Genomic DNA, 72,089 nt, shown 5'->3' with positions numbered 1-72,089 from the left:
CCAGTGTCTTACCAGTGTCTTACCAGTGTCTTACCAGTGTCTTACCAGTCTTACCAGTGTCTTACCAGTGTCTTACTAGTGTCTTACTAGTGTCTTACCAGTGTCTTACCAGTGTCTTACTAGTGTCTTACCAGTGTCTTACTAGTGTCTTACCAGTGTCTTACCAGTGTCTTACCAGTGTCTTACCCATGTCTTACTAGTGTCTTACTAGTGTCTTACCCGTGTCTTACCAGTGTCTTACCAGTGTCTTACCAGTGTCTTACCAGTGTCTTACCCGTGTCTTATGTTGTGGAAACTAGTAGTGTTTAGAGGGATGTTTGGCCGTAAGGTCAAGTTGGCTCATCTGAGGAGAACTAGAGAGAACGGCAGAACAGGTCAGAGTGTCCTAGCCAGGAATGTCCCATTTCACAGTATGTCTCAAAAGTAAGATTAATATCTACAAGAGTAAGTTCCAAGAAAACCATTAGCCTTATGTGATGCACACACTGAGATCTGCATATAAAAGGCGATGAGCCAGTTGGGCTGGGGGGCTGGATATAAAGGTGTTGAGCCCAGTTGGGCTGGGGGGCTGGATATAAAGGTGTTGAGCCAGTTGGGTTGGGGGGCTGGATATAAAGGTGTTGAGCCAGTTGGGTTGGGGGGCCGGATATAAAGGTGTTGAGACAGTTGGGCTGGGGGGCTGGATATAAAGGTGTTGAGCTCAGTGGGGCTGGGGGGCTGGATATAAAGGTGTTGAGTCCAGTGGGGCTGGGGGGCTGGATATAAAGGTGTTGAGCCCAGTTGGGCTGGGGGGCTGGATATAAAGGTGTTGAGCCCAGTTGGGCTGGGGGCTGTACATGAGAACATTGTGAAGCTGTATTGAGTGTGTTACAGTAATAAATACCCGTAAAGGCTGAACGACTTGGGTCTCCTGTGAAGTTTTGTACTATAAGAAATTACCAAAACTTACCAGTGTCTTACCAGTGTGTCTTACCAGTGTGTCTTACCAGTGTCTTACCAGTGTCTTACTGGTGTCTTACCAGTGTCTTACCAGTGTGTCTTACCAGTGTGTCTTACCAGTGTCTTACCAGTGTCTTACTGGTGTCTTACCAGTGTCTTACCAGTGTGTCTTACCAGTGTCTTACCAGTGTCTTACCAGTGTGTCTTACCAGTGTCTTACCAGTGTCTTACCAGTGTCTTACTAGTGTCTTACCAGTGTGTCTTACCAGTGTGTCTAACCAGTGTCTTACCAGTGTGTCTTACCAGTCTGTCTTACCAGGGTGTAACCAGTGTCTTACTAGTGTCTTACCAGTGTGTCTTACCAGTGTCTTACCAGTGTCTTACCAGTGTGTCTTACCAGTGTGTCTTACCAGTGTCTTACCAGTGTCTTACCAGTGTCTTACCAGTGTGTCTAACCCAACAAAGAAAAGAGAAACGAAAAAGAGAAAATGATTTTAAAAAAGAGGCAAGGGACTTCATGGTCAAGTATGTTTTAAAAAGGTCAAGAGCAAAGTGAGTTTTATCTTTTGTTATAAATGTTAAGATCCAGTTACTAGGATAGGGCCGTATAACGGTTTAACACAATGCTTCTTCTCTGACAGAAACTGTCGAGTCTGAAGACGAAGCTAACGTTAGCTACATTGAAGGAGCAGCAGTGACCCAGCCTGCTGAAGAGAGACGGGCATGCGAGGGTGAGGAGAGACAGACAGCAGAGGGACCCAGCCTGCTGATGAGAGACGGGCATGCGAGGGAGAGGAGAGACAGACAGCAGAGAGACCCAGCCTGCTGATGAGAGACGGGCATGCGAGGGAGAGGAGAGACAGACAGCAGAGAGACCCAGCCTGCTGAAGAGAGACAAGCATGCGAGGGAGAGGAGAGACAGACAGCAGAGACCCAGCCTGCTGAAGAGAGACAAGCATGCGAGGGAGAGGAGAGACAGACAGCAGAGAGACCCAGCCTGCTGAAGAGAGACGGGCATGCGAGGGAGAGGAGAGACAGACAGCAGAGACCCAGCCTGCTGATGAGAGACGGGCATGCGAGGGAGAGGAGAGACAGACAGCAGAGACCCAGCCTGCTGATGAGAGACGGGCATGCGAGGGAGAGGAGAGACAGACAGCAGAGACCCAGCCTGCGAAAAAAGCTTTCTGCGCCGGAGATGAGAGAGAGAGAGGGATACAGGCGGTTGTGGATGTGAGCAGGGCAGATGAGAATATCGGAGATGAAAAACAGAGAGGGGACACTCGGGTGATCCAGCCGGCAGGAGAGGCCAGCGTGGGAGAGGGTCCAGTGGATGATGTGCGCACAAGCAAAATAGCAGAGTCTAATTTCAGTGATCCTGGGTTATGGCCGGATAAAATGCCTGATTCTGACAGGGTGAACACAGTACGTATCTTGGCCAGGAGAGCCCTTTTAACAGAGATTGTGAAAGAAATGCCAAAAGATGCAGAGAGCAGGGCATTCCCAAATTACCCGACTTATTCTAAACCCCCTAATGGTGGTGAAAAGACAGAGTGGGACTGGGTAGGATGTAGCAGTTCCAAAAAGGCTTTCTTTTGCTTACATGGAGGCTGTTTTCTTTTGAACAAGAGGCAAAGTCCTGCAGTTCACCGAATTCCAGAAATGGGATGAAAATTTCCAATATCAAATGGCGAAAGCTTTACGAAAAGTTTCCAGTGCGTGAGAGAAACATAAACATAAATACTGTTATTGGAAATGGAAGAACCTGCAGCATTCTGTCCTACATTCGTCTGGAATTGACAGCCAACAGCAAAAAGTAACGGAGTCAGAAATCGAAAAAAACAAAGCACTAGAGACTGTTAAATGGTAAATGGACTGCACTTATATAGCGCTTTTCCACCTTAGCGGCACTCAAAGCGCTTTACAATGGCCTCTCATTCACCCATTCACACACACATTCACACACCAATGGCGGTAGCTGCCATGCAAGGTGCTAACCTGCTCATTGGGAGCAATTTGGGGTTAGGTGTCTTGCTCAAGGACACTTCGACATGTGGACAGTCAGAGCTGGGATTCGAACCGCTGACCCTTCGATCATTGAACGACCTGCTCTACCACCTGAGCTACAGCCGCCCCTTCCAACGCTGTTGGATGTTACGCTGTATTTAGTCTCCGATTATACAACGGTTAGTTCTGGTTCTTGATTCTGATTGGCTGGAAGCCGTGTTAAAATACTTTGTAACACACACCTGGGACCGCATATCATTCCATTTTCAGTATTAATGCGGCTCCCATTTGATCCAATGCATTGTAGTTGTTGTTGTTGTTGCTTGGCAACCCTTTTGTTAGGGGAACTATTTTGCTCGGCGGAATTGAGGGAATGATGCTTCGTTTTGAATAAATGTTAATATTTTACATTGCTGTGTGTTTATTTTACACTAATAGATGTAGTAACCGTTGTATAAAAGCAATAAACCACGAGAGGCTGTGTGTTATAGTGATTTTATAACAGCTAGGGGGGTCCCTAGCCCCCTAGCTGTTATAAAATCACTATAACACACGGCCTCTCGTGGTTTATTGCTTAATTCAGGGGTAACACGAACAGACTCAATGAGCCAGATAATGGGCATTTTTGGGCATAATTGGCAAAGTAGTGCAGTGTATTTCAAATGCATAATCTTCGTGTGGAACAGAACTTCAAGGAGGCCAAAACCGTTGAATCAACCATTTATTGAGCATGCCTAACACAGGGGCCAGAACTTCAGCAATACTGGCGTTCTCATGGAGGCGCCGAGCTTTTAACCTGGCTTTCAGGCCAGGAATCACATGACCAATACATTTGCATACAAGGAATGTTCATTTAACACAGATATGGTCACAAACGGTCAACTAGTCTTCTTGAATGGTCTTTGCATCAGCTGAGCTCTGCCTCCTGGACCCTAGGAGCTTCCTGTGTCCTCCTAGGGTTACAACTGTAGGATACTTTTAGAGGCGACCATTTGCTTTAGACCAAGGATCATGCTGACTCAGGGACTTCTGTTTTCACTCACATGTTAAACTCTAAATTAACACAGTTCCAGCTATAAGTGAAGTTTATTCATTATTCTTATAAAATGATTACTACACGAGAGTAATACAGATATGTGATTAATGTAATACAGTATAACACAGTATAAAAATATACTACAGTAGGCTGCGATAACATCCTAGATGATCATTTAAAATATATCAGAGCACCAGCAACAAGGAAGGAAAGTTCAAGCCCATTACCTTTCGTCCGACAGCCAAAATGAATGTATTGATCTCTGTGCACAGCGTGTCCTGAATTCAGTTTTGAGTGAAAGGCGAGAGGCAGCGTACTTCTCCGTAATGTGTGATGCAACCCCAGATGTCTCAAACATGGAGAAACATGTACCAGATATATATATATAGATGTACGAGATATGCACATGAACCTGCCTCTGCTGGTGGGTGGGAAATACAGGAACGCCTCTTACAATTTAAAGACTTAAAAAAAAAAAATGGAGAAGAAATAGCAGAAATGGTTGAGGAAACATTGAGGGGAAATGGAATAGAGAGCCTATAGCCGAACGCAGAGGTCAATGTTAGGATAACGGTGCTAACATGGCAGGAAAGGTTGAAGTCGCACTGAAACGGACGTTTGAGATCATCTAACTTCCAAACAAGCTATGAGGGTGGGACATATGTTTAGAGGTATTTGATTGGAACATTGACAAGTGGACGGGAACTTTAGACAGATTTGATAGAAGGACAGCGTTGATTGACGGGTGGATGTCGTGAGATTATTGGCCTAAAATCGAAGGTACCTGTTGTCGTCATTGCACGTGACCTACCGTTTTCCAGGAAGTAAGAAATTATATACTTTGATATAAGATTACAACAAAAGTAGAATTTTGTAATTTTTTTGGCATACATCGTTGAATAGGTGAACACTATGACTAATTATGTGAACCAAAATGGGAAATAATGCTTTTTTCATTTCAGTGCGACTTTAAACTTAGTCCATGCAGCCCAGGCCTGCCCAGAAATACACACATTATTTGGCTACATCAATCAGCTATACAAGCTATTCAGTTGGAGCTCTCACCGATGGGGGAGGTTACAGGAGATTTGGGGCTGTTCTCTGCACCGCTCGTCTGACACAAGATGGAGTGCGCGCATAAAGGTAGCGCGCCCAGTGGCAAAGCATTGATTTGCCTGATGTGATCTGTGCCTTAGACACTCTTGCTACCACAGATAACCTCACCAGGGAAGACAGATCTGAGGCGCAGGTTTTCAAAAACCTACTTTCAGTCTTTTAATGCAGTTGTGCTCCTCACGTTTTGGGCAAAGGTATTACAGTAGAAGATAGAAACCTCATCCTCCAGTCCTCATCCATTCCCCTTGATGTGCAGGCAGCAGATATAAAAGCACTGGAGGAAGAGATGACCCACTTGCGTGGATCATGGGGCAGTTTTCTGACAGAGGCAACTGCTGCCAGGGCCATGGGCATCGAACCCAAGTTCAAAATGAGACAGAGGAAGAGGAAGTGCTTTTTTGATGAGTCAGATTCAGAGCATGATGCGATAGAGGAAAGCCCAGCAACTATATTCAGAAGTAAAGTGTTTAATGTTGCTATGGACAGCATTGTTTCCCAGTTAGGTGTACGCTTCACACCAGTTAAATGGTAAATGGACGGCACTTATATAGCGCTTTTCCACCTTAGCGGCACTCAAAGAGCTTTACAATGGCCTCTCATTCACCCATACGGCGGTAGCTGCCATGCAAGGCGCTAACCTGCTCATCAATTTGGGGTTAGGTGTCTTGCTCAAGGACACTTCGACATGTGGACAGTCGGAGCTGGGATTCGAACCACTGACCCTTCGATCATTGAACGACCCGCTCTACCAACTGAGCTACAGCGGAGTAGCAAAGGGAAAAATCATGTTTAGCCCTATTTTAAGGATAATGTTAGTTTTTGACAACCTGGACCTTATTTACGGCATATTATAAGACGTTTGACTCACCGAGATAACTTTGGTGTAATTCGGAGGCATGTAGAAGAAATTTAAAATCCAGCGCGAGCCAGTATATCCATGTAATGGCGGCGGACGGGGCATTGAGGATCCAGCTTCTAAAAATCTATTTTCTGCCGCGAAACGGTTGTTTTCATCAATCTGTCTTCATGAATCGCTAGTTGTGCTTCCATAGAGCGAGGGCTTGTTGTGGTTTTCACATGTCTCTGTAATATGATCTTTACAAACGTCTTTAGAAACGAAATACAGCTTCCCCACTTGCTCCAGCACACATGCACACAGCACGCAGACTGGCTATTCTCCGTCTGTAGGCTACACTCACGGCTCACATTCTCTACACTACGATCGGCTTGTTGGTGCCTGGAATATTGTGTGCAATATGCCTGAATATTTGTCAGATTTTAAGGATATAGTAGTGTAGCCTACAGACTCACCTCGGTGAGTTTGTCTTTGAAATCGAGAGTTTAACATGTTTTTGAATAATTTTTCACGGTGCCCACCCACATCCATTGTATGACCAAAACTGTGGTAGAGCAATTATCAGACTCTCAAAAGTGCTAGTTTTGTCAACGTTTTGATCTGAACCATTGTATATGATCATAAGTAACCTTAAAACAGGGCTAAACATGCATTTTCCCTTTACTACTCCTTTAAGTTAGCCTACACAAAATACAATTTCAAATACTTTAACAAAATCCCCACGTATGATAAATGATTTATAAAGACACAGAGAACACAAATACTGTAAAAAGAAAAAGAGAAAGAAGTTATTATAAACATCATAAAGATATGAAGAAAAGGGGGGGCGTCCATATTGTCTACCTGATCCAGAACTGGTTGCCAAATGGACTAAAAAACAATCTACCTGTCGCTTAATGGTCCAATTGTCTCTCCCTGCTGCAGAGGCGTCTCAAGCCTATCAGAAGGTCATCTGTGTCCTTCACTCTGGCACCTTCTGATTACTCCTCCCTCTTTCTTTCTCACTCTCTTTCTCTCTCTCCATCCCTTCCTGATGCAGTCCGATCATCTCTCCCACTGACACTCTTTCCCCTCCCCCTTTCTCTCCATCATTCTCTCCATCCCTGCATTCCACACCTGCTCTAATGATCTCCACATCTCTCTCTCTCTCTTTCTCTCTCTCTATCCACCCATCCTACAGTGATATGCCACAATCATGTTGACACACACACACACACGCACACACACACACACACACACACACACACACACACACACACACACACACACACACACACAACAGGCGCCTGGAGCAGCACTCACCCAGGAATGATGGAGAAGAGGAAGAGGAGAGGACAAGAGCAAGGGGAGAGAAAAGACGGAGGGGGGGTATAGCCTATAGCCTTTATGGCATCTCTGAGTCCAACGACCACATTAGCATCCAGGCATTGTTCCGGCTAACTGGGGATTATTCCCTCGCTCACACATAGACGGGCTTCCATTAGGGAGTTAATTAGGAGAGAGACAGCCGGTGGTCCGGGGGGGGGTCAGCGGATTGGCGAGGGACGGGCGAGCGAGAGGACGAGGCCGCCGTCGCTAATAATAATTTGTTGTTTGTCGCCCGTCGAAACGAAGGTTAAATACGAGACGGTTATCAGGGAGAGGAGGGGTTAAGCCTCGCCGTCGCCGCCGGCTACGCTCCTGTGAATGAAGCAACGTTCAGACGTATTGCCGGCGACACTTGCAGGCAGCAATCAGCACCTTGTTTATTTTGAGGAGAGAGAGGAGGGGTGAGAGAGAGAGAGAGGAGGGGAGAGAGAGAGAGAGAGAGAGAGAGATGAGCCTCCTCCAGGGCAGCTTCCCAGCTGTCCATCCTCAGCTTGTTTAAAGTGAACTCGTGGGGAAGCAAGCAGCGCGGTAGTGAATAAGTTTGAGGTTATGGTGTTGTACCAAAAAACCACTTCAGCCTCACTCTCATGTTAAACTCTCTGCACACACACACACACACACACACACACAACACTAATCCATTCTATATCACACAGAGTTGTGAATGTCTGCTGCTAACTTCCTGTGAGGTAACGTTCGTCTTCCCCTCCGCCTGTGGAAGGTGGCTGACCCAGCAAAAGGCCTCCCTCATATTGTACATTCGCAGATTCTAAACTCGACCCTTGCCCTATGGCTGACTCTGAAACAGTGTCCTCTCATGAAGTGGACATGTTGCTAGTAGGGGAAGCTGAACTGACCCTGGAAGAAGGGCCTTTCTATGCGGAGTTTGCATGTTCTCCCCGTGTTCCACCAGAAGAACCCAATTACGAAAAACATGCAGGAGAACAGATGCTCTTCAGTACGGTCCCTGATCTGGACCTGGACTGAGCACCTGGACTTGGTCCCAAGGCTGCCCACTGCTCCTGGCTGCCCCTGGAGGACACTGACCAGGCTGCCCACTGCTCCTGACTGCCCCTGGAGGACACTGACCAGGCTGCCCTCTGCTCCTGACTGCCCCCTGGAGGAGGACACTGACCAGGCTGCCCACTGCTCCTGACTGCCCCCTGGAGGAGGACACTGACCAGGCTGCCCACTGCTCCTGACTGCCCCTGGAGGAGGACGGCCCACTGCTCCTGACTGCCCCTGGAGGAGGACACTGACCAGGCTGCCCACTGCTCCTGGCTGCCCTGGAGGACACTGACCAGGCTGCCCACTGCTCCTGGCTGCCCTGGAGGACACTGACCACGCTGTCCACTGCCCCTGACTGCCCCTGGAGGAGGACACTGACCAGGCTACCCACTGCTCCTCGCTGCTCCTGGAGGAGGACACTGACCAGGCCCCCCACTGCCCCTGGCTGCCCCTGGAGGAGGACATCTTGGATGGGATAAATGCAGAGGGACATTCCCCTGGATACCACTGAAGATGTGTGTGCTGTGTTGCTCCTCACTCATGTGTCTCTCACATGCTGTCGCCAATAAAGACCCTCGAGCTCCAGAAGTTATTATTACTTGAGCTTTAATACATGTTCAGGATGGTTTAATTTGAACGTGTCGGTTCCAAGTCACTCTCCTCGCCACCCGGTAAGACTGGGCCAATCAATCAATCAATCAATCAATCAATCAATCAATCAATCAATCAATCAATCAATCAATCAATCAATCAATCAATCAATCAATCAATCAATCAATCAAAGCTTTATTTGTATAGCACATTTCATACCCAGAGGCAACACAATGCGCTTTACAGAGAACAAGGGAGGTGGGCATACGACCCACTCTCTACATATTCCAGAGGGAAGCAAAAAAACAGTAATCACCCGGGGGCCAGATAAGTGAGCTGTAAACATTCTTCCCTGACCCCTCTCAACAAGGCGATGGAGCAAGCTCCAGGAGTATGTTTGTCTACCGGCTAAGAACATTTATAAGGCAATACATTGCATTGAATTACATTTCAGAGTGAGAGAGGCTAAAAGCATCATAGGAGAGAGAATATTCTACGGACATGCTACGACATCCACAGCAGACACAGGGGTATCTATCGAACTTCGGGAGGTCTGCTGGTGACAGTGGGGCATCCACTGGACCTGGTTAGAAGATAGGAGGGAGAGAGAGAGGCACTAGGGAGAGGGAAGGCAGAGGGAAATCACCGTGACATTAAATGACCTCAAGTGCTAGGGTGCCCTCTACGCCGCCTCCCCAAATGATGTAATACCTCGGTTTCCCCTCGTTTACAAGGCAGCCGACTGCCACCAACGTGAGGTGAATACGTAGCCTACCAGGAGTTAAATAAATAAATCAAAACAATAATCGTAGTCAGCAGTATGTCAGAGGTAGAGTAAAGCTGTTTAATAACCTGTGAAATTGTCTTATTTACTGTCCCCAAAAGGGACGGGTGAGGGCACAAATACACTAACACACACGCGCGCACACACACACACACACACACACACACACACACACACACACGCAAGAGCTGACATGCTGTATGCAGACACACCTTCTCTTTTTCTCTGTTCACTCTCTCTCACCCTCATAAACACACACATGCACATAGAGGTTTCTGCATACTTGTGTGTGTATGCACACGTGTGTGTGTGTGTGTGTGTGTGTGTGTGTGTGTGTGTGTGTGTGTGTGTGTGTGTGTGATAAAACAGTCGTGCTGTTTGCAGGCTCATCAGCTGACTGGGGTGTGTATAACATTTCACTCCGTCTCTGGAAATATCAAACAAGCACATTTCCTGCTCATGGTTTTACCATTGATGAATAATACATCTATAGTACCTCCAGCTCTTCTCTCTGCATGCCTCCTATGCTGACACAGGATACACACACACACACACACACACACACACACACCACAAACCATGTAGGCTGGCTACAGACCACTTACATCAAGGATCGCAAAGGAAATCATCTTTAGTTTTGTCAATAAACAAAAAAACAGCAGTTCCAATGTTTAATGAACGAAAGACAAGCGGCAAACTTTTCGGGTTGTAAAGTCATTGATGAGGTCATTGAAGTTAGTTTTCTCTGCCAGTTCACGCTCTATGGAGAGTATTTCCAGGCCGTTTACTGAAGGCGCGCTCGCCTCCAGCCACAGTCACTGGCAGAGTTAGGGAAATGCGCAATAAGACGCACAGGTGTTAGGGTTCGGGCCGGGCCCGCCCCGGCTCACCCCCTGCTCCCAGTCTGGACCCTCGTCCCTGCCCCGGACCCCTGGTTCACCCCCTCGCTCCCGGTCCAGACCCTCGCCCCTGCCCCGGACCCCTGGGTCGTTCTGCTCACCCCCTGCTCCCAGTCCAGACCCTCGCCCCTGCCCCGGACCCCTGGGTCGTTCTGCTCACCCCCTGCTCCCGGTCCAGACCCTCGCCCCTGCCCCGGACCCCTGGTTCACCCTGCTCCCCCCCTGCTCCCAGTCCAGACCCTCGCCCCTGCCCCGGACCCCTGGTTCGCCCTGCTCCCCCCCTGCTCCCAGTCCAGACCCTCGCCCCTGCCCCGGACCCCTGGTTCGCCCTGCTCACCCCCTGTTCTCAGCCTGGATTCCTCACCCTGAGCCCCTGGACCCTCCTGGACCCTGAGCACCTCCCCTCCCAGTGACTGCCCCTGCACTACCCCCAGAGACTATTGTACACTTTGTCCACATTGTCACTAGGTTTTGTTCTGCCTCGTTGTATGTTTGATCTTGTGTTCGTTGTCTTGTCTGTTGTCTTGTCTTCTATGTTGGTTTGTGTCCTCCCAGCTCTAGACACCTGTCCCCTCACTAGTCTCACGTCACTCCAGTCCCTCCTCTCCTGGCCCTCTAGTTCCCCCCTCTGGTTTCCTGCCCTGTCCCTTTCCCTGTCCCAGCCTTGTTCCCTGTTCCCTTCCCTTGTGTCCTAGTTCCCTCTGTCCTTGTGTTGGTGTCTTGTTGGAATCCCTCCATGTCCTTGTCTGGGTGATTGGCTGCACCTGTGACTCGTTATGTCTTGTTGCACACCTGTACGTTGTTCCTTGCTTGTTCTCCCAGAGTATATACGCCCTCCTGTTTCCTTTGTTCTCTGTCGGTTCATTGTCAATGTTAGTGCGTGTTTCCCCTGCGTTTCCTCCCGGTGTTGTTTTGGATATTAAAACCTATATTTTGAACCTGAGCTGCTTGCCTGCTGTCTGCTTTTGGGTCCTGCCTCCACCAGCCTCAAACCCTAACAACAGCTTTCCAAATATACTCTGTAGCTCCGAGACCGTCTTCAAATGTCGCACTGTAGATAGTACAATCTCACACTGGGCCCTCAATCTCACACTGGGGCCCTCAGGACCACCTGAACTCCACCTGGACCCCCTGTTGGAATGGCAGTCCTAATAAGTCATGTTGTTCAATGCAAAGTCAAAATAAATGTATTTACATGGTGGATTTAATCTTCAAGTGACTGTGAGAGGTCATTCTTGTATTTCGCGGACAGCTTTCTGCATGACGCACTGATATCGTCTTTGGACATGTTTCTATGTCCATGAAACACGAACTCCTCACAAATCTGCTTAAAAACGAATAAAAATACTTTGAGAAATATCAAACATCAATACACCACCCATCGCCTGAATCTCTACAGTTTCATGGGTTGAGGATGAGATAGGACGCTGTGTGCAGAGGCGGAAATGTATTTATTTTCGGCGAATAACATTTACTTTGCCTGAGAGAGAGTGGCTCCTGGTAGGGGGGGGTAGTTCCCCCTGTCCTAATTACTGCCAATGGCTAAATCCTATCTATTTGCATCGATCCCCTTTGAGCTGGCATGCAGATGAGTTTAATGAGTTTGCTAATTGCGATGGAGCGGCGTGTGGCGCCTGCTCAGTCCGCAGTGTGTGTGTGTGCGTGGGCGGATGTGTGTGCGTGTGCGTGGGGGGATGTGTGGAAGTGTGTGTGTGTATGTGTGTGTGTGTGTGAGTGTGTGTGGACGCGTGTCTAGTCCAGGGGCCACAGGGACACAAACCAAATGACATTTAACCAGATGTCGTCAGACAGGCCATGGACGGAATCTCAATTTCACTGCCTAAGCTGCGTCTCATGTTGACGCTGTGTCCAGCGATCTCCCGGGCGCGGTCTCACACTGGGCCCCTCAGGACCACCTGACCTCCCTCACACCGGGGCCCTCAGGACCACCTGACCTCCCTCAGGACCACCTGACCTCCCTCACACCGGGGCCCTCAGGACCACCTGACCTCCCTCACACTGACCCCTCAGGACCACCTGACCTCCCTCACACTGGGGCCCTCAGGACCACCTGACCTCCCTCACACTGGCCCCTCAGGACCACCTGACCTCCCTCACACTGGGGCCCTCAGGACCACCTGACCAGTGTTAATTTTGACAGCAAATTATGATTTTGTTTTAGTCATAGTCTTTTGACTAAAATGCCATTTAGTTTTAGTCATATTTTAGTCATCTGACTTGTTTTAGTTTTAGTCTAGTTTTAGTTGACTAAATATCATTACGATTTTAGTCGACGAAATCTACCATAGATTTAGACAACTCAAATTTAACAGGCTTAGTTCAATCAATCAATCAAGTTGGATTTATATAGCGCCCTTCATGAAACCAAGAGCGCTTTACAGAGTCCAGTATTCATTCAGACACAGTCATACCGGCGGTGGTAAGCTACATCTGTAGCCCCAGCTGCCCTGGGGCAGACTGACAGAAGCGTGGCTGCTTCTGTCAGACAGTTTCAAAATGAAGCATTCCTCTCCCCCAGTCTGATGCTAACTGTGTTTGTGCCTGATATAGCAAGCTATAACATTATCCTGTCAGCACTAGTTGGCTAGTCAGGCTAGCTAACATCAGGCACAGGCTAGCTAACGTCACACCGGAGGAGAGGGGCTATGGCGGCGCCAGGTAGCTAACTGTTCGTGTCTTATCCATCTAGCTACAGTATAACATTAGACAGCAGCAGTAGTTGCTTAGCTAGCTTACCCAGACTAGCTAACGCTAGATACCCCCGCCAGCCGCCACAAGCATAGCCCCACTTGTTGCTAGCTAACCTGTGCCTAACATTAGCTAGCCACTAACGTTACCGTTGCAATGATCAGACACTTCAGTTCTCCCCCGCCACAAACCTACGTGAAACACTGGTTTCTTTTAGCTTGTATTGTATTTGAAGTACAGTATTTCAGAAACACACCAGCTTGGTTTTAGCTAATACAGTAACGTTAGCCGGGGGTGGGGGGGTGCTTACCTTCTCGTGAATTTCGGGATGACTTCTCCAAATGTCGCTTTAAGTTCGTTGTATTTTTGCCAGTCATTTTCACCCCACACGGTTTACAAATGGTTTTGTTTTCCTTTGCATCAAATATGAAGTTTATCCAGATGTCTGCTCTCCTCTTTCTCCCGGTGTGTGCGAACGTTGACAAAGACATTTCTGAACTGTGGTAATTTACTGAACAGTTCAGGCGCAGCAGTCGTATGCTGTTAGTTGACTTCCCGCCGGCCGGTGTAGCAACGGTACTATTCAAATGTAGGCTAAATACACACAGGCTACCTGTAGGTTGCATCCAACTCGTTCTATTAATACATCCATGATCCAACTGCGCACATCCCGAACCTCGACATTCTGATTTGAACTTTTCCCATACGTCCCTCCATAACCATTTTAGTCTAGTTTTTATTTGTTGACGAAAATGTGAATAGATATAGTCATAGTTTTTGTCATCATACATTCATTTTTATTTAGTTATCGTCTCGTGACGATAACCCAAAAAATGTCGTTGACGAATAGTTTTCGTCATAGTTCTCGTCAACGAAATTAACACTGCACCTGACCTCCCTCACACCGGGGCCCCATGACCACCTGACCTCCCTCACATGGGGCCCTCAGGACCACCTGACCTCCCTCACATGAGGCCCTCAGGACCACCTGACCTCCCTCACACTGGGGCCCTCAGGACCACCTGACCTCCCTCACATGGGGCCCTCAGGACCACCTGACCTCCCTCACACCGGGGCCCTCAGGACCACCTGACCTCCCTCACACCGGCCCCTCAGGACCACCTGACCTCCCTCACATGGGCCCCTCAGGACCACCTGACCTCCCTCAGGACCACCTGACCTCCCTCACATGGGGCCCTCAGGACCACCTGACCTCCCTCACATGAGGCCCTCAGGACCACCTGACCTCCCTCACACTGACCCTCAATCTCACACGGGGCCCTCAGGACCACCTGAACTCCGCCTGGACCCCCTGTTGGAATCGCAGTCCTAATAAATTATATTGTTCGTAATTATATATCTCGAACGTAAGATGAATTTATGCATGAGCATAAGCGCCCCTTTCTCCACCCCCCTGCCCTAATTACTGCCAACGGCTAAATCCAAGATCGTTGGCAGCTCTGCATAAAAGCGTCTGCTGCTAAGTGACTGTAATCTAATCTAATCTAATCTTCTCCTCTTAAATGTGTAGCTCCGGTTCTCATGGTGACAACTGCTGCTCTCTCTCTCTCTCCCCTGTCGTGAGCAGACTCCCTCAGACGGACGTGATGTCAGCAGACAGACAGACGTGATGTCAGCAGACAGACAGACAGACAGGCGGACAGACAGACAGGCAGACCAGGCTCCGCCCAGAGGGTTAGGAGGGGGTGGGGGGAGGGGGGGGGGCGGGGGGGGGGGTAGTAGAGAAGGAAACGATAATGTGTCTACTGAATGAAGGACTGGAGGAATACAAGTGGATGCCTTGGCAGAGGAGAGGGTGGGGGAGGAGAGGAGGGAGGAGGAGGAGAGGAGGGAGTAGGAAGAGAGGAGGGAGTAGGAGGAGAGGGTGGGGGAGGAGAGGAGGGAGGAGGAGGAGAGGGTGGGGGAGGAGAGGAGGGAGGAGGAGGAGAGGAGGGAGTAGGAAGAGAGGGCGGGGGGGTGGAGCAGAAGAGAGGATAGTCGGAGAAGAGGAGAGGAGAAGAAGAGGGAGAGGAGAGGAGGAGGGGAAGAGAGGGGAGCGCGGAGGCGGAGGCTGCTTGGCTTCGGGGGGAAGCTCACAGTGAGACTGCTGCTGTGTCTTAAAAGATCATCTCCTGCTTGTCAGAGAGAACAAGATGGCTGTTCCTCTCTGCTGCGCTCACCTGGCCTGTCTGTCTCACCGGGCCTGTCTGTCTCACCTGGCCTGTCTGTCTCACCTGGCCTGTCTGTCTCACCGGGCCTGTCTGTCTCACAGGGCCTGTCTGTCTCACCTGGCCTGTCTGTCTCACCTGGCCTGTCTGTCTCACCTGGCCTGTCTGTCTCACAGGGCCTGTCTGTCTCACCTGGCCTGTCTGTCTCACCTGGCCTGTCTGTCTCACCGGGCCTGTCTGTCTCACCTGGCCTGTCTGTCTCACAGGGCCTGTCTGTCTCACCTGGCCTGTCTGTCTCACCTGGCCTGTCTGTCTCACCGGGCCTGTCTGTCTCACCTGGGCTGTCTGTCTCACCTGGCCTGTCTGTCTCACAGGGCCTGTCTGTCTCACCTGGCCTGTCTGTCTCACCTGGCCTGTCTGTCTCACCTGGCCTGTCTGTCTCACCTGGGCTGTCTGTCTCACCTGTGCTGTCTGTCTCACCGGGCCTGTCTGTCTCACCTGGCCTGTCTGTCTCACAGGGCCTGTCTGTCTCACCTGGCCTGTCTGTCTCACAGGGCCTGTCTGTCTCACAGGGCCTGTCTGTCTCACCTGGCCTGTCTGTCTCACCTGGCCTGTCTGTCTCACTGGGCCTGTCTGTCTCACAGGGCCTGTCTGTCTCACCTGGCCTGTCTGTCTCACCGGGCCTGTCTGTCTCACCTGGCCTGTCTGTCTCACAGGGGCTGCATTTAAAATCATTAGTTTTATACCCAGTGGTAGTTCAGTACACAGTTGCAAACACACACTGGTACACACAGACAGATATGCACCCATGCTGAGAGAGAGAGAGAGAGAGAGAGAGACAGAGAGAGAGAGACAGAGGAAGATGAGAGAAAGAGAGAGAGAGGAGGGGGGGGTGAGTGCTATGGAGAGCTTAGATTTTGATTAAACAGCAATTAACATGTGATGATTAGAAACATTCTGAGGGCCTATCTTGTTATGACCCAAGGACAGGATGGGAGGGATGTGCTGGGTCTTATGATAATTGACTTAATGAACAAAGTTCTCTGGCCAATGTCTGACAAAGTGGTTGAAATTAAAGTAAAATAGCGCCCCCTTATGGCCAATATACTCCCAAAATGAGAGTCTTTATTAGGACTCTTTATTAGTCACTGTTTTAGGACTACTGAATTCATATAGGTCAATCAATCAATCAATCAAAGCTTTATTTGTATAGCGCATTTCATACTCAGAGGCAACACAATGCACTTTACAGAGAACAAGGGAGGTGGATATACGACCCACTCTACATATTCCAGAGGGAAGCAAAAAAAACAGTATCACCCGGGGGCCAGATAAGTGAGCTGTAAAAATTCTTCCCTGACCCCTCTCAACAAGGCGATCGAGCAAGCTCCAGGAGTATGTTTGTCTACCGGCTAAGAACATTTATAAAGCAATACATTACATTAAATTACATTTCAGAGTAAGAGAGGCTAAAAAAGCATCATAGGAGAGAGGACATTCTACGGACATGATACGACATCCACAGCAGACACGGGGGTGTCTATCGGACTCCGGGAGGTATGCCTATCCAGCGGTGCAGTGGAGGGTATGTGCAAAGAAAACAAAATCTTCACTGTTTCTGCCATGGGAATGAGTAGAACGTTCTAGTCCAACAAAATAAGTTTGCTTTTATTAAAGCAAGTCAGATCAAGTCACTTTGATGACTCAAGACATTGAGGACAGCTTCTCGGCTAAAAAGAAGGTCGGAGCCGTCTTTATAGACCTGACGGCTGCCTACGACACCGTATGGCACCGCGGCCTCACCTGCAAGCTGCTCCGCCTGCTGCCGGACAGGCACATGGTCAGCATGATCATGGAGCTTGTCCGAAACTGCAGCTTCACCCTCACCACCGGTAGCGGACAGCGAAGCAGGTTGCTATGCCTTAAAAACGGCGTCCCCCAGGGATCTGTCCTGGCCCCCCTACACCTACGACCTGCCAATCACAGTCTCCAGGAAGTACGCCTACGCAGACGACCTCGCGCTGGTGCTGGAGACTGGCAGGCCGTGGAGGAGACCTTGAGCCAGGATATGAGACTCTGCCGGCATACCTCCGGAAATGGAGATTGTCGGCGGCCTTCCACCTTAACAACAAGGAAGCCAAACGTGAGCTCCGAGTGCACATCGATGGAACACTCCTGCCATGCAGCGCCGAACCAACCTATCTCGGCGTGACATTGGACAGGTCACTCACGTTCCGCCGACACCTCGAGTCACTTCGAGGCCACCGGGCATCCAGCCCTCTGGCCTCCGCCGCACAGGAACCACAGCACGTCTCGCCTGCCGGGTCCTGGAGCCTGACCACCTGCTCCACGACAGGCTCACTGCAACAGCGGAGCCTCCCCGGCGTCTCAAGTCCAGACAGCCTTTTGTTCCTGCCGCACGGGATCTCCTGCAGCAATGCAGAGATCTTTACATCAGTGAGGCAGGATGGGCGGACCACACCTGGCGTGCGGAGTGGGAGGAGAACACCTCCAGACTCTGTAATTTCATCCCGGCCGCCGGTCCTTCCCCTCCCAGGATGGACTTACCCAGACCGGCGTGGGTGAGGCTTAACCGCCTCCGGACCGGCGTCGGACGCTTCCGCTCATCGATGCACAGATGGGGCTTGGTATCCTGTGTTGCATGCGAGTGTGGCGCTGAGGAACAAACCGCAGACCACGTCATCCAGGACTGTCCGATATATCGGACACCCAATGGAATGCGTGGCCTGACGGTGATGGATGACGAAATGGTGACCTGGCTCCTGGAGGTGTGCCCGGATATATAGCCGGGGTGACCCCTCACCCTCACCCAGGCTCGGGGGGGTAAAAGGATAGCCCCTCGGCCCCGACCCTGGGGGGGGAGTGAAACATCTACACCCAAACAAAGATGCAGAACGTTTGCCGGGTGAAACGCAACCTTTTTGAATTGTAAATTGCAGCTGAGGTGAACAGTGGCCACTAATGAACCACCTCCTCACCAATGCCTGTATAAGAAGTCTTGTTTTAGACTACTATGTGGTCAGGACTAAGCCCTTTTGAAACCCAGGAACTTTTCACAGCAAAAATGAGTTCATTAATAATTCATGTGGACCACATAGCTATAATTCAAGTCAATGAATAATTCAGTTCAGATGTAGGGTCTTAAACAAGGTAGAAACTTGTTTGATTTTTCTCTTCTGTGATTCTGAGGTCAGAAGGTTCATGGATGATGGGATGCCGGCGAGAAGGATATGAACCCATACCTGCCAAGGTCAAAGTTGTAATTGCACCTTAATTAATGCGGGTCTATTTCTTTTGAAATGTATGATTATAAAGTAGGCTATTATGTTTGAAGCAATTCATGTAATATTCGCTTTCCTCCTTTCATCATTATTATGATCAATATTATACAATACTGGACTGAAGAACTCAAGTTTAAGTCAAGTGGGAAATTGGGATTCTTAGGCAGTTTTATTCAAAAGAAAAAAAGAAATACCATAGGCTAATTTGTTATTCAAAATGTAAGTTATCTTTTCCATGTAGCCTTCATTACTTGAAAATTAAAACTATGCTAATTAAAAATTTACATTTCAAATCAAACATGCTTTCATCATATCCTGAGTTTAAAACCTTGGCCTTCTCGGTTGTGGTTTGCTCACTCTGTCCGTCCCTTGAGCTGAAACTGGGACACTGCGGTCGCCATTTTGGTGCCAGCGGATGTGATTCTCTAACATGGATGTATTAATACTGGATGCAGTGACTACGTTGACGCCTTGTTCTTAAGCCACCGACCCCTTTTGACATGCGCAGTTGTGTTTTCCCGCGTCACAAGCATGCGGTTGTGCTTTTTAACCACGTGATTTGTTGACCCGGCCACATCATGGAGGTATAATATAAACTGGAGACGGCATTGAACAGGCTGCCTATTCATTTCAATGAAAGTTGCTCACCGGCGCATGAAGCCATTTGACATAGTGGCCAAAGCTCGGTATTGCAAGTCACGTGACGGCATGCGGCCCAAGACCCTTATGGTGCATTCGTTTATAACTGGGAGGTTCGTTTATAACTGGGAGGTGGTAAGTTGCGACTTGCTACTAGGAATGATTAAATAAAACGCCGCGTGAACTCACACTTCCTCGTCGCAAATTCGGATGTTTCTCAGCCCCCAGTTGCCGACTGACGCCAATATCATATCATATCATCATCATATCATTCGCTATAGCTCGAATGCACACAGGTCGGAGGTAGGTATTTTGCCACTTGCCACCTCCGACCACAAACGAACGCACCATTATCTCCCGTGATTTGTGGATTATGATAGATAGGGCTGGAAAATGAAAAAAAAAATCTGCATCAGAGACCAATCTAATCGGTATAAACTTTGTTTTTTTTTGTTTTTGAAGCCACCAATACCTGTATCGAGCCCATTTGAGAAACATGCTGTGAACGAGCCTCGGGGACGCTGGGCGCGCATTCATGAGTCCTGCGAACTCGGTGGAAAACACGTCACCATAGGAAGACCCGCCCTACTCTGCCTCTGATTGGATAGTTTTAGGGAAGTCATATGTAATGATGTCGCCAAGGGGCCAGGAAGCGATTTACTTCCTGAAACATTTTGATCAGCGCCATCTTGCCGAATCGACCCCTTTTGACATGCATATCTGAACGATTGATTCATTATTACCATGGATCGGTATTGGGATTGATCAAGGGCGAGTGTGAAATAGCAGCCAGGAACTCAGCGGGTTATCCGAGATGCGGTAGCAGCGGCCAAAGCTCCTGCTGGCGGGGAGTGAAGCTTTTCAACTCGCCTGTCACTGACTCCCTGGAGGAATTTAGCCTGGCTGCAATAACGTTATCGCGAACGGAATGAATACCATCTACTAGCAAACAAAACATGTTCAGCTATAATTAACCTGTTAAAATGCCTGGACAAAAAAAATAATGTCTCCTATGGATATATTTGACAAAAACAGGTTAATATGCAAGCCGGTTTTCATTTCATTGCATTTCACATAAATGTGAACTTGTTCGTGGACGCGCGTAGGACAGAAAAGCACAACTGCGCAAGTACAAAAGTCACCGGAAATAGCCAAATGACTACAAATTTAGCCAAGATGACGCGGTTCAATAGGGCTTCACTTTAGATTTTGAATCCTGGGGGCTTGGTGTAAGCCAGTTCTCGAAGTGCTTACATTGGAATTCTCATTTACATTTTAACATTGCGACGGTTTATCCAATCAAAACTTGTCATGACTGTCCCGTCATTCACATCACCTGTCAATCACGTTACCCACTTTAGCTATCTAGCTACGGGCAGCATCAACGAACATGGAAAACGCAGATCTTGAGTATTTGTTGAAAGTTGATTACAAAATGAAGTGGATTAAACGAGTTTGGGTTACGATATAAGGTTGGTATTTTTGGATTAATTACTAGTTGTTATGGCTGTGCGTTTTGCTTTGCCTAGATTAATCAGCACTCGAGAGCGTGAACTTTGCTTCCTGGAGCGGAGGGCTAATAAGCCTAGTTAGTGTGATGGGTGGAGTGTACCGGCCCCGCCCCTGTGTGTTGGACAGTCGCTCCCTGCCACGCCCCCTTGTGTAGGCGGTGTACCTGGGAGCTCTCAGGACTAATGGCGCGCCTGAGGAGCCAGCACACCTGCCTAATCAATGAGACTCAATGTTTTGTTAGTTTGGTGTGTGGTGGGCACGGTGTTGGATGCGAGCGGGCTGTGAGGCTGACCCGTACAATCAATCAATCAATCAAAGCTTTATTTGTACAGCGCATTTCATACCCAGAGGCAACACAATGTGTATTACAGAGAACAAGGGAGGTGGGCATACGACCCACCCCTACATATTCCAGAGGGAAGCAAAAAAACAGTAATCACCCGGGGGCCAGATAAGTGAGCTGTAAAAATTCTTCCCTGACCCCTCTCAACAAGGCGATCGAGCAAGCTCCTGGGGTATGTTTGTCTACCGGCTAAGAACATTTATAAAGCAATTCATAACATTAAATTACATTTCAGGGTGGTACACATACACAGGGGTATCTATCGGACTCCGGAAGGTCTGCTGGTGACAGTGGGGCATCCACTGGAACTGGTTAGAAGATAGGAGGGAGAGAGAGAGGCATACGACATCCACAGCTGACACAGGGGTATCTATCGGACTCAGGGTGGTCTGCGGGCGACAGTACAAGATAAGAGATCTCCATGTACCCCCCTGAGACTGAGACTATGTAATGTTTTATTGTGGTGTGCAATAGTTGTAAGGATTTTAGATATAGACCTAGGTGTTTTAGTCAGGGTTCAGTTTACCCTTGGCCAGGGTCACAGGCCAGTCCCCACCCCCATCTTAAATAGGCCCATAGAGAGGGTTGAGTCAGGCACCGTATTTGTTTGTGTGCATCAGCTTTTGGTGTTTGCTCTGTAGCTTTAATAAAACTTGGCAATTCATATTACTGTTTCTGACTCGGTTGTGTTTACACTCCCTACCCCTGATAACGTTTCGTTACATAAGCTAGTAGCCTAAACACTGATTAGTGAAGTAGGGGAGTAGGGTATTGGGTGCTGTGTCCTAAGGGGGTGTATTATTATATATATATTATTTAGTGTCCCTAAAGCTTGGTTGTTTTGGCCTAAATATTGCCCTCTTATTCGCTCGCTCTCAAATAATTGGCCTTTGTTGACGTGTTAAAAAATAAATAAATAAAAATCAGTAGCCTACTGTAGTTGTCCTGTATGTTTTTACATATAAATGCCTCTGCTCTCCCTTCTGGTGCTGTGAAACCTCCCATCTGCGCACGCGCATGCTTTGAAAGCGCACCCCCCCAAAAAAAAAGCACAACTGCGCATGTCCAAAGGGGTCGATTCGGCAAAGATGGCGCTGATTGAAATGTTTCAGGAAGTAACTCGCTTCCTGGCCCCTCGGTTCTCTAATCAAGCACGTCGTGTCCTCTGTCTGTAGTTCGCTGTCACTCTCAGACCGACATGGCGTCTGTGGTCGTCCAGAGGTTAGCAGGTCTCTCGGGAGCCTCTGCTGTGGCCGCCGGCGCGTACGGAGCTCACGGTAGGATGCGTCTCATACTTATGGTGCATTCGTTTGTGGTCGGAGGTGGCAAGTCGCAAGTGGCAAAATACCATCCGACCTGTGTGCATTCGAGCTATATACCATTATATCACAGTTACCTAGTTATATCTATATACCATTATATCACAGTTACCTAGTTATATCTATATACCATTATATCACAGTTACCTAGTTATATCTATATACCATTATATCACAGTTACCTAGTTATGGTGCATTCGTTTATAACTGGGAGGTTCGTTTATAACTGGGAGGTGGCAAATTGCGACTTGCTACTAGGAATGATTAAATAAAACACCGCATGAACTCACACTTCCTCGTCGCAAATTCGGATATGTTTCTCAGCCCCCAGTTGCTCGAATGCACTAGATATAACTAGGTAACTGATATAATGGTATATAGATATAACTAGATAACTGTGATATAATGGTATATAGATATAACTAGGTCACTGTGATATAATGGTATATAGATATAACTAGGTAACTGTGATATAATGGTATATAGATATAACTAGGTAACTGTGATATAATGGTATATAGATATAACTAGATAACTGTGATATAATGGTATATAGATATAACTAGGTAACTGTGATATAATGGTATATAGATATAACTAGGTAACTGTGATATAATGGTATATAGATATAACTAGGTAACTGTGATATAATGGTATATAGATATAACTAGGTAACTGTGATATAATGGTATATAGATATAACTAGGTAACTGTGATATAATGGTATATAGATATAACTAGGTAACTGTGATATAATGGTATATAGATATAACTAGGTAACTGTGATATAATGGTATATAGATATAACTAGGTAACTGTGATATAATGGTATATAGATATAACTAGGTAACTGTGATATAATGGTTTATAGATATAACAAGGTAACTGTGATATAATGGTATATAGATATAACTAGGTAACTGTGATATAATGGTATATAGATATAACTAGGTAACTGTGATATAATGGTTTATAGATATAACTAGGTAACTGTGATATAATGGTATATAGATATAACTAGGTAACTGTGATATAATGGTATATAGATATAACTAGATAACTGTGATATAATGGTATATAGATATAACTAGGTAACTGTGATATAATGGTATATAGATATAACTAGGTAACTGTGATATAATGGTATATAGATATAACTAGGTAACTGATATAATGGTATATAGATATAACTAGGTAACTGTGATATAATGGTATATAGATATAACTAGGTAACTGTGATATAATGGTATATAGATGTAACTGTGATATAATGGTATATAGATATAACTAGGTAACTGTGATATAATGGTACATAGATATAACTAGGTAACTGTGATATAATGGTATATAGATATAACTAGGTAACTGTGATATAATGGTATATAGATATAACTAGGTAACTGTGATATAATGGTACATAGATATAACTAGGTAACTGTGATATAATGGTATATAGATATAACTAGGTAACTGTGATATAATGGTATATAGATATAACTAGGTAACTGTGATATAATGGTATATAGATATAACTAGGTAACTGTGATATAATGGTATATAGATATAACTAGGTAACTGTGATATAATGGTATATAGATATAACTAGGTAACTGTGATATAATGGTATATAGATATAACTAGGTAACTGTGATATAATGGTATATAGATATAACTAGGTAACTGTGATATAATGGTATATAGATATAACTAGGTAACTGTGATATAATGGTATATAGATATAACTAGGTAACTGTGATATAATGGTATATAGATATAACCAGGTAACTGTGATATAATGGTATATAGATATAACTAGGTAACTGTGATATAATGGGATATAGATATAACTAGGTAACTGTGATATAATGGGATATAGATATAACTAGGTAACTGTGATATAATGGTATATAGATATAACTAGGTAACTGTGATATAATGGTATATAGATATAACTAGGTAACTGTGATATAATGGTATATAGATATAACTAGGTAACTGTGATATAATGGTATATAGATATAACTAGGTAACTGTGATATAATGGTATATAGATATAACCAGGTAACTGTGATATAATGGTATATAGATATAACTAGGTAACTGTGATATAATGGTATATAGATATAACTAGGTAACTGTGATATAATGGGATATAGATATAACTAGGTAACTGTGATATAATGGTATATAGATATAACTAGGTAACTGTGATATAATGGTATATAGATATAACTAGGTAACTGTGATATAATGGTGTGTTCGTTTGTGGTCGGAGGTGGCAAGTTGCAAGTGGCAAAATACCTACCTCCGACCTGTGTGCATTCGAGCTATATACCATTATATCACAGTTACCTAGTTATATCTATATACCATTATATCACAGTTACCTAGTTATATCTATATACCATTATATCAGTTACCTAGTTATATCTATATACCATTATATCACAGTTACCTAGTTATATATATATACCATTATATCACAGTTACCTAGTTATATCTATATGCCATTATATCACAGTTACCTAGTTATATCTATATACCATTATATCACAGTTACCTAGTTATATCTATATACCATTATAACACAGTGACCTAGTTATATCTATATACCATTATATCACAGTTACCTAGTTATATTTATATACCATTATATCACAGTTACCTAGTTATATCTATATACCATTATATCACAGTTACCTAGTTATATCTATATACCATTATATCACAGTTACCTAGTTATATCTATATACCATTATATCAGTTACCTAGTTATATCTATATACCATTATATCAGTTACCTAGTTATATCTATACCATTATATCACAGTTACCTAGTTATATATATATACCATTATATCCCAGTGACCTAGTTATATCTATATACCATTATATCACAGTGACCTAGTTATATCTATATACCATTATATCACAGTGACCTAGTTATATCTATATACCATTATATCACAGTGACCTAGTTATATCTATATACCATTATATCACAGTTACCTAGTTATATCTATATTCCATTATATCACAGTTACCTAGTTATATCTATATACCATTATATCACAGTTACCTAGTTATATCTATATACCATGATATCACAGTTACCTAGTTATATCTATATACCATTATATCACAGTGACCTAGTTATATCTATATACCATTATATCACAGTGACCTAGTTATATCTATATACCATTATATCACAGTGACCTAGTTATATCTATATACCATTATATCACAGTGACCTAGTTATATCTATATACCATTATATCACAGTTACCTAGTTATATCTATATACCATTATATCACAGTTACCTAGTTATATCTATATACCATTATATCACAGTGACCTAGTTATATCTATATACCATTATATCACAGTGACCTAGTTATATCTATATACCATTATATCACAGTGACCTAGTTATATCTATATACCATTATATCACAGTGACCTAGTTATATCTATATACCATTATATCACAGTTACCTAGTTATATCTATATACCATTATATCACAGTGACCTAGTTATATCTATATACCATTATATCACAGTTACCTAGTTATATCTAGTGCATTCCAGCAATTGGGGGCTGAGAAACATATCCGAATTTGCGACGAGGAAGTGCGAGTTCATGAGGTGTTTTATTTAATCATTCCTAGTAGCAAGTCACAAATTGCCACCTCCCAGTTATAAACAAACGCACCATAATAACATAGGCTCACTATGCAGCCTAATGCCTGTGAAATGAGAGCACCTGCGAGAATTTACACCATAAATCCTCCTACTTCATGTCCATTCACTGTATCTCTCCTGTTTAGGTTTCAAACAGAGTGACCCCGAAGATTACCAGAGAGTGGTACGAATTTTATAATATATATATAATATAATATACGAATGTTATAGCCCATGACTATAACATAGCCCTAGCCCTAGACTATCCCATGATAATAGCCCATGACTATAACATAGCCCTAGCCCTAGACTATCCCATGATAATAGCCCATGACTATAACATAGCCCTAGCCCTAGACTATCCCATGACTATAACATAGCCCTAGCCCTAGACTATCCCATGATAATCATTAACATTATCACACACATTCAAATATTGAAATGCCACCATCAAAGTGAGGCAGGTCAAAGTCAAGTTTATTGGTCACCTTTCACAAGAGCAGTGAAATGTTTGTCTGTTAGCTCATAGATAACCAAAAAAGGAGATAAAGACAGTAACAGTGAAATATATAATTAATACAATATGCAGCACAAAAGAGTAGCAGCAATAGCTAAATGCAAGATACACATCATACAATTAAAGGAATTATGTGTTGGAGGGATAGATGGCCAAGCAGTTAGTCAGTAGTCAAATGTACGCTACATAATATGGGTCTGGTGGATGTATACAGTAGGTATACATATTAATAGGATATGTAGAGCAGACTAATGGATCTCTCTCTCTCTCTCTCTCTCTCTCAAGCTGTATGAAACAGCCAACAAGTACCACTTTTACCACAGCCTAGCTCTGCTGGGGGCGGCGCGCTGCAGTAAACCTGCTGTGGTGAGTAAAGCGTGTTCCCCTCCATACCTGGATACTGTCACGCTATAGAAACACCAGGAGGCGTCCGAGACGTCATGGACACTGTATTATGTTGTGTTACATTTCAAAATGACAGAGCAAACGGGACCATATTTCGACTGTACGCCAAGCGCCAACTTTATGACAAGTTTCACAGTGAGCTGGAACGGTGCCAATCACATGATTGAATGGTTCAGTGAAGCCGTGAGGTGATGGGATGCCTGCCTTACAGTAGCTAGGGAGAACAGTGATGCCAACAGTCACTCATGTCTCTGTCTCTCTCCACAGGCTGGCTCTCTCTTGTTGGCGGGCATGGGCATGTTCTGCGGCTCACTTTACCACCAGGCTCTGACGGGCGACCCGGGCATGCGCAAAGTGGCGCCCGTAGGAGGCGTGGCGTTGATCGCCGGCTGGCTGGCCATTATCCTCTGACCTCTGACCTACGACCCCTCTGACGCCTCGCGGTGGCCGACGGCCTCTCACCATAAAGGTCGCGGACCGTCAGGGGAATGTGTCACCAAACGAGGGGTGATGGGGGAGATGGAGGGAGGGGAGAGACCTTGGGTAGAAGCGTTGCTCGCTTGAAACCTCCATGTTTTTTTCACGGGTGTTAGGACGAGATAAGTCCGATCCTCACATCACTCTTCCCTCCCCTGCCACGGGCTGATAAGCTTTTCCAATGTGAGACAGCAAACCTTCTCTATTTCTTTTATGACCCGTGACCAAATGTGTTTGAGTGTGTGCGCATTTCAAGAGAATACCACAAATAAACTTGTCGAAAAGTAGAGATTGCCCGGCTCAACTTACTTCATGAATATCATACTACATCAATATTTCATCCATTATACCAGAGGACTCCGGAGTGGAAGACGGAGGGTGTGCAAACTCCTCAACCCAACGCTGAATAATAGAAAGAAAGTGCTCACTGGCTCTGGATGCAAGGTTGTTTAAAATGCGGACAACGTTTAGGCCTTGCGGCCGGCCGTTTGTGATTTCTCTCTTTTATTTAGTGTGTTTTATTTTATTCAGTATGTCAGCAGTTACCGGCACCTCTCAAAGACTGTCTATGGTGTCGTGATTTCTTCTCAATTTCAGCCCAACACTACTACAGACTCAACTCGGTAGACGCTGGTGCAAGATTGAAACAGTGTTGGTGCTGGTTGAAACTAAGGCACACCCAGTTACTTTGACAGTTTGAATACCCTTTTATTTATAATGCGCCCCCCAACCAACTGTTACATCAGCCTGGGGCGCAGCCCGGGTACAAAAAGAGACAAAAACAAAGGACTGCAGAGACACAAAATGAAACTACATTTAAGACACAAGACAAGGACATAAATTATAGATCGTCTGCGACAAAGAGGTGAGTTTTAAGCTGTGCTCTAAAAGAGTCCAGGGTGGTGGCGGACTTGATGTTCAGAGGAAGCTTGTTCCATAGCCCAGGTGCCATCACAGAGAATGCACGGTCTCCCTTTGTGACAAGTTTTGACCGTGGGACCTTCAGGGTCATCTGGTTGTCAGATCTGAGCCGGCGACCAGGCCTGAAGCTGCTAGGTTGGTCCAGGAGATCTTTGATGTAAGCTGGGGCGAGACCACTGAGGGCTTTGAAGACATACGTGAGGATCTTGAATTTCCCTCTGCGCTTCACTGGGAGCCAGTGAAGGGAGGAGAGGACAGGAGAAATGTGTTCCCTCATCTTAGTGCCTGTCACCAGCCTGGCAGCGGCGTTTTGGACTAGCTGCATGCTGTGGATGGTCTACCCTAGGAGCTAACTGAATAACATTTCACTACTTGTTTCACCTGTATGATTTAGTATGTGACAAAACTGACTGATGGATCCTCCCTTCCCTTAAACAATTCCTGATTTTACATGTCCATGTCTGGATGGATAATGGCTATTTAGAGATGAGCGCCAGTCGTTGTTGGCTGTGAGTGGTGGATAGCTCCACCTCCACTCTTACGTGGTGTCTGGTCCTGAAAGTGGTCACACAAAGCACTCTCAATTCCTGGTGACCTACCAATAGTCGGAGCCAGCCTGCCCAACCAATCTGCATTCAAATTGAAAAGGCAGACTCCATTGAAGAGCTCATGTCCGACTGCAGAGGCAGAGTGAGGACCTTTGGAAATTGGTTTATAAATCTCCAGGTCAATTTGCAGCAGCCCAGATGAGTTTGCGTGAGCCAGGCTGCATCCACGGACTAGGCTGTAAGACCCAATGTACTCCAATCAAGAGTCATAAAACCATCATTACAAGGACTATTAGCGAGGTTTAAACTGGGGTCAGGCAATCAAACAGTGACTGTTATCTATGGAAGCACCGCTACTACTTTAGCTACTTTATATAGACGCCCCAAGACTTTGAATAAGTCAAGAAAGTTGTGAGGAGTTTTGGTGTGGAAGGCGTGACTGAGGCCACATCCACACGAACATGGATATTTCTTAAAACACATTTTACCCCCAACGGTTAAAAAACATAAAAAATCACGTCCACACCAACAGATTTTTGGAAAATCTCTCCATCCACATGACAATGCAAAAGATAACATTCAATGCTAAAAAGTCTGATAAACATGTGATAGTGTGTCACGTCAAACACCATGAAGAACATTGCGAGCATGCTCATTAAGCGTCTTCTTGTAGGTTGTAGGTAAATGTCTTATAATATGCCGTAAATAAGGTCCAGGTTGTCAAAAACGAACATTCTCCTTTAAGCAGTTACACTGATGATTCCTGTAATGCTATTCTGCTGCAATTGGTACAACTTCTGTTTCTGGACAAAGTTGAGGGATAAAAGGATAAGAGTGAAAGGATGAGCGTGTGGAGGTTTGGGGGTTAGGGTTAGGGTTTGGGGTATAGTCCCATAATTTCATCCCCACCGGGTCTCCAGGGGTGGGAGTCCAATGCTCTCACCACTACTCTACTTGTGCAGGGGAGATCGGCGGGTGGGTTTTGATGTCCTTCTTCCAGTCCCTAGTGTGGGCTGGGGTTAGAATATGGGTTGGGGTTGGGACAGGATCTGACCTATAAGGCAAGGGGTAAAGGTTGGAGTGAAAGGATGAACATGTGGAGGTTTGGGGTATAGTCCCATAAAGTCATCCCCACCGGGGCCTTGAACCCCGGTCTCCAGGGTGGGAGTCCAATGCTTTCACCGCTACTCTACTTGTGCAGTGGAGATCGGCAGGTTGATTTTGGTGTCCTTTATTTTGGTGTGCTGGGACTACTGCCTCTTGTGGTGCCAACAGAGAAATGCAGGTCAACATTCAACAAAGGGAGGGAGGGATGGAGGGAGTGATAACCAGACAAACACTATCCTAGGTGTGCTGGCTTACAGCCAAGCACAAAAAAAACTGTGTACATGTGGACGGGAGGCCAAAACGCAGATAAAATAATAGGTTTTCATCTGTGTCCGTGTAGCCTGCGTCAGTTTGCAGAACTATGGCGGCTATATACAGGATGATTTGTTTGGTCAGTGTTGCTCGGCTTGATTAGTGCTTTTCCAATCAACCTATCTGTACTTACCCACTAGACTAGAGCTGTGACGTTACATGCCGAGGCTTCGAAGCGTGTAGAATAATCCAGGAAGCACTATATGTGAAGCGTGTATCAAGGCTTGTATCAATGACGTACGCGATGACGTCAGAAGCCTTTGCCAACCTTTGCTTGTTTGGAGCCCGCGAGAAAGAGAAGGATTTCCCCAGCGTGGGAACATGTCGATCTCATTTCTCCCAAAAAGGTATGTACATATTAATTACTGCAGATGCATTTTTCCCGTATTGATTGTGCAATGCAATGTATCTTTTGCTCTCTTGTGTTTTGTGCAAGGTGAATTGTCTGTTGTGTGCCAAGGAGTTGTGTAACCCAGATGGTTTAGACAGTATGAATGGATGGATGGATAACTTATAAATCTAACCTATGCAACCTAAATAACATAAATCTAACCTATGCAATATAGGGTTAGTGAAACAAACATGTATATTTACATTTTATTTCTGAAACATTCCTGATAATATTCTTATTTACTTTGATATATTTTAGCATTCCCACATACCATTATTAGTTTATCTAGTCAATTGGACTGGGTAATATAGTTCCACTGGTGGAGGACGTTATCTGGCCGACGCGCACGGATACTTTTTCTCTTGTAAGACAGATTTGGCAAGGAAGAAAAACTCCGGTTGAGAGAGAGCTATTTGAGTAGAGAAAAGTAATATATCTTTTGTATTCTTTCAAAAAGTCAATTCTATTGAGTGAAATCGCTGCACAAGACCGATCTGGGGACACGGACAACCTGTTGTGCTGTGAGAACTGCATTTTGGTATGTGTTTAATCGAGCTTTAGCCGCGTTAGCATAAATGCTAACGCTAGCATTGCTAATGGAGTTTAGCTGTGTATTTGTGTATTCGTTAGCATCGATGCTAACGCTAGCATAGCTAATCATATGAAGACCGGCTAGAACTGCTAATGGGGTTTAGCTGTGTATATTAGTGTCACAAACGTCTACAGCCTAGCCTGTTAGTCAATCCAATTACATGTTTTGTTTAGTCATTGTTATTTAAGTTGTTTTGGGTGATTGAAGATTGAGCATTTTATTGCTATTTCTGCCTAGCTAGAACAATGGCTGCAGGCTGTAGAGCTCCACTGTAGCTGCGCACGTGGAATAATTTCCCACTCATGTTATTTAGGTGCTGGCTACTTCATGCCAATTGTAATGTTATCCTGTAGAGGGAAGAATATCATTGTTGTTTTGTTATTAATACTTTATCTAATTCCTGTTGATATTCTGTAATTAATAGAGTATTTAGAGTATTAGAGTATGTACTGGAATGTCATTTTGTATGTTTTGTACGTTCTTATTTGCTATTAGTTAAATAGCTTATTGCTCTGACCTTACCTATTTTAGGTCAGGTTTTTTGGGAGACCATTGATTAGATTTGGAGAACAGTATTGGATGGCGAGCCGCCCAGCATTGAACTCAACCGGCGAAGAAAATCTGCATGCAAACGCCGAGGGATTGATCTGATCTCAGAGGTTCTGTACCACCTGCCAGCCTACAGTACGGTAGGACTGGTGTCATCTTCATCAGACCTCGAGGACCCTGTCAGTGGACACCCACTGCCATTGCTGAAACTGAAACTGACACTGACTACCACGAAAGGAGACTGACACCGACTAATATTCCAATTTCTTTATTGGGCACTACATCTGTAATTGCTTTAATGCAAATTTCTTTTTCTTCTTTTACTTACCCGGGTAAGCTGTGAAAAAAGTGCACTAATTGTTAATCATCTTGATTGCTACTACATTTTTCTTATCCCATTAAACGGAGTGTGTATACTCCAAAGGGGTTTAATTGTGTGTGTGTTCCTTCTGCAGGTGCATTGTTGACCTGGCTCTGTAGTCGAATCCTAGGTTCTTCTGATCTTCTTATCTCATTATTATTAGTATACCCATTTCATATAGCATATTCCTTATATTAAATATAAGTAACTTCTCCTGATTAGGGTTACATAAGTGGCGAGCCAGCCAGGAGCCTAGGTTATCATCAATCACCTCAGAAGATACACTGTACTATTATACACCTCCTAGCAAGAAGCCGCATATTGCTACGAGATGGATGTTGTTGACCGAGAGAATGTTAAAATTCCAAATGCCGTCCTAGTGAGCGGATTAGAAGGGAAGGATGATGAAGAGGTTCTAGAGTTCCTGAAAAAATATGGCTCCATACAACGGACCATTTACATAGATCATGACCCAAACTCAGAATTCCATACAAACCTGATAGTGGAATATACGAGTGGCTCTGCCTTAGAGGCATTAGAGGCTCTTTTGCCTTATAGTCAGTCGTCAACAAAAGAACTTATGGTCACTTACTATGTACAAGCTCTGGCAAGTGTCTACTCAAAAACCGCAGGGAGCAGTGTCACACAATTGTACCTAGATGAGTTGAAAAAACTAGCCGCGCTGAGTCAGAAAAGTCTTGAGGAGATTCTAAAAGACGCAATATCACAGATAGGGGAGGCTATTGACCCTTCTACTCCATCCCCGGAGAACCATGAGCCAGCTGCAGAACCCAGCCAGCCTGTCACTCCACCAAGGCAGCTGATGGACGTTCCTTTCACCTATCAACCACAGCTGGTTGATGCTATCTCCTATCCTTCACCGCAGCTGTTGGTTCATGGTCCTTCCCCCACTAAACCTGGTCTTTCTGACATCCAGAGCATCAGCTTTGCTCCCTCAGTTCGACCAAAGACACCTCTGTCTCTCAGTGCCGGTGAGCTCAATCCACCTGAAGTGCAAAAGATAGTGGTAGAGCATATAGTTAGAAGTGATGACAAACCCTCACATTTTCATACTACCTTGAGACTAAGAGCATTCTCTGGAAAGACCCCCAAACCACACACTGAAGTCGATTATGACACCTGGCGCTCTCATGTCGACCTGATGATGAAAGACACGTCTGTCTCTACTCTGGAAAAGACCCGCAGGATTCTGGAAAGCCTTCTTGTCCCAGCCTTGGATGTTATCAGGCACCTTGGGCCTGAAGCTTCGCCTACCGCCTTTCTACAGATTTTAGACTCTGCTTTCGCTCCAGTTGAAGATGGAGAGGAGCTCTTTGTACGCTTCATGGGCACACTACAGGACTCCGGAGAAAAGGCTTCTACCTACCTGCAACGCCTCCGAATGGCCCTGAATAATGCTGTACGCAGGGGCGGTGTTCCAGTGCAAGATACTGACAGACATCTTCTTAAACAGTTTTGCCGAGGCTGTTGGGACAACAGTTTGCTGGCTGATCTCCAACTTGAACAGAAAAAGAAAGACCCTCCATCCTTCGCAGAACTCCTGGTGCAGATACGCACCGAAGAAGAGAGACAAGACTCTAAGACCCTGAGGATGAAGCAACACTTGGGTGCCACCAAGCAGAAAGCTGTAGCGCATGTACAAAGCGTTAAAGAGGAAACCCAAGCCACATCTGATGCCAGTAGTATAGATGAGCTAAGGAAACAAGTCGCAGAACTGAAGAGTCAGCTGACAGTACTGACGGAAAAGAAGAAACAAAGAAGAGCGTATTCTAACAAAAAGACATCCAGTGAGACTGAAACTCAAAAACCTGACCAAAATGCAAAGACAGAATTCAAAGCAACTTTCCAGAAGGACACCAGTTCCAAACCTAAACCTTGGTATTGTTTCCGATGTGGAGAGAACGGACACATTGTCGCCACCTGTGAATCAGACGAAAACCCTGCTCTGGTAGCATCAAAAAGAACAGAACTGAGACAGCGACAGCAGTTGTGGGAAGCGCAGAACCCCACGTTAAACTGAAGTCAGTTCCTGTCGAGGGGCTGACGGGAACTGTAGATAGTCATCTATGCCCTGCTGACAATAAAAAACCAAAAACATGTGCAATGCTAAAACAGTCCAACACTAAAAGCAACAGTTTTAGACTACCCAAAGGGCTAGTAGGTACAAAGAGTACAGCCCAAGTGAAAATAGATGGAACCCCTGTTAGTTGTTTACTGGATACAGGTTCTCAAGTAACCACAGTCACTCAATCCTTCTTTCAGCAGTATCTGTCTGAACGTGAGGTCAAACCACTTGATTTGTTAGAGGTTGAAGGGGCTAACGGTCAATCTGTACCTTATTTAGGATACACTGAGCTTAGTATCACCTTTCCCAAAGAGTTCCTAGGGATAGAGATTGAGTTGCCTACGCTAGCCTTAGTGATTCCAGATGTCCGTATTTTTTCTGAAACACAGGTATTGATTGGTACAAACACACTTGATGCATTGTATGAGGCCTATTCTAAATCTCCCCACGAGACATACCATCCCACCGCATATGGGTATAGGGCAGTGTTGAATATCCTTCAAATGAGGCAGCAGCAGAGTGAGAATGGTAATATAGGGCTTGTCAAAATGCATAGCACTACACCCCAGTTAGTCCCAGCCGGCCAAACTGTAGTCATTGAGGGCTGTGCTACCGTGAATAGGTTCTCACCTGAGAAGTCAATGGTCTTAGAACACCCTTCTGTGTCCTCCCTGCCTGGCGGACTGCTGGTCAAAACCTGTCTCATTACTTTGCCTTCAAAACAGCCACACAAAGTACCAGTAGTACTTACCAATGAGTCTGAGCATGACGTCCTCATCCCTCAGAGGTGTATTATAGGTGACCTGAGTTCTTTCCAGAAAGTCCTCTCTAAAGAGCATGATGTCATCACACCAAAACTGGATTCTGCTCAAAACTCTAATCCAAAATGGAACTTTGATGACTCTCCTGTCCCCGCTAACTGGAAGGAGCGCATCACACAAAAACTGAATAGTCTACCCGAAGTCTTTGCACAAAACGATCTGGACTTTGGAAGAACTGATCAAGTGAAACATCAAATCAAGCTTTCAGATGAAACTCCATTCAAGCATCGAGCTCGTCCCATACATCCCCGCGACTTGGAAGCTGTCCGTAAACATCTGCAAGAACTCATCCAAACTGGAGTGATCCGCGAATCTGAATCTTCATTCTCTTCGCCTATCGTAGTAGTGAGGAAGAAGAATGGGGAGATCCGGCTCTGTATCGATTACAGGAAGCTGAACACACAGACCGTTAAAGATGCTTACGCACTCCCTAATCTTGAAGAAACATTCTCAACTCTCACTGGATCCAAATGGTTTTCAGTCCTTGACTTAAAATCGGGTTACTACCAGATTGAGGTTGAAGAATCAGACAAGCCGAAGACCGCTTTTGTTTGTCCCATGGGATTTTGGGAGTTTAATCGTATGCCACAAGGGGTTACGAATGCTCCAAGTACGTTCCAACGTCTGATGGAGAAATGTATGGGGGACATGAACCTGAAGGAGGTCATTGTCTTTCTTGACGACATCATTGTTTTTTCAAAAACACTGGAAGAACACGAGGAACGACTGATGCGAGTCCTGAACCGCCTGAAGGAATACGGATTGAAACTCTCTTCGGAGAAATGTAAATTCTTTCAGACTTCAGTCAAGTACTTAGGACACATCGTATCTCGGAATGGAGTCGAAACCAATCCTGAGAAAGTGGAAGCGCTGAAAACATGGCCAAAGCCTAAAGATCTGAAAGAGCTGAGGTCCTTCCTCGGTTTTTCAGGGTACTACAGACGATTTATAAAGGACTATTCAAGTATAGTCAAGCCTCTCACTGATTTGACCTCCGGTTACCCACCACTACACAAAAATTCTAAGCACAAATCAAAGACCGAGTACTACGATCCAAAGAAACCCTTTGGCAACCGATGGACTTCCACCTGCGAGCTTGCCTTTAACACCATCATAGAAAAGCTCACCACAGCTCCGGTTCTTGGGTTCGCTGACCCTACCGTGCCATATGTCCTTCATACCGATGCGAGCACTAAGGGGCTTGGCGCAGCCTTGTACCAAGAGCAGGAGGGTCAGATGAGAGTCATCGCATTCGCCAGTAGAGGTCTGTCTCGAAGTGAAGCAAAGTACCCGGCACACAAACTTGAATTTTTGGCCTTAAAATGGGCAGTAACTGAAAAGTTAAGCGACTATTTGTATGGTGGCAAGTTTACTGTGGTAACCGACAGTAACCCCTTGACGTATATTCTTACCACTGCTAAACTGGATGCCACTGGCTATAGGTGGTTAGCAAACCTGTCCACTTTCACGTTCACGCTTAAGTATCGGGCAGGCAAGCAAAACGCTGATGCAGATGGTCTTTCTAGAAGGCCCCACGGAGAGCTGACTAATGATCTGAAGTCCCAGAAAGAACAAGAGCGCATACGTCAATTCACGCAAACGCATTTGCCTGATCTTGGACATGAAGCAAGTCAAAACATCGTACATGCCCTCTGTGAGAAGCACCTGATCCATAATACATCAGATGGATGCAGAAACAATGATGCCGACTTCACGCTAGTGCAATCACTCGCACTCTCTCCTGAAGCTTTACCAGACAGCTTTGTGAATGAGGAGCAGCATGGTGGGTTACCTGTCCTCCCCCACCTGTCTGAAAGGGAAATCCGAGACAAACAGCGAGCTGACCCCTGTCTGAGGGAGGTCATAGCCCAAATGGAGAAGGGAGAAAAGGTATCTCCAAGAGTCAGAGAGGAGCTCCCTGATATCCCATTCCTCCTAAGGGAGTTGAGCCGTCTTGAGCTACACAACCAAGTTCTATATCGAAGACGACAAGAAGGTGGTCATGCTACATATCAGCTTGTCTTACCTGAAGAGCTCCGAGCTAGTGTTTTGAAGAGCCTTCACAATGATATGGGCCACCTAGGTATTGAACGTACGACAGATCTAGTCAGGACTAGATTCTATTGGCCGAAGATGGCGGTTGATGTGGAAACAAAAGTCAAGACCTGTGAGCGGTGCATTCGACGAAAGTCACCACCAGAAAAGGCAGCACCGTTAGTGAACATAACTTCTACCAGGCCATTAGAACTCGTCTGTATGGACTTTTTGTCCATAGAGCCCGACAAGAGCAACACCAAGGATGTCCTAGTGATCACAGATCACTTTACAAAATATGCTGTCGCCATCCCAACCCCAAATCAGAAAGCCCAGACAGTTGCAAAATGTCTTTGGGACAATTTCATCGTCCATTATGGAATCCCCGAACGATTGCACAGTGACCAAGGACCCGACTTTGAATCCCGCCTTATTAAAGAACTGTGCAAGGTCACTGGCATCCGGAAGATCCATACCACTCCTTATCATCCCAGAGGGAATCCAGTGGAACGTTTTAACAGAACGTTACTAAGCATGTTAGGAACACTGGAAAACAAAGATAAGTCACAATGGAAGAACTTCGTAAAGCCCCTAGTACACGCATACAACTGTACTAAAAATGATGTAACTGGGTTCACACCCTATGAACTTATGTTTGGTCGTCAACCAAGACTGCCTGTCGACCTAGCTTTTGGGTTGCCACTGAAAAATGGTGAATTCAAATCTCACTCTCAGTATGTGCGAAACCTTAGGTCCCAGCTTGAAGAGAGCTATAGGCTAGCGAGTCAGAATGCTCAAAAGATAGCTGAGAGGAATAAAACTAGGTTTGATAGATATGTAACAGCTTCTAAGCTAGATGCTGGTGACAGGGTGCTCGTTAGAGCAGTCCGTTTGCGTGGGAAGTGCAAGCTTGCCGATAAATGGGAGCCCATCGTCTATGTTGTGGTGGAGCGAGCTGGAGACCTTCCGGTCTACACAATCAGACCAGAGAACAAAGAAGCTCCTCAACGCACTGTTCATAGAGATCTATTGCTTCCTTGTGGCTCACTTCCGTTGAGTGATGAAGAGCCTGTCTTGCCAAAACTCCGCAAACCAAAGACCAGAAAGTCCGCAGCTGAGTCGAAAGATGAAGATGTGCACTCTGATTCCGAGTGTGAGATGCCCTTCGAGTGGTTTGAAGACCAACCTCCTATGGAAACTGCTCGATTCACACATGTCTATGAAGTGCAGAGAGAAAGTACTCACCAAAAGTCGCCTGTTCAAAGAGAAGCCGGGGAGAAAATACCTGAAAATGACCTACCTGCTGTCGTTCCTGTAAGGGAAAATCACTTACCTGTCGATGCCCCTGTAGGAAAGGATGACACAAGTGAAATCCCTGGAGGAGAAACCAATCTACTTGATGACTCACATGATGATGAGATACCTGAAAAAGACATGGAAAGGGAAGAATCGTCAGATGTGCACTTACCTTTAAATGATCCTGAGCCTGTTGAAACTGATCCTCCCGCTGTGGATGACCCACATCTTAGAAGTGATGTTCCTGTGGAAGGAAGGGACAAACAAGTAGAAACTACTACAGAAACTGATACAGTGCCTAATGAAGATGCTGACATGAACAAATTAGATAATGAGGTCCGACGCTCAACAAGACACAGAGTAAAACCTGAGAGATTACACTATTCAGACCTTGGGAACCCATTTATTTCTATGGTTCAGTCGTTGTTCCAAGGCTTGAGCACAGCCTTCTCAAATGCTTTGCTAGAGGCTAAAGTAGCTGAAACTAACCTGCACTCGTCCCTCACACCTGTGACTAGCCAACCATTACCATGCACAGGGACGTGCATAGCTTTAAGAGGGGAGGGTGTAACCCAGATGGTTTAGACAGTATGAATGGATGGATGGATAACTTATAAATCTAACCTATGCAACCTAAATAACATAAATCTAACCTATGCAATATAGGGTTAGTGAAACAAACATGTATATTTACATTTTATTTCTGAAACATTCCTGATAATATTCTTATTTACTTTGATATATTTTAGCATTCCCACATACCATTATTAGTTTATCTAGTCAATTGGACTGGGTAATATAGTTCCACTGGTGGAGGACGTTATCTGGCCGACGCGCACGGATACTTTTTCTCTTGTAAGACAGATTTGGCAAGGAAGAAAAACTCCGGTTGAGAGAGAGCTATTTGAGTAGAGAAAAGTAATATATCTTTTGTATTCTTTCAAAAAGTCAATTCTATTGAGTGAAATCGCTGCACAAGACCGATCTGGGGACACGGACAACCTGTTGTGCTGTGAGAACTGCATTTTGGTATGTGTTTAATCGAGCTTTAGCCGCGTTAGCATAAATGCTAACGCTAGCATTGCTAATGGAGTTTAGCTGTGTATTTGTGTATTCGTTAGCATCGATGCTAACGCTAGCATAGCTAATCATATGAAGACCGGCTAGAACTGCTAATGGGGTTTAGCTGTGTATATTAGTGTCACAAACGTCTACAGCCTAGCCTGTTAGTCAATCCAATTACATGTTTTGTTTAGTCATTGTTATTTAAGTTGTTTTGGGTGATTGAAGATTGAGCATTTTATTGCTATTTCTGCCTAGCTAGAACAATGGCTGCAGGCTGTAGAGCTCCACTGTAGCTGCGCACGTGGAATAATTTCCCACTCATGTTATTTAGGTGCTGGCTACTTCATGCCAATTGTAATGTTATCCTGTAGAGGGAAGAATATCATTGTTGTTTTGTTATTAATACTTTATCTAATTCCTGTTGATATTCTGTAATTAATAGAGTATTTAGAGTATTAGAGTATGTACTGGAATGTCATTTTGTATGTTTTGTACGTTCTTATTTGCTATTAGTTAAATAGCTTATTGCTCTGACCTTACCTATTTTAGGTCAGGTTTTTTGGGAGACCATTGATTAGATTTGGAGAACAGTATTGGATGGCGAGCCGCCCAGCATTGAACTCAACCGGCGAAGAAAATCTGCATGCAAACGCCGAGGGATTGATCTGATCTCAGAGGTTCTGTACCACCTGCCAGCCTACAGTACGGTAGGACTGGTGTCATCTTCATCAGACCTCGAGGACCCTGTCAGTGGACACCCACTGCCATTGCTGAAACTGAAACTGACACTGACTACCACGAAAGGAGACTGACACCGACTAATATTCCAATTTCTTTATTGGGCACTACATCTGTAATTGCTTTAATGCAAATTTCTTTTTCTTCTTTTACTTACCCGGGTAAGCTGTGAAAAAAGTGCACTAATTGTTAATCATCTTGATTGCTACTACATTTTTCTTATCCCATTAAACGGAGTGTGTATACTCCAAAGGGGTTTAATTGTGTGTGTGTTCCTTCTGCAGGTGCATTGTTGACCTGGCTCTGTAGTCGAATCCTAGGTTCTTCTGATCTTCTTATCTCATTATTATTAGTATACCCATTTCATATAGCATATTCCTTATATTAAATATAAGTAACTTCTCCTGATTAGGGTTACAGTTGGGATACAACACTTCAAGCATGCTAAGGCATTACAGGGCTTTGCATGAGAATAAAACACTCACTCACCTATATTTATGACAATCGTGCTCACACTTTGTTGACATTGACAAGTGCTCCAGGCTGTCTCTAGACGGATCAGACTGAGTATCACTCCGCCTGCCGACTCACAGACAGAAATATAGATCCACAAACCAGAACGGATTACACCATAGTTTGAATTTAAAATGGATGGTAAATAGACACAAAATAATCTCCAAGACACTTTACTCATTTATTTATTTTTGGGTGCAATCTGGGTGTTGTTGTTTTTTTGGGGGGGACAGGCTAACGTGACTTTTAACGTAACATTGTGTTTCACTAGCATTAGCCACCAGTGGAAATTGGAACGACCCAAAGCTATCTACAGCATGGAATTAACTGAACATGATCTCCATCAGTCAAAAACATCATAGGTAAGTCTAAAATGAGGTCCTAGTTCAAAAATTCCAGAATAACCCTTTAAGAAGCTTTGCCCTTGAGTGAACCAATTTGATGAAAAGCTTCAATATTTCAGGAAGCTTCACCTGCCCATCACTACACTACACCTCCGAGAGGAGGCGAGTAAATATTGCACCAAATAGTTTTCCTTCCACCTCTCTGTAAAGTACAGTTGAAATTAGGTCTACACCGCAAACGTGGGTTCTAGACCAAGCCCAAGACAAGAAGACTCTCAATGTGCATGCCCACCATAGACATGATGCCCACAATGTTCTTCTATGGTGTTTGACGTGCCACACTATCGCCACCTACTGGCCTGGCATGTTTATGTGAGCCTTTCTTGCATAGAATATTATTTTTTGCGTTGTCTTGTGGACAGAGAGATTTTCCAAAAATCAGTTGGTGTGGACACTTTTGTCTTTAATCGAAGGGGGGGGAGGTGTTTTTAGACAATACCTGTGTTCCCGTGGGTGTGGCCCTTGAAGGCAGAGACGCATTTTCCTCACTGAAACCCATGAACTTAATCACACTATTGTGATTGTGCAGCGTGTCTGTAGGGAAGACGTGTGTGGCGCGCGTCTTCCCTCGTGCGCTTTCTTCACAAATCTCCAGAGAAAACTCCTTTTCTCAACGCCTGTGTTTCTTGTATTGCGCTCAGCACAATGGCGGACTGGCCATCGGGACGAATCCCATGGCGCCGGTCCTCAAGTGGCCCGGTGTGGGCCGGCCTGGTTGCTGTGAGTGAGATATTCAGAGGGGATATTCCCGGTGCTAACTGCCCCGACCTGCTGTAAACGGCCGTAAATGCCCCCCCCCCCGCTCAACAACTTGCCGGGTGGTTGCAAGATCAGTGGGCTTACTGGGGCTGCATTGCCCCACCTGAATTATTTCCCCAGTCCGCCCCTGACTCAGCATGTCCCGCCCCTGCGTGGGCGGTCCTAATCTCAGTCCAGAGCGCCGTGGACCGTGAAGTCCGGTCTGTATGATGAGCCTGCAAGCAGAGACGTTGACCCCGGCCGGGCCTGCTGGACCACACCGCTTCAGGGTGCTAGAGAGAGACAACGTTCCTCGTACCTTTGTAGATATTAATTGCACCACAAGGGAGCTCTTGCTTCACCGGCACGTCTCTCTCCTTCTCTCTCTCTCTCGTCAGAATTCATTATTCAGTCGAACGTGTCTTTTTTCCCTTCATTGACCGAGCGCTTCCACGACCAGACAGACTTATTACACCGACACAAGCTTCTTCTGGGACTGCTCCAACTCGATTGATTTCTTTTGGTCTGGTAAAACACGGTGTGTGATTTGGGCTAAGAGCATCACTCATGTACAGCCAGGGATGAAAGAGAGAGAGAGAGAGAGAGAGAGAGAGAGGATGGATGGACTGTGGAAGGATGTGCTTCTTAGAATCCTCTCTTCGTCCTCCTCACAGCTGAAATGAAACGCCTTGCCTCTGCAATCGGACACGATTACCCAAAGACCCCATCTGCCTTCTTCCTCTGTCTCTCACATTATTCACGTGTAGTACACATGCAGCACACACACACACACACACACACACACACACACACAACAAGCCTTCTATTTCTTTGATACTCTCTCTCACACACACCCACATGCACTCCATCTACACCGCTGAGAGCCCCAGCACCAAAATCCTCTCTCAGAGGCATCAATCAGCCTGCAGCAGCCCACATCGTGGAGAGAAATGAGGGCAATCGCATTTCAGAGCCTTCACACACACACACACACACACACACACACACACACACACACACACACACACACACACACACACACGCTCTGATACAGCCTACCCCTCTGACACTCTCCAGCCACTTAAACCATGGCCAGCGCAGCGCTATCACACTTTCAGACAGATTATTCCCACACTCGAACGGACAGCGAGCAGCCACGCGCGACATCTTTACAAAGAAGCACAGGCCGGTGGCCCTCTCAATATCAACCTATTTCACTCTCGTACTACGGCACCGAAGACGCTGAAAGGACAGCTGGACATTGAGGGGCTATTTAGAATGGTACAGTAGGAACCAGTTGTTGGTACTTGAGAGGACTATGCATTTTGGGAACAGATGATAGGCTAATGGAGGAGAAATGCTTTCAGATAATATATGATTTCTAAATAAATGGTAAATAAGCGAGCTAAATACACGTAGCTCAGAAGGTAGAGCGGTCAGTTGGGGACGCAAGGTCGCCGGTTCGATCCCAGCGTCATGGAGCAAGACACTGATCCCCAAAACCACTCGCGTGCGGTACCTAGTACTGTCCCCTCACAGCAAAAAGTTCCCCTGGCCTTTCTGTACTGAGTTTGCATGTTCTCCCCATGTTCGCAAGGGTTCCCCCAATAAAGAACCCAATATGAAAAACATGCAGGAGAACAGATCGCTAACGCTGTCCGTCCCTGGAGAAGATGGACAGGAGCGCTTGGTTGTCCCCCGGGCGCGTCCCAGCATGCACGCTGCCTACTGTCTGCTCCCGGCTGCCCTCGGGGGAGGGACAGATGGGATGGGTTAAGGACAGGATGGGTTAAGCACAGAGAACATTTCATGGGCGGCGTAAATGCATGTGTGTGTGTGTCGCCCATTTCACATGTTTAAAAAGAGTGTGCTGTGTGACAAAGATTTCTCTCCCTAAAAGCGTTCTCTCTCTCTCTCTCTCTCTCCCTCCCTCCCTCTCCCTCTCTCTCTCTCCCTCTAGCTCTCTCCTTTCCATGTTCTTCTTTGTACTCAGTACATTTTTTCCAGTAGATATTCTGGTTTAACAAATCCCGTCTCCCGAACCTGGGTCCTCACCGGGCCCTGCCACCGGGCCAATTATCTGCAGCGTCACTGTCAGCACCTCTGACACACACTGACTTCAACAGGAGGGGGGCCGCACGGCTACCAGTGGGAGTGGGCCGGGAGTACAGGGGGGACCTAGGAAAGTATGAAGCTCTTTTGATCCTTTCTCTGCGGTGAATAAAAGGTTGAGGGAGGAGAGGCAGAGTTTAAGCTGTCAGCCGGCGCCCGTTTGAGAAGAGCTCGCGATGACATCGTGTCAAGGCAGGGCTGGCTGTGCTGCCTCTCGCTTGGCAGAGGAAACCGGAGTTGTCTTTTCCTTCGTGGACATGTTCTGTAGGCTACCGATATGTAAATCACTGGCGCAATCACGAGTGCTAGGACAACATCAAGTCTAATCAAATAGATCTACATTTAAGGAAAATCAGCATGTGCAAGTGTCAGAGCACATCATGCTTAATTAGTTTGGGGGTGATGTCCCTCATGAATGTCCCTCTGTCTGTCTCTTGAGAGAAGACCTTGCTCTGGCATCCTCTGCTGTATTATTATTATTGTGCTGGTGCTGTCCTTCCTTAACTCAGCAATGATTTAAATCCTCTTTGTAGTTTTCTTCAGGATGGGCGTGGCCTACACACACTACTAATCCCAAGATCCTCAGTGAGGAACCGTGTTTCCGGGGTCGTGTTTCCAGGGGGAAGGTGGGTCGGGGACCTGGTAGAGATGACTGGAGGAGAGACCGGATTTAGAGATCAAACCATCTATGAAGAGAGAAGATAGAAGAGAAACCTCCTCGCATCCGCGTGAGAAAGGTGTGTGAACATCTCATGTGAGTTAGCTAGCCGGCTAGCATGGCTGTGGAGCTAGCATGCTAACCCTAACCAGCTAATTGAGCTAACTAGCTAAGGACAGCTAATCGATAACACCAGTCATGATATTAGTGTGAGTTTATCAAGTGATTATTGTGTGAATAAACACGGGTAGTGTGTGAATGAAGCCCTGGGAGACTCGGTGGCTTGTTATTAAGCTCGTATTGAAAGTGCTAAATTAGCTTCCTAAGCCTGTGTGCTAGCTAGCTAGCTGGTTAATTAGCTTCCTAGCCTGTGTGCTAGCTAGCTGGTTAATTAGCTTCCTAAGCCTGTGTGCTAGCTAGCTGGTTAATTAGCTTCCTAAGCCTGTGTGCTAGCTAGCTGGTTAATTAGCTTCCTAAGCCTGTGTGCTAGCTAGCTGGTTAATTAGCTTCCTAGCCTGTGTGCTAGCTAGCTGGTTAATTAGCTTCCTAAGCCTGTGTGCTAGCTAGCTGGTTAATTAGCTTCCTAAGCCTGTGTGCTAGCTAGCTAGCTGGTTAATTAGCTTCCTAAGCCTGTGTGCTAGCTGGTTAATTAGCTTCCTAAGCCTGTGTGCTAGCTAGCTAGCTGGTTAATTAGCTTCCTAGCCTGTGTGCTAGCTAGCTGGTTAATTAGCTTCCTAAGCCTGTGTGCTAGCTAGCTGGTTAATTAGCTTCCTAAGCCTGTGTGCTAGCTAGCTGGTTAATTAGCTTCCTAAGCCTGTGTGCTAGCTAGCTGGTTAATTAGCTTCCTAGCCTGTGTGCTAGCTGGTTAATTAGCTTCCTGCTAGCTAGCTGGTTAATTAGCTTCCTAAGCCTGTGTGCTAGCTAGCTAGCTGGTTAATTAGCTTCCTAGCCTGTGTGCTAGCTAGCTGGTTAATTAGCTTCCTAAGCCTGTGTGCTAGCTAGCTGGTTAATTAGCTTCCTAGCCTGTGTGCTAGCTAGCTAGCTGGTTAATTAGCTTCCTAAGCCTGTGTGCTAGCTAGCTGGTTAATTAGCTTCCTAAGCCTGAGTGCTAGCTAGCTGGTTAATTAGCTTCCTAGCCTGTGTGCTAGCTAGCTGGTTAATTAGCTTCCTAAGCCTGTGTGCTAGCTAGCTGGTTAATTAGCTTCCTAAGCCTGTGTGCTAGCTAGCTGGTTAATTAGCCTCCTAAGCCTGTGTGCTAGCTAGCTGGTTAATTAGCTTCCTAAGCCTGTGTGCTAGCTGGTTAATTAGCTTCCTAAGCCTGTGTGCTAGCTAGCTGGTTAATTAGCTTCCTAAGCCTGTGTGCTAGCTAGCTGGTTAATTAGCTTCCTAGCCTGTGTGCTAGCTAGCTGGTTAATTAGCTTCCTAAGCCTGTGTGCTAGCTAGCTGGTTAATTAGCTTCCTAAGCCTGTGTGCTAGCTAGCTGGTTAATTAGCTTCCTAAGCCTGTGTGCTAGCTAGCTTCCTAAGCCTGTGTGCTAGCTAGCTTCCTAAGCCTGTGTGCTAGCTAGCTGGTTAATTAGCTTCCTAAGCCTGTGTGCTAGCTAGCTGGCTAAATTAGCTTCCTAAGCCTGTATGCTAGCTAGCTAGCTGGTTAATTAGCTTCCTAAGCCTGTGTGCTAGCTAGCTAGCTGGCTAACTGATCTAGTTTTGGGGACATGATAGCTGCCAGACTGTAAGAAGCTTTCAGAGCAGAAACACATTGCTAGCTGGTATTCAATTCACTAGTGCTAAAGGTTTTATAACCAACGGCGTGTGTTGTAATTGTAAGAGAGAGAGAGAGAGGGAGAAGTAGAGAGAGAGAGAGAAGTAGAGAGAGAGAGGGAGACAGAGAGAGAGAGAGGTAGAGAGAGAGAGAAGTAGAGAGAGAGAGGGAGAAGGAGAGAGAGAGAGAAGTAGAGAGAGAGAGAGAGAAGTAGAGAGAGAGAGAGAGAGGGAGAAGGAGACAGAGAGAGAGTGAAGTAGAGAGAGAGAGAAGTAGAGAAGTAGAGAGAGAGAGAGAGAGAGAAGTAGAGAGAGAGAGAGAGAAGTAGAGAGAGAGGGATAAGTAGAGAGAGAGAGAGAGAAGTAGAGAGAGAGAAGTAATAAAGCTGATTATAACTTTGGTTAAGTTGGCTAACGTGAGATAAATATCACTGAGAGAAGAGCACGTTCAGCAGACAGTATTCAAACACGTGAACGTTTTGTTGACACTCTTTTGGTTGGCTGTCTTGTTACAATAAATAGCAGTGCAAAATAAACGTGATAGATTAGACTAATTAAGTGTAAATCTTGCCCCCCCTCCACACACACACACACACACACACACACCCCGTGTCTCCCCCCACACACACCCCGTGTCCCCCCACACACACACCCCGTGTCCCCCCACACACACCCCCCGTGTCCCCGAGCAGGGCGTGGGCCATGGAGAACCTGATGAGTGCCGTGTCCCCGCGGTCCCCGGCCCCGGCCAAGAGGCCCTCCGAGGTGGACTTCCGCTCAGGGGCCGCCCTGGACCAGCTGTCCGCCCAGGTGTCTGAGCTGGTGCTGCTGGAGCAGGGGGACTTTGGAGACCAGACGGCCCTCGAGGTCCACACAGCCAAGGACTTCATCTTCAACATGCTGGGTAGGTCTAAAGACCTGTGTGTTTTACTAGGCTTAGGGAAGTTGGACGCTTAGGCTAACTAGACCACAGGCAGAATAGGAAACCTAGTCTAAAATGAACAAGCCCTTTCAGTGCATAGGCCTGTGTTTCAGTCTGTCTAGGCTAGGCTGGGCTTACTGTAGCTAGGAATACAGGCTTACTGTAGCTAGGAATACAGGCTTACTGTATAGCTAGGAATACAGGCTTACTGTAGCAAGGAATACAGGCTTACTGTAGCAAGGAATACAGGCTTACTGTAGCAAGGAATACAGGCTTACTGTAGCTAGGAATACAGGCTTACTGTAGCTAGGAACACAGGCTTACTGTAGCTAGGAATACAGGCTTACTGTAGCTAGGAATACAACACGGGAAGAAAGATTCAGTTTGTCATGACTCTCCTGGGGGTGAAGTGTTGTTATTTTTCCAATAGGTGGCACTCTTCCCCCTCCCTGTTCCTCACTACACCCCCCCTCTCTCTCTCCCTCTCTCTCTCTCTATCTATCTCTCTGCCTGTCTCTCTCCCTCTATCTCTCTCTCTCTTGCTTTCCCTCTCTGCCTGTCTCTCTCTCTCTCTATCTCTCTCTGCCTGTCTCTCTCTCTCTCTCTCTATCTCCCTCTCTGCCTGTCTCTCTCTCTCTCTCTCTATCTCCCTCTCTGCCTGTCTCTCTCTCTCTCTTTTTCTGCCTGTCTATCTCTTGCTCTCTCTCTCTCTCTCTCTCTCTCTCTCTGCTGGTCTTTAATTGGCCACATGGTGAAACACATATCACACAGAGTGAGTGGCATACAACACACATGTGCAACATTTCGGGGTTCGCGGGTGGAAATTTGTCTCCTGCATTTCTCCCATCCAAGCTGTCCTCCTCCAGGGGCAGTCAGGAGCAGTCAGGGGCAGCCAGGGGCAGTGGGCAGTCAGGGGCAGTCAGGGGCAGTGGGCAGTCAGGGGCAGCCAGGGGCAGTGGGCAGTCAGGGGCAGTCAGGGGCAGTGGGCAGTCAGGGGCAGTCAGGGGCAGAGGGCAGTCAGGGGCAGCCAGGAGCAGTGGGCAGTCAGGGGCAGTCAGGAGCAGAGGGCAGTCAGGGGCAGTCAGGAGCAGTGGGCAGTCAGGGGCAGTCAGGGGCAGTCAGGGGCAGTCAGGGGCAGTCAGGAGCAGTGGGCAGTCAGGAGCAGTGGGAAGTCAGGGGCAGTCAGGGGCAGTCAGGGGCAGAGGGCAGTCAGGAGCAGTCAGGAGCAGTGGGCAGTCAGGAGCAGTGGGAAGTCAGGGGCAGTCAGGGGCAGTCAGGAGCAGTGGGCAGTCAGGAGCAGAGGGCAGTCAGGAGCAGTCAGGGGCAGTCAGGAGCAGAGGGCAGTCAGGAGCAGTCAGGGGCAGTCAGGAGCAGAGGGCAGTCAGGGGCAGTCAGGAGCAGTCATCGGTCATGGCGCCCGGGCACCAAGTCCAAGTGCTCAGCCCTGGTCAGGGACCGGACTGAAGAGCATTTGTTCTTCTGCATGTTTTTCATATTGGGTTCTTTGGGAGGAACCCCTTGCGATCATGGAGAGAACATGCCAACTCTGTACCTTGCTGTGAGGCTGTACTAGGTACTGCACCACCGTGCCGCGCGGGAGCCATTGTGGGGTTCAGTGTCTGGCTAAAGGGGCTGGGATCGAACCGAGGGCCCTGCGATCCCCAGCCAGCCGCTCTACCTCCCGAGCTACATGTCTCTGTCTCTCTCTCCCAGCTGAGTGCTGAACCGTGGTGTAGTTCATATTCAAATTCACAGCTAATTTGAGGCCCTTTTGATAAATTAGCCCTCCACGCACGCACACACACTAGCTATGAAGGAGACCAGGGTGTGGGCTAGGGGATATATACTGTAGTAGTAAAGTATGTTTGGGTTGTGCAGGGAGGCGAGAGAGAGAGAGAGAGAGAGAGAGAGAGAGAGAGAGAGAGTAAATAAATATATAGTATAGTATACAGGCTTAGGAAGTATATATCCCCTAGCCCACACCCTGGTCTCCTTCATAGCTAGTGTGTGTGCGTGCGTGGAGGACTAATTTATCAAAAGGGCCTCAAATTAGCTGTGAATTTGAATATGAACTACACCACGGTTCAGCACTCAGCTGGGAGAGAGAAGGAGAGAGAGAGAGGGAGAAGTAGAGAGAGAGAGAGAAGGAGAGAGAGAGAGAGAGAGAGAGAGAGAGGGGTACAGAGATTGCATCACCACACTGCAAAGTTCTACAGTTTGTCAGTTTACTTCACCCATCTTAATCAATCAGTTTACTTCACCCATCTTAATCAATCAGTTTACTTCACCCATCTTAATCAATCAGTTTACTTCACCCATCTTAATCAATCAGTTGACTTCACCCATCTTAATCAATCAGTTTACTTCACCCATCTTAATCAATCAGTTGACTTCACCCATCTTAATCAATCAGTTTACTTCACCCATCTTAATCAATCAGTTTACTTTACCCATCTTAATCAATCAGTTTACTTCACCCATCTTAATCAATCAGTTGACTTCACCCATCTTAATCAATCAGTTGACTTCACCCATCTTAATCAATCAGTTTACTTCACCCATCTTAATCAATCAGTTTACTTCACCCATCTTAATCAATCAGTTTACTTCACCCATCTTAATCAATCAGTTGACTTCACCCATCTTAATCAATCAGTTTACTTCACCCATCTTAATCAATCAGTTTACTTCACCCATCTTAATCAATCAGTTTACTTCACCCATCTTAATCGCAGCAAACCCAACAGCGCGCCTAATAGGAATAGTTCTGGAATGTCCCTGAATCCTCCATGGCGATGTTCCGGAACATGGGTCTCATAACCGTGGGAGGAGCCTGGTTGGTCACGCTCTCTGTGTGGGAGGAGCCTGGTTGGTCACGCTCTCTGTGTGGGAGGAGCCTGGTTGGTCACGCGTGGGAGGAGCCTGGTTGGTCTGATAACCGTGGGAGGAGCCTGGTTGGTCTGATAACCGTGGGAGGAGCCTGGTTGGTCTGATAACCGTGGGAGGAGCCTGGTTGGTCACGCGTGGGAGGAGCCTGGTTGGTCACGCGTGGGAGGAGCCTGGTTGGTCACGCGTGGGAGGAGCCTGGCTGGTCACGCCCTCTGTGAGGGGAAGTCACACAGGCCTGGCTGCTACTAGAGGGACTGTTCATCCAATCCACTTGATTTGTAGAGCACATTTAAAAAACACAAGGTTGTCAAAGTGCTTCACACAGAGAACACTGAGAACACTGAGAACACTGAGAACACTGAGAACACAGAGAACACAGAGAACACTGAGAACACTGAGAACACAGAGAACACAGAGAACACAGAGAACACTGTCACACTCTAAACATTTAGGAAACACGAAAACACTCAACTGGTAAAAGCAAATACACAGTGACTCAAAACAAAACAAAATCTAGCTGTAGACATACACAACAACAACAACAACACATGAGGATAAAGCACACAGACTAGTAGAGCACGGCTCACACTGAATCAAACGCCAGAGAAAAGAGGCGGGACTTCAGACGAGACTTGAGGGTGGGGGCCATGTTCACATGGGGAGGCAGGTCGTTCCATAGTTTAGGGGCTACTACTGAGAAAGCAGGTCCCCTCTGGTTTTTAGCCAGGGGGGGAGGGGGGAGCAGGAGGGAGGGAGGGGGGGAGGGAGGGAGGGAGGGGGGGGGGGGGGGGGGTGAGAACAGAGAGAGAATGAAACCATTCCACTGGGAAGCTGTAGATTTTGTTATACATGCTGGGTGTCTCCACTCTGCCCCCTCCCTAGCACACACACACACACACACAAACCAAAACACACACACACACATCCCAAAACACACACACACACACACTCGGCAGCTCCCAGCGTGTGATGACCCTCATCCCCACAGAGCTCATTGGATCAGTTTCTGTTCTGTGGATTCAGACGTCTTTTATTACACACACACACACAGAAGGAGAGGAGGAGAAGAGAGAGGGGAGGAGGAGGAAGGAGAGAGAGGGGAGGAGAGAGAGGGGAGGAGGAGGAGGAAGGAGAGGTGGAGGAGGAAGGAGAGGAGGAGAAGAGAGAGGAGGAGGGCGGGCAAGAGGAGGAGGAAGGAGAGGAGGAGAGAGAGGGGCAGAGCGGGCAAGAGGAGGAGGAAGGAGGGGGGGGGAAGAGAGGTGCGGAGGTGGAGGAGAGGAGGAGGAAGGAGAGGTGTAGGAGAGGAGGAGGAAGGAGGAGAGGAGGAGGAAGGAGAGGTGCGGAGGAAGGAGAGGGGTGGAGGAGAGGAGGATGGAGTGAATGCCATCTCCGTTTAACCAGACAATACAGAGTATGTCTGTGTGTGTTTTGTTGTGTGCGTGTGTGTGTGTGCGTGTGTCTGTTTCGGTGTGTCCCTCCCAGGATGCCAGTGCGGCCTGACCCCTCTGGGAAACAGCCAATGGGAAGATGGCAGCAGCCTCTAAAGGGCGTGTTCTTTCTCTGTGCACACGTTGAGAACCCCCCAGTGATAGAACCCGTCCATATATACCCCATCACTAGAACCCGTCCATATATACCCCATCACTACTGCTACATCATCTGTTAAGTTACTGGCGAATAATCAATAGCACCCCTGTGAATAGCACCGCCGTGAGCTAACGCCGCCTAGCCTAGCCTAGCCTAGCCTATTCAGTGGAGGCTAAACGGTGTGTGTTAGCCTTGGGGGTCAAGGGTGGGGGTCAAGGGTGGGGGTCATGTTCACATGAGGAGGCAGGTCAAGGGTGGGGGTCAAGGGTGGGGGGTCATGTTCACATGGGGAGGCAGGTCAAGGGTGGGGGTCATGTTCACATGAGGAGGCAGGTCAAGGGTGGGGGTCATGTTCACATGGGGAGGCAGGTCAAGGGTGGGGGGTCATGTTCACATGGGGAGGCAGGTCAAGGGTGGGGGTCATGAGGAGGCAGGTCAAGGGTGGGGGTCATGTTCACATGGGGAGGCAGGTCGTTCCATAGTTTAGGGGCTACTACTGAGAAAGCGCAGTCCCCTCTGATTTTTAGCCAGGGGGGGGGGAGCGGGAGGGAGGGAGGGAGGGAGGGAGGGAGGGAGGGGGGGGTGAGAACAGAGAGAGAATGAAACCATTCCACTGGGAAGCTGTAGATTTTGTTATACATGCTGGGTGTCTCCACTCTGCCCCCTCCCTAGCACACACACACACACACACACACACACATCCCAAAACACACACACACACACATCCCAAAACACACACACACACACACACACACTCGGCAGCTCCCAGCGTGTGATGACCCTCATCCCCACAGAGCTCATTGGATAAGTTTCTGTTCTGTGGATTCAGACGTCTTTTATTACACACACACAGAAGGAGAGGAGGAGAAGAGAGAGGAGGAGGGCGGGCAGGAGGAGGAGGAAGGAGAGGAGGAGAAGAGGGAGGGGCAGCGCGGGCAAGAGGAGGAGGAAGGAGAGGAGGAGAGAGAGGGGCAGAGCGGGCAAGAGGAGGAGGAAGGAGGGGGGGGGGAGAGAGGTGCGGAGGTGGAGGAGAGGAGGAGGAAGGAGAGGTGGAGGAGAGGAGGAGGAAGGAGGAGAGGAGGAGGAAGGAGAGGTGCGGAGGAAGGAGAGGGGTGGAGGAGAGGAGGATGGAGTGAATGCCATCTCCGTTTAACCAGACAATACAGAGTATGTCTGTGTGTGTTTTGTTGTGTGCGTGTGTGTGTGTGCGTGTGTCTGTTTCGGTGTGTCCCTCCCAGGATGCCAGTGCGGCCTGACCCCTCTGGGAAACAGCCAATGGGAAGATGGCAGCAGCCTCTAAAGGGCGTGTTCTTTCTCTCTCCACACACGTTGAGAACCCCCAGTGATAGAACCCGTCCATATATACCCCATCACTACTGCTACATCATCTGTTAAGTTACTGGCGAATAATGAATAGCATCCCTGTGAATAGCACCGCCGTGAGCTAACGCCGCCTAGCCTAGCCTGGCCTAGCCTAGCCTGGCCTGGCCTAGCCTAGCCTAGCCTAGCCTAGCCTAGCCTAGCCAGGCCTAGCCTAGCCTGGCCTAGCCTAGCCTAGCCTAGCCTGGCCTATTCAGACCTGCTGGGCGATTTGCAGTGGAGGCTAAATGGTGTGTGTTAGCCTTGGGGATAATGTAGACATTGACGCCGGCCTGGCTAGCTGGCTACGCTACTGCAGGCCATGTTTGTAGCTGTACTGTGTTAACCGGCCTAGCTAACAGGCTAACGCTCCAGCTCCAGTACACCCTGGTGCATGCGCTCCTCTCACTAATTAGCTGTGAACCGCTGGAGAGGACAGTCATGAGAGGTGTTTTGGTTTCGCTAGCGCCCCCTGGTGACTTGGCTGAGGAGACGACGGCCTCTGATCTGGGGTTTTGTAACGGGAGCGTAGCTGAGCTGACGGTGGAGAGACTGAGATGAGCTCTCTCTCCCTCTCTCTCCCTCTCTCTCCGTCCCGGGTTGGAAGATCGTGGTCTGTATTCCGTTAAGACCCAGGAAGGAGACATCCATCTGGGGGCTGATGGGAATTCATAAAAAAAAAGCGAACAGGAGAAAAGAACAAAGGAGGTGTGTAGTCGACTTGTTACTGATCGTCATGAGCTAGCTGTCAGAGAGAGAGAGAGGGAAGGAGAGAGAGGGTGGGAAGGGGGGAGAGAGAGAGGGTGGTAAGGGGAGAGAGAGAGGGTGGGAAGAGGAGAGAGAGAGAGGGAAGGGGAGAGAGAGGGTGGTAAGGGGAGAGAGAGAGAGGGAAGGGGAGAGAGAGGGTGGTAAGGGGAGAGAGAGAGAGAGGGAAGGGGAGAGAGGGTGGTAAGGGGAGAGAGAGGGTGGGAAGGGGAGAGAGAGAGAGAGAGAGAGAGGGAAGGAGAGAGAGGGTGGTAAGGGGAGAGAGAGAGAGGGAAGGAGAGGGAGGGAGAGAGGGAGGGAGAGAGAGGGTGGTAAGGGGAGAGAGGGGAGAGAGAGGGTGGGAAGGGGAGAGAGAGAGGGTGGTAAGGGGAGAGAGAGGGTGGGAAGGGGAGAGAGAGAGAGAGGGAAGGAGAGAGAGGGCGGTAAGGGGAGAGAGGGCGGTAAGGGGAGAGAGAGGGCTGTAGTCTACTTAAAGGGTTTGTGGGTTGTTGAGAACACTGGCGTCGTATCGACGGCTTGTGTAACGCTCGATTGAAGACGCTGGGTGATTGAGCAGGTTGAAGACGCTGGGTGATTGAGCGGATTGAAGACGCTGGGTGATTGAGCGGGTTGAAGACGCTGGGTGATTGAGCAGGTTGAAGACGCTGGGTGGGAAGGGGAGAGAGAGAGGGTGGTAAGGGGAGAGAGAGGGTGGGAAGGGGAGAGAGAGAGAGAGGGAAGGAGAGAGAGGGCGGTAAGGGGAGAGAGGGCGGTAAGGGGAGAGAGAGGGCTGTAGTCTACTTAAAGGGTTTGTGGGTTGTTGAGAACACTGGCGTCGTATCGACGGCTTGTGTAACGCTCGATTGAAGACGCTGGGTGATTGAGCAGGTTGAAGACGCTGGGTGATTGAGCGGATTGAAGACGCTGGGTGATTGAGCGGGTTGAAGACGCTGGGTGATTGAGCAGGTTGAAGACGCTGGGTGATTGAGCGGATTGAAGACGCTGGGTGATTGAGCGGGTTGAAGACGCTGGGTGATTGAGCAGGTTGAAGACGCTGGGTGATTGGGTGGATTGAAGACGCTGGGTGATTGAGATGATTGAAGACGCTGGGTAATTGAGCAGGTTGAAGACGCTGGGTGATTGAGTGGGTTGAAGACGCTGGGTGATTGAGTGGATTGAAGACGCTGGGTGATTGAGCGGATGAAGACGCTGGGTGATTGAGTGGATTGAAGACGCTGGGTGATTGAGCGGATGAAGACGCTGGGTGATTGAGAGGATTGAAGACGCTGGGTGATTGAGTGGGTTGAAGACGCTGGGTGATTGAGTGGATTGAAGACGCTGGGTGATTGAGCGGATGAAGACGCTGGGTGATTGAGAGGATTGAAGACGCTGGGTGATTGAGTGGGTTGAAGACGCTGGGTGATTGAGCGGATTGAAGACGCTGGGTGACTGAGCGGATTGAAGACGCTGGGTGACTGAGCGGATTGAAGACGCTGGGTGATTGAGCGGATGAAGACGCTGGGTGATTGAGTGGGTTGAAGACGCTGGGTGATTGAGTGGGTTGAAGACGCTGGGTGATTGAGTGGGTTGAAGACGCTGGGTGATTGGGTGGATTGAAGACGCTGGGTGATTGAGTGGGTTGAAGACGCTGGGTGATTGAGCGGACTGTTCGGTCGGACACGCCTGAACGCCTTTCACAGCTTAGAGATGATCGAGCGCTCAGTGACCCGCCTGAGAGAGAGACGCTCCCGCTGTAGGTCTCTCTGGCGCAGGCCTGAGAGAGAGACCCTCCTCCTCCCCCCGGGGACACGTGTCGTCCGTCACTCTCATCCACTGTCCATCGTCCATCACTCATCCACTGTCCATCGTCCCTCACTCATCCACTGTCCATCGTCCCTCACTCTCATCCACTGTCCGTCGTCTGTCACTCATCCACTGTCCATCGTCCCTCACTCTCATCCACTGTCCATCGTCCCTCACTCTCATCCACTGTCCATCGTCCCTCACTCTCATCCACTGTCCATCTTTACAGTTCAACCAAGACCCCTCATTTTACATCATCCCATATTCCACAGACTAGAACTATTTTTACACTGAATGTCTCTTTGTCTTTCAGACACACACACACACACACACTCTCACACACACACCGGACGCGAGGATTCTCGCCGCGTGGCGTTAAACCCGTCCGGGGGAAATGATGTCAGCACAAAGGCGGAGCGTGACGGCCACAGGGCCCCGCCCCTCACACCAGCTGTGCGTTCTCTGCTCTTATGCTAATGTGACAGACGGCGTTGAACCTCCCCGCATGGCCGACATCCCCTGGAGGCGTTCTACTAAGAACGGATACAAGATGAATCCATGAAGCTTTTCCCCCCGAGCCCGTTCATCCCCGAGCCCGTTCATCCCTGAGCCCGTTCATCCCTGAGCCCGTTCACCCCTGAGCCCGTTCACCCCTGAGCCCGTTCACCCCTGAGCCCGTTCACCCCTGAGCCCGTTCACCCCTGAGCCGTTCATCCCTGAGCCGTTCACCCCTGAGCCCGTTCACCCCTGAGCCCGTTCACCCCTGAGCCCGTTCACCCCTGAGCCCGTTCCTCCCTGAGCCCGTTCACCCCTGAGCCCCTTCACCCCTGAGCCCGTTCACCCCTGAGCCCGTTCACCCCTGAGCCGTTCACCCCTGAGCCGTTCATCCCTGAGCCCCTTCATCCCTGAGCCCGTTCACCCCTGAGCCCGTTCACCCCTGAGCCCGTTCACCCCTGAGCCCGTTCACCCCTGAGCCCCTTCACCCCTGAGCCCGTTCACCCCTGAGCCATTCACCCCTGAGCCCGTTCACCCCTGAGCCGTTCATCCCTGAGCCCCTTCATCCCTGAGCCCGTTCACCCCTGAGCCGTTCACCCCTGAGCCGTTCACCCCTGAGCCCGTTCACCCCTGAGCCCGTTCACCCCTGAGCCCGTTCACCCCTGAGCCCGTTCACCCCTGAGCCATTCACCCCTGAGCCCGTTCACTCCTGAGCCCGCTCATCCCGTGGACGCAGCCTGTGTCGGCCATATTGTTGGAATGACTCAATCTTATTTCAAGCAGTAGTTTGGCTCGTTTTTTCATCGCACTGCTGAAGTGTTCTAGCGTCGAACTGGCAATAAATGTCACTAAATTGAAGATTGTTTTGTGTGTGTGTGTTTGTGTGAGTTTATGCCCCACCCCCAGAAGTGACCCAGTAAGCCGAAACGGTGAGAGTTGGATTAAAAAGTTAATTATTTTGTTCTGAGTTGCAGCCCTCAATCCCCTACCCACTGCTGGCAAATGGAAAAACTGTTTCTCTCACCCCCCTCTCTCTCTCTCTTTCTCTCTCTCCCTCTCTCTCTCTCTCCCTCTCTCTCTCTCTCTCTCTCTCTGTCTCACTCCCATCTCAAGAAGGAGCGATAAAAAGAAAAGAAATCCTCTCCTTCACCCATTCGACCCAGTTTATCACTGGGAGATGAGACCAAAACAAATGAGAGGAATGGGAACTCTGCCTCGCGTCTGTTCTTCTGTCTCTGATCAGACCCCTTCTCTCTCTCTCTCTCTCTGCCGCCTCCTCCTCTCTCTCTCCTCTCTCTCTCTGCCGCCTCCTCCTCTCTCTCTCTCTCCTCTCTCTCTCTGCCGCCTCCTCTCTCTCTCCTCTCTCTCTCTTCTCTCTCTCTCCTCTCTTCTCTCTCTCTCCTCTCCTCTCTTTCTCTGCCGCCTCCTCTCTCTCTTCTCTCTCTCTTCTCTCTCATTCTCTTCCTCCTTTGTTCTGGGAGATTCTCTTTGATTATCGACTGCTGCTCTCTGACTTTGCATATTCAATCCAGCCTGCACACACATACACACACAGTACAGGCACACACACAAACAAACACATACAGTACACACACACACAGACCCGCACGCACACAAATATACAGCTCAGTAACTTTCATATACCTCTAAATATTCACACTCACTCACGCTCACTATAATGAGGTAGTTTAGTTCATGGTTAATGCATCACTATGAGGTAGTTTAGGTCATGGTTAGTGCATCACTATAATGAGGTAGTTTAGTTCATGGTTAGTGCATCACTATAATGAGGTAGTTTAGGTCATGGTTAGTGCATCACTATAATGAGGTAGTATAGTTCATGGTTAGTGCATCACTATAATGAGGTAGTTTAGGTCATGGTTAGTGTATCACTATAATGAGGTAGTTTAGTTCATGGTTCGTGTATCACTATAATGAGGTAGTTTAGGTCATGGTTCGTGTATCACTATAATGAGGTAGATTAGTTCATGGTTCGTGTATCACTATAATGAGGTAGTTTAGTTCATGGTTCGTGCATCACTATAAGGAGGTAGTTTAGTTCATGGTTCGTGTATCACTATAATGAGGTAGTTTAGTTCATGGTTCGTGTATCACTATAATGAGGTAGTTAAGTTCATGGTTCGTGCATCACTATAAGGAGGTAGTTTAGTTCATGGTTCGTGTATCACTATAATGAGGTAGTTTAGGTCATGGTTAGTGTATCACTATAATGAGGTAGTTTAGTTCATGGTTCGTGTATCACTATAATGAGGTAGTTAAGTTCATGGTTAGTGCATCACTATAATGAGGTAGTTTAGTTCATGGTTCGTGTATCACTATAATGAGGTAGTTTAGTTCATGGTTCGTGCATCACTATAAGGAGGTAGTTTAGTTCATGGTTCGTGTATCACTAATGAGGTAGTTTAGTTATTGGTTCGTGTATCACTATAATGAGGTAGTTTAGTTCTTGGTTCGTGCATCACTATAATGAGGTAGTTTAGTTCATGGTTAGTGTATCACTATAATGAGGTAGTTTAGTTCATGGTTAGTGTATCACTATAATGAGGTAGTTTAGTTCATGGTTCGTGTATCACTATAATGAGGTAGTTTAGGTCATGGTTAGTGTATCACTATAATGAGGTAGTTTAGTTCATGGTTCGTGCATCACTATAATGAGGTAGTTTAGTTCATGGTTTGTGTATCACTATAATGAGGTAGTTTAGTTTATGGTTAGTGCATCACTATAATGAGGTAGTTTAGTTCATGGTTCGTGTATCACTATAATGAGGTAGTTTAGTTCATGGTTAGTGCATCACTATTATGAGGTAGTTTAGTTCTTGGTTCGTGCATCACTATAATGAGGTAGTTTAGTTCATGGTTCGTGTATCACTATAATGAGGTAGTTTAGTTCATGGTTAGTGCATCACTATAATGAGGTAGTTTAGTTCATGGTTTGTGTATCACTGTAATGAGGTAGTTTAGTTCATGGTTCCTGTATCACTGTAATGAGGTAGTTTAGTTCATGGTTCGTGTATCACTATAATGAGGTAGTTTAGTTCATGGTTCGTGTATCACTATAATGAGGTAGTTTAGGTCATGGTTCGTTTATCACTATAATGAGGTAGTTTAGTTCTTGGTTCGTGCATCACTATATTGAGGTAGTTTAGTTCATGGTTCGTGTATCACTATAATGAGGTAGTTTAGTTCATGGTTAGTGCATCACTATAATGAGGTAGTTTAGTTCATGGTTTGTGTATCACTATAATGAGGTAGTTTAGTTCATGGTTCGTGCATCACTATAATGAGGTAGTTTAGTTCATGGTAGTTTAGTTCATGGTTTGTGTATCACTATAATGAGGTTTAGTTCATGGTTAGTGCATCACTATAATGAGGTAGTTTAGTTCATGGTTCGTGTATCACTATAATGAGGTAGTTTAGTTCATGGTTCGTGTATCACTATAATGAGGTAGTTTAGTTCATGGTTAGTGCATCACTATAATGAGGTAGTTTAGTTCTTGGTTCGTGCATCACTATAATGAGGTAGTTTAGTTCATGGTTCGTGTATCACTATAATGAGGTAGTTTAGTTCATGGTTAGTGCATCACTATAATGAGGTAGTTTAGTTCATGGTTAGTGCATCACTATAATGAGGTAGTTTAGTTCATGGTTTGTGTATCACTAATGAGGTAGTTTAGTTCATGGTTCCTGTATCACTGTAATGAGGTAGTTTAGTTAATGGTTAGTGTATCACTGTAATGAGGTAGTTTACTTCTTGATTCGTGTATCACTGTAATGAGGTAGTTTAGTTCTTGGTTAGTGTATCACTATAATGAGGTAGTTTAGGTCATGGTTAGTGTATCACTATAATGAGGTAGTTAAGGTCATGGTTAGTGTATCACTATAATGAGGTAGTTTAGGTCATGGTTCGTGTATCACTATAATGAGGTAGTTTAGTTCATGGTTAGTGCATCACTATAATGAGGTAGTTTAGTTCATGGTTTGTGTATCACTATAATGAGGTAGTTTAGTTCATGGTTCGTGCATCACTATAATGAGGTAGTTTAGTTCATGGTTCGTGTATCACTATAATGAGGTAGTTTAGTTCATGGTTCGTGCATCACTATAATGAGGTAGTTTAGTTCATGGTTCGTGTATCACTACAATGAGGTAGTTTAGTTCATGGTTCGTGTATCACTATAATGAGGTAGTTTAGTTCATGGTTCGTGTATCACTATAATGAGGTAGTTTAGTACATGGTTAGTGCATCACTATAATTAGGTAGTTTAGTTCTTGGTTCGTGTATCACTATAATGAGGTAGTTTAGTTCTTGGTTCGTGCATCACTATAATGAGGTAGTTTAGTTCATGGTTCGTGTATCACTATAATGAGGTAGTTTAGTTCATGGTTAGTGCATCACTATAATGAGGTAGTTTAGTTCATGGTTCGTGTATCACTGTAATGAGGTAGTTTTGTTCATGGTTCGTGTATCACTGTAATGAGGTAGTTTAGGTCATGGTTCGTGTATCACTATAATGAGGTAGTTTAGGTCATGGTTCGTGTATCACTATAATGAGGTAGTTTAGGTCATGGTTCGTGTATCACTATAATGAGGTAGTTTAGTTCATGGTTAGTGCATCACTATAATGAGGTAGTTTAGGTCATGGTTAGTGTATCACTATAATGAGGTAGTTTAGTTCATGGTTAGTGTATCACTATAATGAGGTAGTTTAGGTCATGGTTAGTGTATCACTATAATGAGGTAGATTAGTTCATGGTTCGTGTATCACTATAATGAGGTAGTTTAGTTCATGGTTAGTGCATCACTATAATGAGGTAGTTTAGTTCATGGTTCGTGTATCACTATAATGAGGTAGTTTAGTTCATGGTTCCTGTATCACTATAATGAGGTAAAGTTCATGGTTCGTGCATCACTATAAGGAGGTAGTTTAGTTCATGGTTCGTGTATCACTATAATGAGGTAGTTAAGTTCATGGTTCGTGCATCACTATAAGGAGTTTGTTTAGTTCATGGTTCGTGTATCACTATAATGAGGTAGTTTAGGTCATGGTTAGTGTATCACTATAATGAGGTAGTTTAGTTCATGGTTCGTGTATCACTATAATGAGGTAGTTAAGTTCATGGTTAGTGCATCACTATAATGAGGTAGTTTAGTTCATGGTTCGTGTATCACTATAATGAGGTAGTTTAGTTCATGGTTCGTGTATCACTATAATGAGGTAGTTTAGTTCATGGTTCGTGTATCACTATAATGAGGTAGTTTAGTTCATGGTTCGTGTATCACTATAATGAGGTAGTTAAGTTCATGGTTCGTGCATCACTATAAGGAGGTAGTTTAGTTCATGGTTCGTGTATCACTAATGAGGTAGTTTAGTTATTGGTTCGTGTATCACTATAATGAGGTAGTTTAGTTCTTGGTTCGTGCATCACTATAATGAGGTAGTTTAGTTCATGGTTAGTGTATCACTATAATGAGGTAGTTTAGTTCATGGTTCGTGTATCACTATAATGAGGTAGTTTAGTTCATGGTTCGTGTATCACTATAATGAGGTAGTTTAGGTCATGGTTAGTGTATCACTATAATGAGGTAGTTTAGTTCATGGTTCGGGCATCACTATAATGAGGTAGTTTAGTTCATGGTTTGTGTATCACTATAATGAGGTAGTTTAGTTCATGGTTAGTGCATCACTATAATGAGGTAGTTTAGTTCATGGTTCGTGTATCACTATAATGAGGTAGTTTAGTTCATGGTTCGTGTATCACTATAATGAGGTAGTTTAGTTCATGGTTAGTGCATCACTATTATGAGGTAGTTTAGTTCTTGGTTCGTGCATCACTATAATGAGGTAGTTTAGTTCATGGTTCGTGTATCACTATAATGAGGTAGTTTAGTTCATGGTTAGTGCATCACTATAATGAGGTAGTTTAGTTCATGGTTTGTGTATCACTGTAATGAGGTAGTTTAGTTCATGGTTCCTGTATCACTGTAATGAGGTAGTTTAGTTCATGGTTCGTGTATCACTATAATGAGGTAGTTTAGTTCATGGTTCGTGTATCACTATAATGAGGTAGTTTAGGTCATGGTTCGTTTATCACTATAATGAGGTAGTTTAGTTCTTGGTTCGTGCATCACTATATTGAGGTAGTTTAGTTCATGGTTCGTGTATCACTATAATGAGGTAGTTTAGTTCATGGTTAGTGCATCACTATAATGAGGTAGTTAAGTTCATGGTTAGTGCATCACTATAATGAGGTAGTTTAGTTCATGGTTCGTGTATCACTATAATGAGGTAGTTTAGTTCATGGTTAGTGCATCACTATAATGAGGTAGTTTAGTTCTTGGTTCGTGCATCACTATAAGGAGGTAGTTTAGTTTATGGTTCGTGTATCACTATAATGAGGTAGTTTAGTTCATGGTTAGTGCATCACTATAATGAGGTAGTTTAGTTCATGGTTTGTGTATCACTGTAATGAGGTAGTTTAGTTCATGGTTCCTGTATCACTGTAATGAGGTAGTTTACTTCTTGGTTCGTGTATCACTGTAATGAGGTAGTTTAGTTCTTGGTTCGTGTATCACTATAATGAGGTAGTTTAGTTCTTGGTTTGTGCATCACTATAATGAGGTAGTTTAGTTCTTGGTTCGTGTATCACTATAATGAGGTAGTTTAAGTCATGGTTAGTGTATCACTATAATGAGGTAGTTTAGGTCATGGTTAGTGTATCACTATAATGAGGTAGTTTAGGTCATGGTTAGTGCATCACTATAATGAGGTAGTTTAGGTCATGGTTAGTGTATCACTATAATGAGGTAGTTTAGGTCATGGTTAGTGTATCACTATAATGAGGTAGTTTAGGTCATGGTTCGTGTATCACTATAATGAGGTAGTTTAGTTCATGGTTAGTGCATCACTATAATGAGGTAGTTTAGTTCATGGTTCGTGTATCACTATAATGAGGTAGTTTAGTTCATGGTTCGTGCATCACTATAATGAGGTAGTTTAGTTCATGGTTCGTGCATCACTATAATGAGGTAGTTTAGTTCATGGTTCGTGTATCACTATAATGAGGTAGTTTAGTTCTTGGTTCGTGTATCACTATAATGAGGTAGTTTAGTTCTTGGTTCGTGTATCACTATAATGAGGTTGTTTAGTTCTTGGTTCGTGTATCACTATAATGAGGTTGTTTAGTTCTTGGTTCGTGTATCCAAAGCATCTAATTCCTTTTACCTCTCTTTGTTTAATGCTCTGGTTCGGTGTTAGTCTTGCAGTGGCTCTGAAACAGACACACACACAGTACAGGCTGTATACACACACACACACACACAGTACAGGCTGTATACACACACACACACACAGTACAGGCTGTATACACACACACACAGTACAGGCTGTATACACACACACACACACACACACAGTACAGGCTGTATACACAGACAGACACACACACAGTACAGGCTGTATACACAGACAGACACACACACACACAGTACAGGCTGTATACACAGACAGACACACACACAGTACAGGCTGTATACACAGACAGACACACACACACACACACTCGCTCGCTTGCTCATTCCGGGCTCTAGCTTTGGTTCAGCCACTAGGGTAGCGCCCCTCTAATTGGATGAGGGAAATCGCGTTAGGAGGCTTTTCTTCCTCGGCTGCTGCAACCTCTCTGCCCGCATGCCTCCGCCCGTCTGCAGCCCGCAACGCCCCCCACACCCTCAACCTTCACCCCTGACCCCGCCGACAGGCCAGGGAGTTTGCTTCAGGGTCAAGGTGCGACTGACTTCTTCCTCGAGGAGGTGGAGGTTATAACAGGGCTCTCCAAGGGAGAGGATTGTGGGTTTTGTAGTTCAGAAGTGCCTGGTAAACCCAGCTCCCGGGCAGAGAGTCCTGGCTCTGCTGTGCTTGTGCTGAGCAGCTGCCAACGCTTTTATTTATCTGCGGGGGGGAATTATCGACTCCGAGTTTGATCGATACGTTATTAGAATCCAAAGCAGTGTTGTTGTTTTTTATGACCCGCTCCTCATTCTCTTTTCTGCCCCCCCCCCAACTCTCTCTCTCTCTCTCTCTCACTCACTCCCTCTCTCTCTCTCTCTCACTCACTCACTCTCCTTCTCTCCCTCTCTCTCTCTCTCTCTCTCTCTCTCTCTCTCACTCACTCTCCCTCTCTCTCTCACTCACTCTCTCTCCCTCTCTCTCTCTCTCTCTCTCTCTCTCACTCACTCACTCTCTCTCCTTCTCTCCCTCTCTCTCTCTCTCTCTCTCTCTCACTCACTCTCTCTCCTTCTCTCCCTCTCTCTCTCACTCACTCACTCTCTCTCTCCCTCTCTCTCTCTCTCTCTCCCTCTCCCTCTCACTCACTCTCCTTCTCTCCCTTTCTCTCTCACTCCCTCTCTCACTCACTCACTCTCTCTCCTTCTCTCCCTCTCCCTCTCACTCACTCTCCCTCTCTCTCTCCCTCTCCCTCTCCCTCTCTCTCACTCACTCTCTCTCTCCCTCTCTCTCTCTCTCCCTCTCTCACTCACTCTCTCTCTCTCTCCCTCTCTCTCCCTCCCCTTTTTCTCTGTTTCTCATTCACTTTAAATCACTTTCCACACCGGCGGTGACCGTTCCCGGCTGAGTTGTTGCTTGGCAGCTTTTTCCCGAAGCAGCTGTATTAAGTAAAGCCCCCCCCCCTGTGTAGTCAGGGCTGGAGCGTGGGGGGGGGGGGGGGGCTACTCTACATCAAACACCAGCAGTCAAGAACCTTACATGCGCACTCTTTTCATATCAAAACAAGGTGTACTTATGAATGTATGCATCACCTTACAAAGCTGCCCACGTCCAAGTAAAAGACTGTTTGGTGTTACTCGTGTTTCATTCATTCTCTTTCTGTGTGTGTGTGTGTGTGTGTGTGTGTGTGTGTGTGTCTCTCTCTCTCTCTGTCTCTCTCTCTCTCTCTCTCTCTCTCTCTCTCTCTCCAGGCCTGGTCCAGAAGGTGGACCAGCGTCTCCCCGTGGCCAACGAGTACCTGCTCCTGTCGGGCGGCGCCCGTGAGGGCGTCCTGGACCTGGGCCCGGAGGACCTGGGCGACTACGCCCGTGGCGTGGACTACGACCTGGACTTCACGCTGCTGGTGCCCGCCCTCAAGCTGCACGACCGCAACCAGCCCGTCACGCTGGACATGCGGCGCTCGGCGCCGTGCCACTCCTGGCTCAGCCTGCGCCTCTGCGACGCCGCCACCGTGGCCCGCTGGCGCCTGTGCTGCCAGGACGAGAGCGACGGCCTCCCGCTGGACGAAGAAGACGACGGCGGCGAGGCCCGCGGCGCCATCCCGTCCCTCCGCCCGCCGCCGCCACAGCTGCTGGACGGCTGCTACTTCTCTCCGGCGCTGGTCGCAGACTGGTTCTGGGGCGTGGTGGGCGAGGCGGTGGCGGAGCTACGGCGCAGCCCCCAGAGGGGGATCCCGGTGCCCGAGCGTCTGGAGCGCAACGGCCCGCTGACCACGCTGATCCTGACCACGGGGGCGAGCCGCGTGCTGTACGACCTGCTGCCCGTGGTGTCGTTTCGAGGCTGGCCCGCCGTGGCGCAGGGCTGGCTCACCGCCAACCACTTCTGGGACGGCAAGGTCACAGAGGAGGACGCCATCTCCGGGTTTTACCTGCTGCCGTGCGCGGCGCCGGCCGGCGGGCGGGCCGACCGCGAGTGGCGGCTGGCGTTCTCGCGGAGCGAGGTGGGTGTGATGGCGGAAAGGGGGGGGTTTAGATTCGTCAAAGCGTGCTTTACGTTGCTTGTTATCTCTTTGGCGGAAGCTACCGTGTCCGTCTCTTCGGCTTCTCCGCGAGGTCTTCTGTGGGCGGACTGTTCTTGTCGGACGGCGCTTGGTCTTAACGTACAACCTTAGTCGTCCGTACGACTCGCTTCAAACTCGGAACAATGGCGTTCGCTTCTCGCTTCACGGACACGTTTTTAAAGTCGCACTGAAACGGACGTTTGAGATCATCTAACTTCCGTAGTTTGACGTATTTCCGACGCAGACAAGCTATGAGGGTGGGACATATGTTTAGAGGAATTTGATTGGATAATTGACCAGTGGACGGGTTTTAACAACTTGAGACAGATTCGATAGAAGGAGAGCGTTGATTGACGGGTGGATGTTGTGAGATTATTGGCCTAAAATCTAAGGTACCTGTTGTCGTCACTGCACGTGACATACCGTTTTCCAGGAAGTAAGAAATTATATACGTTGATATAAGATTACAACAAAAGTAGAATTTTGTAATTTTTTTGGCATACATCGTTGAATAGGTGAACACTATGACTAATTATGTGAACCAAAATGGCACAGAATGCTTTTTTCATTTCAGTGCGACTTGTAACTCAAAGCACCTTCCGACTGGAAAAGTCTGCCCGTTAACATGAGCGGCGATTGACTCGTTCTGCATCTTCAGGAACTCATTATTATTCTTTGTTAAAACCTCATGCCAGCGCTTCCAGAGTTGATGTCTTCCTGCCTCAACGTTGCGTTGCTGGTCGTTTATCTGTTTGTTCCATCATGATTACAAGCCTACTTAGTTCCAACTCATTTCGCGTGCGTCACTGTGGGTTTAAGGGAACGATGTGATGGAGTCTATCGTATGGTACGTTCCGGATCCCCTCGTTTCCGGTCCGAAAACGAGATGGCTCATTGATTGATTGATTGATTGATTGCTTGCTTGCTTGATTGATTGATTGATTGATTGTATTTTTAAGACGGGGACAAGGTACAGTAGACATTTACCCTATAGAATAGGGAGAGATGCACTGTACAAGGTTATAGCTAAACAGCTAATTTCCACCCGCAGTCCCTGGGCAAATAAATATACAGTCTTAAAATAGTGGGGCAAATAGTACACAGTAGGAGAGTTACATACATAGAAGGAATACAAAACAGTTATGTAGCAAAGATTTCACTCATCCCTATACCCTCATCCCTATACCCTCATCCCTATACCCTCATCCCAAGCCGTTATCCGTGAACGAACGTGACTTGATGCGGTTCCCGCCCCCTTTGCGTTCTCTCTCGTCTCCAGGTGCAGCTGAAGAAGTGCATCCCGTACCCCATGGCCCAGGCCTTCCAGGCCGCCAGGGCCGTCCTCTCCCGCGTGCTGTCCCGCCCACGCGCCGGCCTCTCGCCCTACCACCTGCGCACGCTCCTCTTCTGGGCGTGCGACCGCCTGCCCGCCGCCTACCTCTCCCGGCCCGAGCCCGACGTCCCCGCCCGCCTCCTGCTGGGCCTCCTGGACGACCTGGCGCACTGCGTCCTGGGAAAGAGCTGCCCCAACTACTTCCTGCCGCAGTGCAACATGCTGGAGCACCTGACGGACGAGCAGGCGCTGCTGGCGGCGAGGAAGCTGGCGCACGTGCGCTCCGACCCCGGCGAGCACCTGCGCGCCGCCCTGGACCAGACGCGGCAGGCCGGCCAGCTGAAGAAGGAGGCGGCGGCCGCCGCCAACGGGCACGGGGGCTCGCCGGGGCGTTGCCTGGCCAACGGCGGCGCGGTCACGCCGCAGGGGGACGACAAGCTGGCGCGGCGGCTGCAGCAGCTGGTCACCGAGAACCCCGGGAAGTCCATCTCGGTCTTCCTGAACCCCGACGACGTCACGCGCCCGCACTTCCGCATCGACGACAAGTTCTACTGAGGCGGCCCGGTCGCCGTTCCCGGAGACGGTGGCGTTGGCCGTTTGTCTCACTCTCTTTCTCTCTCTCACACACACACACACACACACACACACACACACATTCTACAGGGCTCCTGTACACAAGTGGGCGGAGCTGACCATTCAGGCTTCTTTAGTGAGCGCTGTCATGCTGCTCCCTCACCAACGCTAAGCTAACGCTAACAGCGGGGCGCCGCTACACCAGAACACGCACGCACACAAGAAAAGCTCACGGGAGCAAATAATGACCCGAATGCGCCGGCCGACAGAAGACATCGACGGACTTGTGTTCGGTAGCGATGTCACAGACGGGCTTCGTTTGATAGGCCGAGGTGCCTTGCCCAGTTTGTTACCACGGAGATGGCTGCTCCTAACGAGCTTGGCCCTAATGAGACTGTTTCAGACGGTGCTGGAGAGAACACACCCTAGACGAGTCTGCTACTTCCACAGAGAGATGTGTGTGTGTTGTGTGTTGTGTGCTGTGTGTGTGTGTGTGTGTGCGCGCCTTTATGGGTCTGCTTGTCTACACACAAAACAAATTCTCAATACCGAATCACCCCCCTCCTAATAGAATAGGGCACATGTGATGTAACTGACGTGTCATGGCACATGTGATGTAACTGACGTGTCATGGCACGTGTGATGGAACTGACGTGTCATGGCACGTGTGATGGAACTGAATGTGGTGTTTGGGGAAACGAGGTCTTTGAACAAAGATTCATTTTCTTCCTGCGTTCTCCTGTTCTGTTCATCCCTGTCTCTTCCCTAGGTCTCTCTGTCTTCCCCCTCTCTCTCAGGTATTTTTAATGTTTGTTGATTTTTTTTTTATGTGACAGACTAAATTCCTGGGAGGGTTCAGTCTTCTCCCCCCCCCCCCCCCTTAAATGAATGGTACTGCCCAGTGGGGTCCCACCATTTCAAAGCTCACTACGACGGAATGTACCAAAGAGCCAGGAGGGGTGGAGAATATCCTCCGCCTTCTCACCCGTAGAAGCGACAGTCTCCGAACCTCCCATAACTGACTCAGAATCAGTCTGTACTCCAAGACTCCAATCTTCACCTTGTCCATCATACTGATCCTAGATCAGTTTTAGCGGTTTGCCTTTCACACTTCTCCGACAGCTTGAAGCAGTCTATCGTCGAGTGAGGCTTCTGAGGGACTGTCTGATTCAGTTGGGGGTTAAAGGCGGAGGCAGTTAAAGATCCCTATATTGGCCCATTTCATTAAGTTAATAATATTATATTATAGCTCTCTGGGGTGCTGAAAGTCCCACTTGGATGAAGCATCCTAGCATGCCTCTCTACCCCTCCGTTTCAGTCCTGTCCTGGACACACCCTTTCTGTGTCTGTAGCTTTAAATGCAAATGAGCTACTGCTTCCCGCCCCCACTCTGGCCACGCCTCCAGAAGCTCAAACAATGCAAATGCAGCAGGGCTGCGTTCCGAATAGCATACTACCCTACTATATAGTATGCCAAAACAGAATGTAGTATGTCCCAATACATAGTATGCCACATGCAGTATGGCAAAAGTACCAGGATGTCCTACTACATCCGGTCGTATTTTGCAGTATGCAAGCCAGCAGGCTTTTCTGGCTATTCTGACCCACAATCCTGTGCGCAGCGGAAATGTGCGTCACATGCGCGAGTCGTGACAGCCGTAGACGAATGTCGCGTTATGGACGGCGACGGATGTGGGCAAATTTCAAGGCGCAATGTTATGACAAGGTAGTATGTCCCAATTGGATGCCTACTTCTTGCAAAGTACGTACTTTCTAAGGGCAGCTGTAGTAGGTACTGGTAGTAAGAAGTAGAAGTATGCGATTCGGAACGCAGCCCAGGACATTTCTGAATGGCTAGTTCACTTTTTTATTTTATTCATTTATTCATTTTATTTTTTGTTCTTCTCAGATGGGGGCGGGGTAATTCTAATGAGGCCTGAAGGACGACCGATGTCCGAAGCCAAATCTGAACAGCTTGTTTAATCACACATTATCAGAATCTGTCTGCCCCCCCCCCCCCCCCGGGTTGTGTTATTTGGAAGGACATATTTGTGTGTGTTGGTCGGCCCATCAAAGACCCAAATGTACGTGTACAAGCACTGGAAATGTGTGTGTTTCCATAATAGGTCCCCGTTGAGTGCGTGTTACGTTGGTGCTAGAATCCTCCTGTACTGTCGGTCTGTGTGTGCTGACGGTGGAAGGTTCTAGACTAGGGCTGGGTATCCACTCCAATTTCAAGAATCGATTCGATTCCGATTCACAAGGTTCAGAATCACGATTCAATTCGATTTGATTCAATATCGATTCGGTTAGTGTTACTAAAACTTTTTTATTTTTTTTTGCTGTAACCTTAATTACATGACTGCCAAGTTCATCAATACTAGGGCTGGGTATCGATACTGATTTCCAAAAATGAATGAATGAATCATTGAATGAATGAATGAACTATTCATTCCTTCATTTATTCATTCAGTCATTAAATAAAAGATCCATTTTGGGATTCATGAATCGATTCTGAATCATTTGATTCAGAATGGATGAATGTATTTCTTGAACCCAGCCCTATTGTAGAGGTACAGTCATGGGATGTGAGCCACTGTTAGTGTGAATCCGGGGACAGGGTAAGCTAGCGTAGCTTACAGCTCAAAGAGCACAACGCGTGATTGTATTATAATCTAGCCTACTTTAATGGGTTTGGGGTTAATAATGAGGCTTGTAAGGGCTACTTTGTACCTAGAGTTTTAACGGACTGAGTGAACATGGAGGTCAGCGAGACGAATGGATGTAGTGTTTCTCCGATGTGATTGTAAAGATTTGAGTGGGTTTGAGTGGGAGGTGGAATGGGGGCTGCAGCACAGCAGGGCTCTAAAGAAACTCCCACACAACCTTCCTACAACCTTCCTACTAACCAGGCCGCACGGCCATGACAGCAGAGGGAGATGCACGCTGCCAAGACAATTAACAAACAGACTATTATAATACAGGAATAAGATCAAACTAACCCTGCATAACCAGCTGAATCAGATCATAACCAGATGAATCAGATCAGATCAAACTAACCCTGCATAACCAGATGAATCAGATCAAACTAACCCTACAGAACCAGCTGAATCAGATCAGATCAAACTAACCCTACAGAACCAGCTGAATCAGATCAGATCAAGCTAACCCTGGCATAACCAGCTGAATCAGGTCAGATCAAGCTAACCCTGCATAACCAGCTGAATCAGATCAAACTAACCCTGCATAACCAGATGAATCAGATCAAACTAACCCTACAGAACCAGCTTAATCAGATCAGATCAAACTAACCCTACAGAACCAGCTGAATCAGATCAGATCAAACTAACCCTGCATAACCAGCTGAATCAGGTCAGATCAAGCTAACCCTGCATAACCAGCTGAATCAGATCAAACTAACCCTGCATAACCAGATGAATCAGATCAAACTAACCCTACATAACCAGCTGAATCAGATCAGATCAAGCTAACCCTGCATAACCAGATGAATCAGATCAAACTAACCCTGCATAACCAGATGAATCAGATCAAACTAACCCTACATAACCAGCTGAATCAGATCAGATCAAGCTAACCCTACATAACCAGCTGAATCAGATCAGATCAAACTAACCCTACATAACCAGCTGAATCAGCAGTGTAGGTGTTGTTGTCCAGGGCCTCCTGGTCTAGTTGTAGACGTGTTCATGAACACTGTCCCTGACAAACACAATGGTGAGGAGGAAGGGTGGAGAAGCGTGGAGGTGCAGAAAACACCAGCCAAAAAACAAAAGGAGGTGTCCATCTCTCTTTCTCTCTCTCCGTCTCAAACTCTCTCTCTCTCTCTCTCTCTCTCTCCATCTCAAACTCTCTCTCTCTCTCCCCCTCTCTCTCTCTCT

At 46.9% G+C, this 72,089-nt stretch overlaps 2 protein-coding genes across 2 annotated transcripts; both read left to right on the top strand.

Annotated features, from left to right (window-relative positions):
• Nucleotides 1–22,378: 22,378 nt before the first annotated feature.
• Nucleotides 22,379–27,933, top strand: tmem256 (transmembrane protein 256). Its single transcript, XM_084462206.1, has 4 exons — nt 22,379–22,551; nt 26,426–26,463; nt 27,082–27,162; nt 27,469–27,933. The coding sequence occupies exons 1-4, from the start codon at nt 22,473–22,475 to the stop codon at nt 27,610–27,612; spliced, it is 342 nt and encodes a 113-aa protein (XP_084318332.1). The 5' UTR covers nt 22,379–22,472; the 3' UTR covers nt 27,613–27,933.
• Nucleotides 27,934–44,898: 16,965 nt separating this feature from the next.
• Nucleotides 44,899–68,934, top strand: tmem102 (transmembrane protein 102). Its single transcript, XM_084462205.1, has 4 exons — nt 44,899–45,003; nt 47,377–47,588; nt 65,476–66,224; nt 67,564–68,934. Exons 2-4 carry the CDS (start codon nt 47,387–47,389, stop codon nt 68,170–68,172), a joined length of 1,560 nt encoding a protein of 519 aa, XP_084318331.1. The 5' UTR covers nt 44,899–45,003; nt 47,377–47,386; the 3' UTR covers nt 68,173–68,934.
• The last annotated feature ends 3,155 nt before the right edge of the window (nt 68,935–72,089 follow it).

This window comes from Borostomias antarcticus, assembly GCF_949987555.1.
Source record: "Borostomias antarcticus genome assembly, contig: scaffold_66, whole genome shotgun sequence".
Classification (NCBI taxonomy): Eukaryota; Metazoa; Chordata; class Actinopteri; order Stomiiformes; family Stomiidae; genus Borostomias; species Borostomias antarcticus.
This window is presented reverse-complemented; position numbering and strand designations above follow the sequence as displayed.

Coding starts and splice junctions, on each gene's coding strand:
- tmem256 (XM_084462206.1), top strand. CDS start 22,473: ATGGCGTCTGTGGTCGTCCAGAGGTTAGCAGGTCTCTCGGGAGCCTCT. Junction 26,464..27,081: donor CCGAAGATTACCAGAGAGTG/GTACGAATTTTA, acceptor CTCTCTCTCAAG/CTGTATGAAACAGCCAACAA. Junction 27,163..27,468: donor GCTGCAGTAAACCTGCTGTG/GTGAGTAAAGCG, acceptor CTCTCTCCACAG/GCTGGCTCTCTCTTGTTGGC.
- tmem102 (XM_084462205.1), top strand. CDS start 47,387: ATGGAGAACCTGATGAGTGCCGTGTCCCCGCGGTCCCCGGCCCCGGCC. Junction 47,589..65,475: donor CTTCATCTTCAACATGCTGG/GTAGGTCTAAAG, acceptor CTCTCTCTCCAG/GCCTGGTCCAGAAGGTGGAC. Junction 66,225..67,563: donor TGGCGTTCTCGCGGAGCGAG/GTGGGTGTGATG, acceptor TCTCGTCTCCAG/GTGCAGCTGAAGAAGTGCAT.